The 72,089-nt window shown below is 35.9% G+C and overlaps 4 protein-coding genes, 1 long non-coding RNA gene and 1 pseudogene across 11 annotated transcripts; 1 reads left to right on the top strand and 5 right to left on the bottom strand.

The window, feature by feature from the left end:
- Positions 1–3,326: 3,326 nt before the first annotated feature.
- LOC145077106 (Tetratricopeptide repeat (TPR)-like superfamily protein) lies at positions 3,327–5,820 on the bottom strand. Its single transcript, XM_079022885.1, has one exon. The coding sequence runs from the start codon at positions 5,515–5,517 to the stop codon at positions 3,700–3,702; it is 1,818 nt and encodes a 605-aa protein (XP_078879011.1). The 5' UTR covers positions 5,518–5,820; the 3' UTR covers positions 3,327–3,699.
- An 18,770-nt stretch (positions 5,821–24,590) lies between these two features.
- On the bottom strand, positions 24,591–29,317 carry LOC145075368 (uncharacterized). Its single transcript, XM_079021638.1, has 3 exons — positions 29,231–29,317; positions 25,417–25,508; positions 24,591–25,221 (listed from the first exon to the last, which is right to left on the bottom strand). The coding sequence occupies exons 1-3, from the start codon at positions 29,315–29,317 to the stop codon at positions 24,591–24,593; spliced, it is 810 nt and encodes a 269-aa protein (XP_078877764.1).
- A 13,005-nt stretch (positions 29,318–42,322) lies between these two features.
- LOC145074903 (uncharacterized) lies at positions 42,323–45,802 on the bottom strand. Of its 5 annotated transcripts, none has more exons than XR_013692168.1 (6): positions 45,073–45,802; positions 44,865–44,998; positions 44,708–44,752; positions 43,679–43,695; positions 43,465–43,578; positions 42,323–43,231 (listed from the first exon to the last, which is right to left on the bottom strand). It is a non-coding gene; the product is annotated as an uncharacterized LOC145074903 (long non-coding RNA). The 5 variants fall into 5 exon arrangements; XR_013692169.1 differs by having other exon boundaries at positions 42,323–42,766; positions 45,073–45,794; XR_013692164.1 differs by having other exon boundaries at positions 42,323–43,578; positions 45,073–45,795.
- Positions 45,803–46,473: 671 nt separating this feature from the next.
- Positions 46,474–49,536, top strand: LOC145074184 (GPI transamidase component PIG-S-like protein). Its single transcript, XM_079020593.1, has 12 exons — positions 46,474–46,694; positions 46,800–47,487; positions 47,609–47,783; positions 47,886–47,959; positions 48,092–48,176; positions 48,263–48,352; positions 48,460–48,590; positions 48,663–48,744; positions 48,825–48,872; positions 48,948–49,020; positions 49,101–49,204; positions 49,302–49,536. The coding sequence occupies exons 1-12, from the start codon at positions 46,529–46,531 to the stop codon at positions 49,419–49,421; spliced, it is 1,836 nt and encodes a 611-aa protein (XP_078876719.1). The 5' UTR covers positions 46,474–46,528; the 3' UTR covers positions 49,422–49,536.
- Positions 49,537–60,804: 11,268 nt separating this feature from the next.
- Positions 60,805–63,323, bottom strand: LOC145076928 (uncharacterized). Of its 3 annotated transcripts, XM_079022719.1 has the most exons (11): positions 63,135–63,323; positions 62,874–62,969; positions 62,654–62,730; positions 62,445–62,527; positions 62,297–62,357; positions 61,969–62,036; positions 61,774–61,855; positions 61,527–61,604; positions 61,353–61,451; positions 61,154–61,273; positions 60,805–61,043 (listed from the first exon to the last, which is right to left on the bottom strand). In XM_079022719.1, exons 2-11 carry the CDS (start codon positions 62,965–62,967, stop codon positions 60,855–60,857), a joined length of 951 nt encoding a protein of 316 aa, XP_078878845.1. In that variant the 5' UTR covers positions 62,968–62,969; positions 63,135–63,323; the 3' UTR covers positions 60,805–60,854. The 3 variants fall into 3 exon arrangements, with proteins under 3 accessions (XP_078878845.1, XP_078878846.1, XP_078878847.1); XM_079022720.1 differs by lacking the exon at positions 63,135–63,323 and having other exon boundaries at positions 62,874–62,988; XM_079022721.1 differs by lacking the exon at positions 63,135–63,323 and having other exon boundaries at positions 62,654–62,720.
- An 8,324-nt stretch (positions 63,324–71,647) lies between these two features.
- The window catches only part of LOC145075366 (secreted RxLR effector protein 161 pseudogene), a 672-nt pseudogene continuing 230 nt past the window's right edge, over positions 71,648–72,089 (bottom strand).

Raw genomic sequence — 72,089 nt, 5'->3', positions numbered from 1 at the left:
AAGCTTTTATACCGCCCCTCTAACACCATCTTCACGATGAACTTTTTCAGTATCACAAACGGACGTGCCACCGCATTGATGGCCACCACCTTAAACATAGACTCCGAAGCTTGTTTCCAATCCTAATTGCTATACTCTTCCGTTTTATCGGCCTCTGGCGTGGGCGGCATAACCCAACCATAAGATTTTTAGCCGATCTTGATGTGATTACACCTACCTTTCAGGTAAAGTGGTTTCAATCTTTCCCTGATTATGTTTCATATAACATTGATTTCTAGATGGAAGATCAAGAAAAGTGTAGGAACAAAAAACGACCGAGACTAATTAAGCCCCATCGGTAGATGGTAGTCATAGTAATAAAAGAAGTTGTATAGTTGTTGTACATGGTATTTTCTTTACATGTCCTACACAGATAAAATTCCGAAATTCAGAAAATAAGAAATAACCTTATGAAAAATTTCGAGTGAATGTTAATGGATGGTTGACATGTAAATGTTACTTTGATAAAAATTGGTAAGTGGGTTAATTATTTGTATTTTATAAACTTTATAAAAGTAGGTTACCTGAAATGGTACAAAATGTGATAATGTGAGATCTTTGGGAGGCAAATGGACTTGGAGGACAATGAAGATTCATGGGCAAGAAGATTAATAAAGATGATGCAAATCATGGGCTTGTTGATTATTTGAAGGCTTGGAAAATATGATCTTTGAATTTGCAAGAAAATGGAAGAATATTTGAGAATGCGAAGATTATTGATCGAGCGAATACGGGAGCTATGGGTGATTTGGAGAAGCCAAATTGGGCTTAAAATGAAGAAAACTTGAAGAAAAATGGGCTAGGAAATGTCTGGAGTCGAACTGGGCCAGTGGGCTAAGCTTTGGAGGCCCAAAAACTCAAATTAGCTCACATCAGGAGGCACCCGCACATGGAGCTATATGGGGTAGTTTTGGAATTTTGGATTTAGTGCTATATGAGGAAGGCTGGTGTGCAACTTTTCTACACTTCTACACATCTGAAATTTGAAGGTTTCTTTGGAGATTTTGGAGCATTTGGAAGGCCAATAACACATCAAAAACATCATCTTTTTGCTTTTGTTTCTTGCTAGATGTTTGGTATAATCTACTCTCATTTTGTTATCTTAAGTTTAGCCATGTTAAGCTAAACTAATATTTGTTGACTTTGGTGAAATCATTTGAATATTTGGTTAAATGTTAAAGAACTCCATGAACTTGTTCTTGAATTGTTATGAAAATGTTTTATGTTTTAACATCTTCTTGTTACATGTATGTTTTTATTCATGAGTTTAAATGTCTTTGTAGTGATTAGTTGGCTAATTTTTTGATTAATTAATGGATCTTCAAATTATCAAGCAACAATTGGTTCTTGTGTTATTTTTCACTTCACACAGTCACAAAAACATTTTCTCCAACATGGTAGTGAAAGCATTTGACTCCTCTTGGATTTTGTGACTTTTTGGTTCTTAATATATTGAAAGAAGAAGATGAATAAGAATTGTATCTATATTGTATATTGATTGAATTACAAATGATTACAATTTGGGTATATATATATTGAAAGAGGCAGCTAACTAATGGAGATATCTACGGAAACAATATTTGACAAAGTAATATACATGTTGACTAAATATATGGATCTAAATATATATGTGAATAGATATAACCGGGTTATATCTTAATATGCCATCGCAAGATGGACGATCCAGTGAGAAGACCAATCTTAGAAAGGAGATGATGAAACCTTAGTCTTGGTAAAGGTTTGGTGAGGGCATCAGCTAGTTGATCATCACCTGCTATGTGTTGCACCCGTATAGACCCTTGTTGTACTTTTTCTCTAACAAAGTGGAAGTCTATGTTTCATTCTTAAATGAAAGAGTGGGTTTGCTGAATATGAAGTAGCACTTAGGTTGTCACAGTATATAGCAGGTATGGTAGAAGATGAAATGCCTATTTCACTTAGCAATGAGATGAGCCATTGAACTTCAGTGGTTGTGGATGCAACAGCTCTAAATTCAGCTTCTGTGGAACTTCGAGCAAGAGTGCTTTGGCGTTTGGGGATCCATGAGATAGGATTTGAACCAAGGTAAACAATATATCCAGTAATACTTCTATAATTATCTTTGTCTCTTGCCCAATCAGCATCAGTGAAAGCATGAAGTGTAAGTGGTGATTTCCGATGTAGAACTATGCCATGATGTAGAGTGCCATGCAAATATCGTATTAATCATTTCAGAGTTGTTCAATGTATAGAAGTTGGAGCCTGCATAAATTGAGACAACCGATTTACAGTAAAAGATATGTCTGGCCTTGTCAAGGATAAATAATGTAGGGCACCAACTAGAGTGCGATACTCAGTTGGGACCAGATGTAGTGTGCCGCCTTTTAATGTGAGTATTTCTGAACTAATCATTGGTGTGGAAACAGGCTTACAATCTGTCATTTTGGCTCTAGTGATAATATCAATAATATATTTTCATTGAGAGAGTAGGATTCCATTTGAGTGGAGAAGAACTTCAACGCCTAGGAAGTAGGATAAGGAACCAAGATATTTTAGAGAAAATTTAGATTAAAGGTAAGTGATGAATTTAGATAAGTGGGTGGGAGATGGACCGGTGATTATAATGTCATCAACATAGACAAGTACTAGAATGAAAATTTGGTTGTTTTTTTAGAATAAAAAGAGATGGATCAGAAATTGTGGCTTTGAATCCAAGAGAGATGAGATATGTTTTGAGTTCATCATACCAGGCACGCGATGCTTGTCGTAGCCCATATAGGGCTTTGTTTAGTTTGCAAACATGGTGAGGATAAGATGGGTTGACAAAGCTTATGGGTTGGGATATGTGAACGTCTTTGCTTAGGGTACATTGTAAGAAGACGTTGTTTATATCCAATTGAAAACTTGAATCGTATAAGTAAAAAATTTAAAGAGGAGGTAGTAAAAAAATTGAAAACTTTAAAACGTCAAAAATAAAAAAATAAAAAACAAAAAAAAAACGAATCTATTAATTACGGCTTAAAATAATAAATGAATTACAACTTAAAATAATAATTACGACTTAAAGTACGAAACAATGTATTTTAAACCTTAGGATAGGTTTTTTTTAGCACCACATTTTTTTGTTGTAAAGATGTATTGACGCTTCATTGAGTCACATGAGCATCATGCTCAAAATCAAATATCAACGAACACAAAAATAAAAATAATGTTTTGACTTTTGACTTTTGACTTTTTATTTGTATATTTATATTTTTGTTTATTTATTTATATTCTGAATCATCTTCGTTGCTTCACTCATCTTCTAAATTCTATGTACAGAAAGAGTTTTTAAATTAATGGGGTGTAATATAATATACTTGGAATGAGGTGATAACATTGATAAGCGTGAGATATGCCTTCTTTTTTGTTATATATGAAACCATTTATTTGTTTAAATACTTTAAAATCGAGATGAGAAGAAATAATTTACTGTTTTAAGAATAATATTTTGTAGTTCTCTTATATATAGAATTTTATATATGATCATTATTAAATTGATAGTTATTTTATTTTAACCATGAATTTTATAAACGATGATATAATGGTTATGTATTTGTATTTAGACATACATCATCATTCGGTGTGGGCGCATATTGTATTTTTTTATATTTTATCCGCACAACAGTTACCTGTTTATAGTTACCTCCCCTTCACCTCATTTTCATAGGACGTGTGTATTGTTGTTATGGTTACATCTGTTGAAGTCATTTCAAAATCGAGGATTTTCAAGATTTTCAAGATTTCTTGATACTGAAAATGGCTCTTATCTTCCATAAGAAAAGCATGAAGCTTTCCATTTAATTCCACAACACTATTACCAGGCACTTTTTTTGTCCCACTCCTTTTCATTTTGTTTCTTACATCAGCTACTTCATCCCACTTCTTTGCTTTCGCATAAAAATTTGATATCAAAGCATAAATCCCTGAGTTATCATCAGGATTCAACTCCAAGATCTTTTTAGTTACCATTTCTCCAATTGAAAACTTACCATGGTTATGACATCCTGACAAAAGGGCAACCCAAAAAGCGAGCCCTGGTTCAGTTTTCATTGAACCAATCAGATTATAAGCTTCCTCAACGTGTCCACCACGTGCCAACAGATCAGCCATACAAGCATAATGTTTATCAGTTGGGTTAATGTTGTATTCATGAACCATGAGCTTGAAGCATAACCTACCTTCTTCTACTAAACCTGCATGACTTAATGCTGATAAAAGAGAAGCAAAAGTGGTATGATCTGGTTTTGATTTTGATTCTAACATGTTATGGAACACTAAAAGAGCTTCATTCCCATGCCCATGACTCCCGTAGCTAGCAATCATTGTGTTCCACATGACTGTATCCTTAAGGGGAATTTCATAGAACACGTTGCGTGCGTAAGGAAGGGACCCACATTTTGAGTAGGTATCGATCAAAGTTGTGCCTAAAATTTGATTCAAAGCTAGCGTTCTTATCACATATCCATGTAGCGATTTAGAAAGTTTCAGAGACCCGATTTGAGAAGAAGCTAAAAGTATACCAACAATGGAAGTCGTATCTGGTTTGAATCCGAAGCTTTGCATCTCTACTAATAAATCAAATGCGTTAATAGCAAACCCATTTTGAGCATAACCAGAAATTAAGGCACTCCAAGCAACTATAGTCTTGTAGTGGATTGATTTGAATACTCGAGCTGCAAGCTCAATGTTTCCAGTTTTTGTATGCATGTCTACAAGACTGGTTTGAATTACTACGTCCATGGGAAGAAGATGACTTCTAATTAGATAGCCATGTACAGAAAGACCCAATTTTGTATCGTTAACATTGGCACAAGCCTGAATCAAACCCAAAATCACAATTCGATCTCCTTTCATGCCTTCCTTTTGCATAAGCCGATATATATCTATGGCTTCATCGCCTCTCCCACTTTGAGCAAACCCTGTTATCATCGTAGTCCATGAAACAACATCTCTTCTTGGCATTTTCTCAAACACTTTAAGTGCGTCGTTCATTTTCCCACACTTTGCGTAGAGATTCAACAGTGAAGATCCTACAAACACATCATGTTCATACCCGTACTCGATTGCTTGCTTTCTAATCTCTTCTCCCAGTTCCAAGTTCATCATGCTTGTGCAGGCCTTGAGTGCCACCGTGAAAGTGGAGCTGTCAGGTCTAATTCCTTCAGAATTCAATTCATGGTATAGATTAATTACTTCACCAGGACTATCTTTACGAGAGTAAGCGATTAGCATAGCGTTCCAAGCATCCACCCGTTTCTTAGGAATTCTATCAAACACCTTGTGAGCAAGTTCAATATCCCCAGTTCTAGAATACGAGGCTATGAGTTGGGTATTACAATTCCCAGTATTAATGTAGCCGGAAACTATCAGCAAAGCATGGATCTTTGCGACGGCTGGGGTATCTTTACAAGCGAGAAAAAACGATTTAACGCTCTTCGGGGAAAACATCCATTCCATATATGTTTGTTTTTTAAATCAAGATTTCTTGATGTTTTTGAGCTGGGAAGGAAGGATCTGTTCTCCACTTAACTAGTGTTTATACTCTCGAAATATGTCGAAATAAGTTTCTTGAATCGGACGACGCACTCTTCATGCATATCATAGACAATGATCTGCATCTCATGAATAACCATGTAAATAACAATTCACAACATCATTCAACTACATATCATGTGTACATAGGGCGGTTCTTACAATGTCAAAAACTTGAGTAAGTTTTAGGGGTATTAATTAAATACCAAAACCAATACACGATGTAAAAAAACCCAATGATGTGAAAAAACCAAAAGTTGGACCATCGTTGAAAAACAAGTTGGACCATATGTTTTTATAACAATTTCCTTGACCATTAAGATAATTAAAATGTGTTTACTTGGTGTATATAAAAAAATTAGGAAAATAACATATAGTTTTTTTGTTTGACCATTAACACGGGAAATTGATCCGTACACAACAATTTTTCTCTATACACAGTAATTAGTGTTTTAAAATGTTGTATTGTAATTGTTGTGTATAGCAAAAAAACTGTTGTGTACGAATTACTTCCCATTAATATGATTAGAACCCGGGTTTGTGGAGTTTGAAACAAGTTAGGACGATATGTTTTTATACCAATTCAACTATAACTCTTGTGTAACTAAGATACGAAGACATGATTAATGTTATATTTTTTTTAAAGACATTTGTCAGAAAAAACTAACTTGATGTTTTTAGTTAAGGTCTATAATTTGAACTGTTGCGATAAAAATAAAAGTAGTTTTTCAATTATATCACATAAAATTTTACAACTATCCTATATAAGTTTAATACCAATATTTTTTTTTTCAAAAAAAGTCCTACTTACAATTTAACAGTTACTTTTTGAAATCTTATGTTAATTTGTTTCAGAATATAAAAGTTATTCAAAAAAATATATTAAACATGTATTCATTAAATTTCACTATATAAATATATTTGTATAATAATAAAATAATATTATAAATAAACTAAATAATCAAATGTAGAGACAGAAGTAGCATAATTTTTTCTGAATAACAAATAAAATTCGCATTTTAATGTTTGATTTGATGTATGATAAAAAGGATTACAAATTTTTGGACACAAATAATGTCCAGGAATAATAATAATAACTAGTAAAAACCTCCTGATTGACATGGGTTTGAATGAGTTTACAATACAATACGCTAATAAGAAAAGAAAACAAATACAATAATATAATAATATACTTTTTAAATGCTTTTGGGACCAATGGTGTCGATGATCATCCACTCATAGGTTCTTCCAATACCTACAAAAATTGATATAATATTGAAAACACACTTTGTTTTAACCATGAAAAATAAAAATAAAAGGTTGTAACCATATTCATATTGAAGATGACAAGAAGAATTTAGTCCTTTCATGATCAAGTTTCCTTTTAAAACTTCATCAATCTCTTCACACATTACTTTAACTTATTGCAGTAATTTACAAACGTTAAAAAACAAACAGACTTTTTATTACATGTTGTAGCCGTTTAGTCCATCTCTTCTGCTACAGAGGGTTGCAGAGGTAGCCCGCAGACTTCAAACATTTTCGCTTTGAAAAAACAAACATCACCCAAGTCATAATTTCAAAAACATTAATATAAATAAAAGAAAGCTGCAAATCAGCATGAGAGGAATAACCGAATAAAATCCAATGTTGTAGTTACATTTCCACACCGTTACAGAGTACCATCTTTTGTTCTTCATCGTCCCCCCATGTGACACCACATTCATCTATATAATTCTTACCCTGCAAAAACCATTTTGCCTTAACTACACTTACGATTATTTTGTTGTTATTATAGTTCTCTTAAAGTGATACTTTCTTTACATTAAAACCATACATTTATGAATATGTACCTTTACCTTTTTAGTTCATGACAACCTCGAACTTAATTCATCCATTACCCACCATTAACTTAACTTATATGTTGCGACTTCTATTATTGAAAATCGGAAAAGATGTTTCTAATTCCAAACAATCAAGTATCTCCTGTGTAGCCCATAAATAAGATGAATGCCCATCAGTCACTTCTATAAAATCAACCTGTTATGTCATGACTGTTAACAACACAAAAATTAAATACCATTTTAAAAACAAATAATACTAATAAATTAACCAAATGATGCAAACTGAAAACTCACATTCTCAATTCCATAGCTAATCCTTTTTTAGGAGGCTGTAGTATTGTTTAACATACCTTTCTTTCATCTTGTATAGAAACAGGTGCACCAAATAGAACTATTCTTTCCACAAGTCCATCTGGAAATGTAATTCATATTTAATATCTTTGAAATTGAAGCTATCAAAATCCACTTAACTCTATGATTTTGTATTCCTATAGGCATTTTTGTCGTAAGTCCAGATCTAGCAGTTGTAAAATGCATATAAGTTACAAAAACTTAAAATATCCATCTTTTTATTGAAAATTTAAAGGGTAACAATAATGCTTACTGTTTATGACAGATGGAATAACCTGATTTGAACAACCTTAGAGATTTATGCATGGAATCTGGATCTATTGTTGGGTTATGGAAAGGAGGGCTATAACAAAATTGTAAATACATTGTATAATTACCTTTCAATGGCCATGAAATAAACTATGTGAATACAAAAATAATCATGTAACATCCAAAAAATATGGACCAAAAATTTCATTTTTGATATAGCAATTTATAAAACAATTTATAAAAACATCATCAAGTTATTTCATTTCATAAAAAATCATAAATCATAAGTCTCAAAATCATGTCATCACATAATAATAATAATAATGTCAGAGTACAAATCATAAGAATCTCATATGTGGAAATCGTGTGTGTGTGATGCGCTGCTACCGTACCGGCTCCTTTCCCTTCGAAGAAAAAGGACCTAAAACAAAAACTGAAACTGTAAGCACAAAGCTTAGTGAGTTCCCCCATCATACCACATACCATACAATAAACATACTGCCAGGCATATCTGGGTGCCCATCCTACCCTGCTGAGCATATCTGGGTGTTCAACCTACCCTTGTCAGGCATATCAGGGTGCCTGACCTACCCCTTGTCAAACATAATTGGGTGTTCGACCTACCATGCCATGCATATCTGGGTGCCCGACCTACCTTAGGTTTATTTCAACCGGCTTCGGCGACTATTTCACCCCTACCACTACCACATAATAACATAACATATCATACTGTCAGACATATCTGGGTGCCCGACCTACCCTGTCGGTATATCTCAACCGAGTCCGGGGACTAGTCCCCTATCTACCACTATCACATAATTATATAGCATATTAGCACATAAAGCATAACAGATAGTGGCATACCGAACAATTATCACAAAGACAATCATCTTGACTATAATCGCCTACTAGTGGGCCGACTTTGGTGCCTTAGACCTACTTCTATTGGAAGGTAACTCACCTCAATGTCGTGAAGTAGCTGAAATGTCCTCGGTGTTGGGATCAACTCCTCCCAACTCCTACACATAACAATCTCCTTTAATTAGCCTCTCAATCTCATAAACCCTATAAGGGTAATCTTTGGTCAAAGTCAAAGTCAAGTAAGCACCCTGGTCAAAGTCAAAGTCAAAGTCAACCTATGGTTGACTCAACTCGTCGATTTGGTCCATCAACTCATCGAGTTCCATGATTCAGAGAATTTCTAACTCGCGATCTAACTCGTCGAGTTACCCTCTAACTCGCCGAGTTTCTCCTCATGATATAATCGGGACTTTCCGTTTGAACTCATCGAGTCCTTCCTTGGACTCGTCGAGTTCTCCTTCATACAGAATCGAGGTTTTTCACTCACAACTCGTCGAGTTCCTCTTCATATCAATTGGGACATTTTGCTCTCAACTCGTCGAGTTCTTTGATCCTTAAGTCCATAAACACTTCTAACTCACTGAGTCCTCTTCTAGACTCAACAAGTTTACTCAATAATAGAAAAGGTTGGGGAATCACGACCCAACTCGTCGATTCGTATGAACGAATCGTCGAGTCCCCTAAAGTCCAAACTTATCCAATCGATTTTAGTCGGGCTTAATGCATCTAAAACATAGATCTGGCCTCCTAGGGTCTATATAACACATAAAGTTACAAGCTTTATGTTCATGCATGTGTTAATTAGCTCAAAAAGGCTCGAAAAGGGGTTCTTATGATGCATAGGACTCCCATGGCCATAAAGTTGGCACCTTTATGCCATGGAGTTCCTCAAAGACTCTAGATCTAAAGTTATTACCCCAAATCATGCTTGCATCCATGAATGGTTCCAAAATATACTCCATATGGGCCTAAACTACCCCATGAAGAGATCTAACAATTAAATAGGCAAGGTACAGACTTGATACCTTAAATAAACCAAAAATGAAGCAAAAACTTTGGAACTACTTGCTTCTTCTTAAACCCCCAAGCCTCCTTTTCCTTCTCAAGCTTCAAAATCACCAAGAACACACAACAATTGCTCCAGAACACTAAAAATGGGTTAGGGTTTCGTGACTAAGGTTTGGAGGTGATGGAGGCTGTGGTTGAGGCCAAATAAAGTGTTTAAATAGGGTGCAAACCCTAAAGATTAGGGTTTCACCCTGATAGCCCTACTCGTCGAGTCGAGGCCTCTCGGCTCATCAAGTAGACTTCAAGTCCCGCGTCCAATCATTCGTTCCTACTCGAAGAGTTTGGGGCCTCCAACTCATCGAGTCCCTTTGCAAAAATGAATGTTATAATTTAAAATACGTACCAAGAACCGGGCGTTACAAATCTCCCCCGCTTATTTTAGATTTTGTCCTCGAAGTCTGCTGCATCTGGAAATAGCTCGGGGTAGTGCTCCCTCATCTCGTCCTTCGGCTACCAAGTCCATTCTAAGCCCTTGTGGTGCTGCCATTGCACCTTCACTAACTTGGCCCTGTTGTTCCTCAGATCATTTGTCTTCCTGTTGTGGATGGCTATTGACCGCTTGATGTAGTTCGGGTTGTCGTCCACCTGAATATCCTCTAGAGGTACCACCGCAGAGTGATCCACCAAGCACTTCCGCAGCTGGGAGATATGAAAGGTACTTTGGATCTGACTAAGCTCGATTGGCAGATCTAGCCTATACGTCACCTTGCCCACCCAGGCTGCAATCATGAAAGAACCAATGTACCTGGGGCCCAACTTTCCTTGCATCATGAACAGGATGACACCTTTCCAAGCTGAAACCTTCAGAAGAACCATATCCCCGACCTGGAACTCCAACATCGATCGGTTTCTGTCGGTGTAGCTCTTCTGCCGACTCTGAGCAGTCTGAAGCCTGCTCCTGACCTACTGTATCCTCTCCATCATCTTGAGTACCACTTCAGTACTCCCTATGACCCTCTGTCCAACCTCACCCTAGCATATCGGGATTCTGAACTTCCTCCTGTATAACATCTCGAAGGGAGGACGCTCGATACTCGCGTGGTAGCTATTATTGTAGGAAAACTCTGCCAAGGGATGGTAGGTTTCCCAACTACCACCGAAGTCTAGGATGCACGCCCGCAGCATATCCTCTAGATTTTGGATGGTCCACTTGCTCTGACCATCCGTCTGCGGTTGAAAAACCGTGCTAAAGTGCAGATGAGTACCCAACTCGTCGTGAAACTTCTTCTAGAATCTGGAAGTGAACCGTGCATCTCTATCTGAAATCACAGAAACTGGCACTCCGTGTCAAGCTACTACCTCTCTGATGTAGATGTCGGTCAACTTCTCGGTCGAGATGCTCTCCTAGATCAAAATGAAGTGGACACTCTTGATCAATAGATCCACGATGACCCAAATCGAATCCACTCCCCGTGCAGTCCTAGGAAGCTTCGTGATGAAATCCATAGTAATGTCCTCCCACTTCCACATAGGGATATCCAACGACTGTGTCTTGTTGTGAGGTCTCTGGTGCTCCGCCTTGACCTTCCTGCAGGTCAGGCATCTCTCGACGTACCAGGCTACATCCCGCTTCATCCAGGGCCGCCAGTAATCAGGGCGAAGATCTCTGTACATTTTCGTCGCCCGGGGATGGATGGAAATATAGACTTGTGGGCCTCATCCATCAAAATCTACCGCACTTTTCCCCAGTATGGAACCCAGACCCTCCCATGTAGGGTCAGCAGCCCACGGTTGTCGTAATTGAACGAGGCCACCTGTCCTATGATCCGCTCACACTTCCAACGCTCCTCCTTCATACCCTCAACCTGTGCCTCTTGGATTCGCTCCAAGAGCGGAGTCACCGCCTTCATCCTCAAGCAAATGTCTCTGATCATGTGACATCCCCAAAATCTCGGCCAGAAAAGACCGATTTTCATTTATGCTTTTAAATATTTTCAGAGTAAATCCTTTTGATTTGAAAGAGTTGCGGAATTTGTTCCCAAAACAAAACATGATAAAATAATATTTATCAAAGCATTTCATCAAGAGATGCATTTCATTATATAATCAAAACTCGGGATGTCATGTTCCGATACAGACCATAAAGCATAAACGATAAACATTACAAGTCATTCAACAAATATATACATATACAGACTTGTAAACAAAACAACAAGATGATCCATCCATCTTACGCCCTTGTGCCACTTCCTGTAATACAAATAAAACTGAGTGGGTCAGGCTTGGGAGCATGGTGAGCATATAGGGTTTTCAACCCACAATAAATAAGTTATATTTAATTTCACCAACCAATCACTATCCCGATTACCCATTCCCGTTATCCTCACTTTACGTCCCTAAAACAACTATCTCAAGGGACCTAATCTAGGATTTTCATCGGGACGGACATCACTGCGAAGGGGTTTCCTCAACAATAGATATCCTAAAGGCAACCATGAGGGGGATAGAGTACACCGGTGAACACATCGTTCACAACACCTACAGGTTATGAACCTGCTAGCGTTCCATTGGACTGTCTAGAAAGAGTCCGTGGTCGTTATCCATACTCCGCTGAATAACTAGATCAACAACAACAACAACATCGAGGCCTCTCATCTGTTTATTACACACCAACTATCTACCCATGTTCTACCCAACATATTAGTAGATAAAAATATACATTTTCATACGTAGTTTAAAGAAAACCTGTATAGCATGCTTTAATCAACACATATATCACATAACAGATGAGGCACACACACACATAACACATATCTCATAAAGAAATAAGCAGATCTATAAGATAGAAGAGAGTGAATACTCATTCACACATAACACAACCAAATATATACACATAGCACGTATTTTTATATAAAATACTTCGTATTATTGTGTTAGAAGAAATAACTACACACTCACTTGATCAGAAGACGATCCGACAGCACTACGACTTATAGAAGTAGTAATCCACAGCAGATCTGGAAGATCTCCTCGAAAATCGAACTTCTCGCGGGCAGAGCTTCGACTCGGGAACCGCGCTTCTCGGGATCTTCGGGATCTCGGGACTTGCCTCGGGGCTAGAGTATGATACCGGGGCTTCGGGGTAGCTTCGGCACGAAAAACGATGCAAAAGACTAGAGAGAAGAGAAGAAAATGAACAAGAATTATGGCTGCCTTCGGATCCCCTTTTATAGAGGCTGGAACCTCGGAGTACGCGGGGCGTACTGCGTTACGCGGGGCGTACTGCGTTACGCGGGGCGTACTGCTCAAAACGTCATTGCTTACGTATCCGAAGTGCTCGAGTGCGAGTGTCGACATCCCTCGGAGTACGCGGGGCGTACTCGAGTACGCGGGGCGTACCTCGGATCAGATCGGTGACTCCTTCGGATAATGCTTCCGAATTTTGATTTAAATTTAAATACAAGATGATTAATAAACTTCGGAAATTCATAACTTCTTCATACGAACTCCGTTTTCGACGTTCTTTATATCCACGGAAAGGTGAGACCATGCTCTACGACTTTCGTTTAGACTCCGTTGGCTAATTTTGACTTTATTTTTATTAATTATTTTTAATAGGCCGCGACAGAAACTTTCGTTATAAATTCATAACTTCTTCGTTTGACGTCCGTTCTCGCCTAACTTTTTATCGCTTCGATACCAACAATGAGATCTTCGATTCTCATTTAGATTGCTTCGGCTAACAACCGCTCGATCTCAATTCGAGTATAACAGGCTGTATACCGCTAAGCCGGAACTTCGATAAATCATAACTTCCTCATACGAAGTCAGATTTGGGCGTTCTATATATATTCGGAAACCTCGTTTCGACTACTACAACATTAACCCAAAGATATTAAGTTTATTTTACACTTAAATTTTGACGCTTATTTTTATTCTTAATTAATCAGACCACATAATTAAGCAATTAAGCACAAAACACATAATACTCAAATAATACATTCTTATTATTTCAAAACGGGTTACAAAGGTTAACCTAGACTATTATATTGCTAAATATGGCAAGCCCGGAAACACAGGCGTTACAATTCTCTCCACCTTAGAATGATTCCGTCCCCGGAATCACACATCAACAAACAAATGCGGATAGCGACTCAACATGTCACTCTCCGTCTCCCAGGTGAGATTCGGCCCATTCGTGTGTTTCCATCGGACAAGCACTAACCCAACCATCTTGCGTCGCAATTTCTTAGTCTTTCGGTCAACAATTGCCTCTGGTTCTTCAATCAACCTTTTGTTCTCATCAATTCTCAATTCAGAAATTGGAATTATGTCGGGAACTTCTCCCGTGAACTTCCTCAAATAACACACATGAAAAGTGTTGTGAATTCCATTCAGTTCTTCGGGTAATTCGAGCTTGTAAGCTTGGTTCCCAATCCTCTGAAGAACTTTAAACGGTCCAATAAACCTTGGACTCAACTTTCCCCTTTTACCAAATCTTATAAGTCCCTTCCACGACGAGACTTTAAGCAAAACCGAATCCCCAACCTCAAAAGTTATCGGTCTCCGCTTCTTGTCAGCATAGCTCTTTTGACGATCCTGAGCCGCTAACATTCTTTCCCTAATTATTTTCAACTTTTCAGCAGTTTGATGAACCAACTCCGGTCCCATAAACTGCTTTTCCCCAGCCTCAAGCCAACAAGACGGCGTACGACACTTCTGTCCATACAAAGCTTGGTACGGTGCCATCTTAATGCTCGAGTGGAAACTATTATTATAGGAAAATTCTACCAACGGTAAATGTTCATCCCAATTACCTAGGAATTCCAGAGTACATGCTCTCAGCATATCTTCAAGTGTTTGTATCGTTCGTTCGCTCTGACCATCAGTCTGCGGATGGTAAGCTGTACTTAAACACAACTTGGTACCCAATTCCTCTTGTAGACTTTTCCAAAACCTCGATGTGAAACGGCTATCACGATCCGACACAATCGTTAACGGAACACTGTGAAGCCTCACAATTTCCTTCACGTAAGAATTCGCAAGCTTCTCCATAGACCATTTCTCCCTGGCTGCTATGAAATGCGCACTCTTAGTGAATCGATCAACGACCACCCAAATCATGTCGTGACCATTCTTTGTTCTGGGCAGTTTAGTGACAAAATCCATAGCAATGTCTTCCCACTTACCCATAGGCACAGGCAAAGGTTCTAAACTCCCAAACCCAAGATGGACGCGTCACAGTATACTACAAAATCCTCCACGCCCTCTGGCAGGGCAAAAATAGGCGTCTCGCACAACCTCCGTCTCAGCGCCTCGAATGTTGCCTGCTGCTCAGGCCCCTAGCGAAATACAACGACCTTCTTCGTCAGTTGTGTCAAGGGTACCGCTATCTTGGAGAAGTCGTGTATGAATCTCCGGTAATAGCCTTCTAACCCAAGGAAACTTTGAATCTCAGATGGAGACTTCGGAACCTCCTATCTCATCACGGCCTCTACTTTGGCTAGGTCAACCAAAATACCGTTTGGGTTGACAAGGTGACCAAGAAACTGCACCTCGCACAACTAGAACTCGCACTTGTAGAACTTGGTGTACAAGATCTCCCTGCTCAAGGTATCCAACACCTCTCACAAGTGCTCCTCATGTTGCTCCTACGTCTTGGAGTAAAATAAGATGTCATAGATAAAGACTATCACAGACCAATCTAGCATCAGTTTTCATATGCGGTTTATGAGGTCCATGAACGCGGAAGGGGCATTGGTGAGCCCGAAGGGCATTACCACGAACTCGTAGTGACCATAGCGAGTCTGGAAAGCAGTCTTTTGTACATCCTCATTTCTGACCCTCATCTAATGGTAACCTGAACCCAAATCTATTTTGGAAAGCCAAGATGCCCCTGTAGCTGGTCGAAGAGATCATCAATCCTCGAGAGTGGGTAACGGTTCTTCACCGTTACCTTGTTCAGCTCCCGGTAGTCTATACATATCTGATGCGACCCATCCTTCTTCTTCACAAACAGGATCGGGGTTCCCCAAGACGAATTGCTCAGCCTAATGAATCCATTGTCTAACAGCTCTTGTAGCTGTGTAGACAAATCCTACATCTCGGGAGGAGCCAACCGATATGGTGCATTGGCTATCAGAGCCGCACCCGAGACTAGGTCGATCTGAAACTCCACTTGTCTCTCCGGAGGTATCCCAAGCAGCTCCTCTGGAAATACGTCCGGGTACTCTCGCACCACTGGTACATCACTCACAGTCGCCTTACCCGCCTCTCGGGTATCCATAACGTAGGCAACATACCCTGTGCAACCCTACTGAAGGTAACACCTAGCCCTCATTGTCGAACACATAGATGGTCCACGTTGCGGCCTCTCACCCTGAATCACCAGCTCTCCCCCACTTGAGGTCCTGACACGTACCAATTGTTTTGCATAGTAGATCACCGCCCCATTAGGGCTCAGCCAATCCATGTCGATGATAACCTTATTCACATGCAATGGAATGGGAACCAAATCCACGAGGTAATGCTCGTCATACAACTTCAAAATGCAATCTCTGAAAACCTCTGATGCCCGGACAAATCGGTCGTCGGGAATCTCGACCTCTAATGGACAATCTAACATGCCTGAAGACTCAGAAAACCTCTTCCGAAGAGCAAGAGAAACAAATGATCGGGTAGCCCCCGAGTCAAATAACACATGTACTGGAATGTCATTCACATGACATGATCCTAAACAAAACACATAAATATAGCTCATAAATATCATAAACGACATATAATAAGAGTTAGGGAGAAGAAAACATACTTGTCACCACATCTGGTGCGGCACGTGCCTCCTCGGCAGTCAGCTGGAAGGCTCGGTTCCTCACCACTGGAGCCTCTGTCTTGCCCTGTCGGTCATCCGTGATCCGCAGGGTTGCTGGAGTTGGCACCGCCACTGGCACTCCTGATGCCAGTCGAGGACAGTTGGTGTTTTTATGGCCCTTCTAATTGCAATGAAAGCAAATCAGGTCTGACGTCTGAAGGTATTGATGAAATCATTGTAATTTCATGTTTAGTTGAACTCGTCTTGTTGTATCATTGTAATATATTCGATATTAGTATCAGTTTGAAGGTATTGATGAAATCATTGTAATGATATAACTTGTTAAAAATGATATCTAGATTTTAATTAAATATTATTTAGTGAATAAAATTATATAGTTGATGTAATAAAAGTAAAATTAAAATATTTAAAAGTAAAAAAAATACAAAAAAAAAATACAATTTAAGTTCAAGGACCAAAATTATTATTTAAAAGGGTAAGAACTGTAAATCTAATAAAAGAATGTTTTTTTATGTACACAAAAAGTTACATGTATTAATAAAAAATGGTATAAGCTTAAGGACTAAAACTGTTTTAGAAGGTTAAATTTGAAAAATATTAATATTAACATACCTTATGGTAGGGTCAAGAAAATTTACCCTATTAAGAACCCCAATTAATTAGTAAATATTTTCACGATACTCTTATTAAACATGTTAAAATCCTATTTTTTGTGTTTTTGGTATGAAAATAACAAACTTATAATTTTTACAGTCTAATATTATCATCCGTATATGCTCTCATATTTTGACACAAAACTTATATTAATTACAGATTTACACACTCTATTTACAGTTTAATGCAAAAAATTCACAACTTAATACAAACTGTTTTACAATAATTCACTACTTCATACTTCAAAGAAGTCTAAAACTCAAACTCTACCACCACATGCCACCACCAACCACCTGAATCAACATAGTAGCTATCATTTCTTCCAAATCAGATATGTAGATAAAGTCATACATTAACAACTTAAATACTACATTCACAGTCTAATAAAACCTATTAATTCATTAACTTAGAATTTAATGCAAAACAATTATAAAACTAGTGGATTCTTACAAATTTATACAACAAAAAAATAAATATATTCATAAGAAAATTAACACAAAAGTTTATACATAAATCATTCATATTTTAACACGAATTATAAAAACTTTACAGCAAAATGCAGTCAATTCACAATTTAAACAGAAAATTCATAGTTTAATGTAGTCAATTCACATTTTTAAACACAAAAATCACAGTTTAATAGAAAAATTCACAATTTAATATAGAAAATTAACAGCTTAATGCATTCAATTCATAGTTTAAAACACAAAATCACAGTTTAATACAAAAAATTCATAGCTTAATACAGTCAATTCAAAGTTTAAACAAAAAAAAAAAATCACAGCTTAATGCAGTCAATTCACAATTTAAAACACAAAAATCACATCTTAATATACAAAGTTCATAGCTTAGTACAATAAATCTCAGTTTATTATACAAAAAATATGCATTCACAACCATATTATCAACTTAACACTCTTAATACAATTAATTAACAGTTTAATATACAAAATTTACAACTTAATACAATGAACGAAGAATTTAATACACAAATTTCACATGTTATATAGTCAATTCACAGTTTAAACAGAAAATTCACATCTTAATAGAATTTAACACTAAAATTATATAAAAAAAACAAATAAGAGATTAAAACATTAAATTCACACCTTAACAAAAGAACAAAAACGATAAGAAAAATGCACCGTAGAGATCTATAATAGATGTAAGTAGAATAATAAATATAAAACATACATTCACAACTTAAAACTTATAAAAAAAATCATATATTCACAACTTAAATTTGTAACAAATCATGTATTCACAACATAAAACTAACATTTTCTTATTCAGAACATTAAGAACTAATATTAACATGACTAAAAAATTAATAAAAACATTTAAACATCACAATTCACAACTTAAAAAACCTAGATTCATATTATTTGAGAAAACATTAACATTATAACACATTTCAAATTCAATTCACAACATAACAACTAAAAAACCTAAGTTATGAAACAAAAATCTATGCAAGTATCATAACAAATAACAACATAAACTTGGGTTCGCGTATTAATAACATTAGATTTGCAACTTAATAATAGTTAAAACTAATATTAAGAAAAGTAAACAATAAAAAAATAGATTAAGACATTAAATTCACAGTTTAACAAAAGGAAAAATAATCAACACAAAAATTGACATACCTGATGTAGATCTGGTGGTGTTTCACCAGAGATCAGAAAGAAAAAGATGGAGACAAGTTGGCGGTGTTTCACCAAATCTGAGACTTGAAGAAAACGAAACCAAATCCCGTCGGAGCTTGTAGACCTGTACATCGATGTTGACAAAAATCGCAGATCTAGACATTTGTGGTGGCGAAAATCATAGATCTGCACCAGAAAAATTCTAATCTTGTAGTGGAGGAAACAAATATGATAGATCTAGTGTGAGTAAGCTCTGATGTGACGTAGACGGTAATGTTTCACTTGAGATGTAACCTGAAACACATCAGATTTGCATCAGATCTAGTAGTTTTTCACCAAATATCAGAGTGGATGAGAAGGAGGCGATAGAAATAGAAGGAGGTTGCACGTCTGATGGTGTTTCACCGGAGATCAGAGGATGACGATAACATCGGTGACGATCGTTGACGATAGTGGTGGATCGTCGTTGCTTGTCGGAACTTATAGATCTGGAACAGAAAATCATAGATCTAGTGACGTTAATCGTGGATCTAAAACTGATAATGTAGATCTGAAATCGTTTGGAGCATACAGATCTGATGGAAGTGGTTGGCTAGTGGAAGGAGGCGACAACAGCGGTGGTGCGGTGGTGGTTGGTGGTAGGTGGTGGTAAGGTTGGTGTGTTCTTCAAGTTTGGTGAGAGAGTTTGAAAGAGTTTGAGGACTTGAGTGTCTGACATCTAATACACAATAATGAGTTTTAAGTTTGATTTGTCAAAAAAAAGTGGTTCTTATGTGTTTTTAATCTTTTTTGGTTCTTTTTGAAATGGTCCCTGTGTTATGCATTTTTTGGGGGGTTTTAGTCCAAATCACGACTTTTTTGGATTGATGGTCCTTTTGAACTAGTTTCATTACGTTTTTGGTCCCTCTAAATAGTGAAATAACTGTGATACCCTTGGGTTATTTATTTTTCATTTCTTTCATTTTTTTAAAATCTAAATATTTATTTATTTATTTATTTATTTAACTAATTCAAAAAAATAAAAGTCTCTCTCTCTCTCTCTCTCTCTCTCCACCGTATACCCCCACCTCCTTCTCCTTTTTCTTTTTACCCAAGATGAACACTTCATCTTCTTTATCTCTTCCTTGTTAATCAAAATTCCACATCTACCCACCAAGTTATCATTTACAACAACCGCTATAGCCCAAAAATCAGTTACATTCGATGCTGGTAATACCAACAAACCCAGATTTCATGAACTCAATATGGGTTCCCCTGTTTCCCCCTTACGAACAGATAGTGGTAATTGATCCACAATCTTCTCCATACAACTACATCGACCCACCATCTTCTCCATACAACCATTGTCACCATCTTCATAGCAGCAAGAAACCAACCCCCACTCTCGGTTTCTTTCACATACAAATCTACAGATCTCGATTTAATTTCCAGTGGACCTTGGTCATGGATTTTGAAGATTGTTCTTTGTAGGTGACAATAAAGATGAATTAAGATCGATAAATAAGGCACCGATGTTGTGACATCCCCAAAATCACGGCCAGAAAAGACCGGTTTGTTTATGCTTTGTTTAAAAATCAGAGTTACATTTTAAATGAAAGTGTTGCGGAATTTGTCCCAAAACAAAAATATGATAAAGATTTATCAAAAGCATTTCCATAGAAATGTATTTCATTAAAAGACTCGGGATGTCATGTTCGTACAGATCAAAAGCATGAACAGTACAATATAAGCCTTACTATATTATTTCATATCTACATGCCTACATCCGTAATCCCTCGTCCAAAACATCACACCTATGCTCATGCGCCACTACCTGTAATACATAAAACTGAGTGGGTCAGGCTTGGGAGCCTGGTGAGCACATAGGGTTTTCAACCCACAATAAATAAGTTTATTAATTTCATCGATCAACAATAACCCGATTACCCGTTCCCGTTATCCTCACTTTACGTCCCTAAACACCTATCATAAGGGACCTAGCCTAAGGATCATCATCGGGACGGACACTACTGCTAAGGGGATTCCTCAGCAATAAATGTCCTAAAGGCAACCATGTGGGGGATGGAGTACACCGGTGAACATATCGTTCACAAACACCTACAGGTTGCGAGCCTGCTAGTGTTCCACTGGACTGTCTAAAAGAGTCCGTGGTCGTCATCCATACTCCGCTAGATGACAGAATCAACAACATCAACATCGAGGCCTCTCATCATTTTATCACACATCACCTATTGCATCTACCCATGTTTTACCCCAACATTTTCGTAGATATAAAATACATATACAGTTTAAATCATTGAAAACATGTATAACAACGTTCATCTAGCATAGATAGCAAGTATTCAGATAATATGCACACATAGCACGTAATTTATATAAAATACTTCATATCTATGTGTAAGTTGAAAGTAACTATGCACTCACTTGTTAAGGTGATGATTCCAAAATCGGGCAGCGCTTGCTTCTAACGATTCTATTTTCCTTCGACGAAACCTAGCATTATTATCGCTAAATTTTAGTCTAATATTTACCGTGACCAATTATTAGTCTTAGTATTATTATTATTATATAAGCGTTAAACAATATTTTCCAACCACTATGTACAGACAGGGGCCAGACATAAAACACCGGAGGGCAGGACCATTTTGGCATATAGCACTTCTGAAATCCAACAACCCTATGCGGCCCTTTAAACCAGATTCCCCGTACCGCGAGTAGTTAAAAAAAATATTATAACGACACTTATATAAGTTATAATAATAGCTCAAATATTTATTATAAGTTCATAATAACAATACTAATTTTAAATATAAGCTATATTAAAATAAGGTAAGCATAACTTACTTACAAGGGGGTTTTAGCTAGGAGTCGGGCTCTGCAGGGGCAGAACTTCGTCGCTGAATCTTTCTAAGAAAGATTCGTGCAGCGCTTCAGCGCTCACCTTACTATACTAAGCTACAGAAAGAGAAGTTGAATCACGAGGGACCGAAATGCTCGGGGGATAAGGAGAGAAAGACTCTTGAATCAAGAGAATGGTGCAAGAAATATGAGAGCCCAAGGCTCTTATTTATACTAATTGAATTTTCAAAAACTACCCTCCATAATTACTTAATGACCTTTTAGTTATATAAACAACTAAACACCCCTCTATAATACTATTATAAATGGATTTAATGATATTTGTACTAAACTAATGTCGAAAGAACTCAACATTAGTCTTATAATGACTGCATCGTCGATACTTTTCTAATGATATATACATATGTATATATATGTGTACGTATACATGATTTATACTTTATTTTAATACGTAAATATGTTATTATAATTTGTAACTCGTTCATACGAACTCCGTTTTTGACGTTCTTTATATCCACGCGTAGGTGAAGACGTACTCTACAACTTTCGTTTAGACTCCGTTGACTAATTTTGACTTTATCGATGTTCTTAGTTTAACATATTCTACGACTTTCGTTTAGATCACTAAGGCTAAATCTCGCTCTATCGTAAATTCACTATTCACGCTTCCCGGTATCGTGCCGGTTTTGTCGTGAAACTTCGACGGGTCATAACTTCTTCGTTATAACTCGGATTTCGGCGTTCCTTATATGCACGGAAACCTTGAGACATATTCTACAACTTTATGTAGAGATATCGGGATTATCTCACACTTTAATTTTGACGCTCATTTTTATTCTTTATTAATTATACATTTATAATTAAATAATAAACACATATAATTCACATAATACTCAAATATTTCATCTTTATTACTTCAAAAAGAGTTACAAGAGTTGACCTAGACTATTACATTAACAAAAATGCTTAGCCCTGAAACCCGGGCGTTACAGATGTTGAGTGACATGTTAGGTAAACCCTTCAATTGGGTTTTTAACATCGTAGCTTTCCGGTTGATTGAATATAAGGGGTTGTAGCTTTCCAGCAAGAGATTGAATAGAAGGAGTTGTAGGTTTCGATAATTTATTTTTTGTTTTCGGTGAGAGATTAACGGTAATTTAAACAATCCTCTTTCTTCGTGAGAGATTGAATAATTGAACTCTGATCGAATAGAAGGAACTGTAATTTGATTTGTGTGTGAGTATTTATCCCCAAAAAATTGATTTGTTTGTGGGAATCAGATCAAATTCCAGATTCAGATGAAGGAATTATCAGAGCACCTCTAGTGTTCACTGGTTTGTAGAGGGAATAGGAACGAAAGCAGCAAGGTGTTGGTGGAAATCTCGATGGTAGCAGGTGGTGGTGGCTGGTTTTTACGTTGGCAGCGGTGGCAGTGGGGCGGCGAGGTTGCTTCCGGCCGCTTTGCTGCCTCCGTTACATTTCTGTTCTGCGACAAATGATGAGGGAAAAGGGAGGGAATCAATTAACAATGATCGAAGAAAGTGTACGTGGGGCTAATTGCAGAAAACAGTATGGAAGATTGGGTAGTGGCAGTGGTGGTTTATGGTGGTTAAATCCCATCGTGTATGGATTTTTCTTCAACACACACACACACAGAGAGAGACCCTCTTATTTTTTATTTTTTTAAATAAATTAATAATTATTATAATTAAGAAAAATGAAAGTAAAATAGAAAATAAATACCCCAATGGTATTAAAGTCATTTCAGTTTACTGATGGACCAAATCCACAACTAAACTAGCTCAAAAGGACCATCAATCCAAAAAAGTCGAGATTTGGACTAAAACCCTAAAAAAATACATATCATAGGAACCATTTTTGCAGTTTATATATATATATATATATATATATATATATATATATATATATATATATATATATATATATATATATATATATAGGGAAAAGTTCAATAGAGAACCATAATTATGGGTTATTCAAGGAACCAATTTTTTTTTTTCAATTTCTAGAGCTTATTCTTTATCGAAAAAAAAAATCTAAAAATATTGTGAATGTGAAAAATATTTTTTGGATTCACCGTGTGAATTCGGATTCACGTTGTGAATTTTCGAAGATTCACATTGTGAATTTGACGTTAAAAAAAAATTCGAATTTTATATTATTGGAAAAAGGATAAAAAGTTATGAATTTCTGTATTTTAGTTTTTTTTTTTGATAAAAAATAAGTTCTAAAAGTTGAAAAAAAGATTAGTTCCTTGATTCCTTGGTTAATTATGGTTCTCTATTGAACGTCATCCTATATATATATATATATATATATATATATATATATATATATATATATATATATATATATATAGGTTTTATGAAAAACAAAAAAAAAAAAAAAAACCCTAAAAATTAAAATGAGACAGATAAAGATGACCACCATTTAAAAAACTAAAACAAACAATATTGTTACTGAAGTTTGTATCCAATGTCAAGCTTACTATTTGTTAGATCGATATCAAAAAGAAAAAATCAATCTTACATGTTATTGATGTTTATACAGTTTATTTGTTACATTTCATTCCACAATTAATCTATATACATCCACATGAGTAGAACGTTTGAAAAAATAAAGAATTGGGATCGACATAATTATCAAAACTACAACTGCAACATTCTTTTTTGCTTATGCATCCAACTCATCTTTCTCTTTCCATTCCAATCCTATCACTCTATATGGAGAATACCAAATCCTCTTCGCTTCTGAAATAGTCTCAAGATTAGGAGACCATGTTTGATCCTTAGACCGAACTAACTGTTCATACTCCTTCTTCAGCTCAGGTGTACTACACAAACAACTACGACTTGAATTATTTCCACCTATACCTTTGTTTGTTTGATCATCATCATCATGACCTTCACCCCTACTAGTAAGATGCCTTGCCATAAACTCGGGTTTCACCTTGATCAAAACTCTCCCATTTGATCCCTTTATGTATTCTAGAGGACACTCCTTGAGATGAGCTGGGTTAATTAGTTTAGGCGTGTGGGAAACAAAGGCTGATATTGAAGAAGCTGAGAGAATTTCGGTAGAGAAGATGTCGAGTGGGAGAACGAAATACGTTTTACCAGGCTTGAGCTGGTCATCAATGGATAAAGCCGGGATGGTGTGGCCAATAAAGAAGCGATCAGCATCGCAGACCATGCTCTCTGGGAACTCAAACATGATCTCTCCTGCAACTACTGGTCTTTTTCTTGTTAGGGTTTTTGTGTTTCCTTCCCAATAAATTACTTTCGGGAATGACCCTTGATCATGACTTACCATGCAACAAGCAGGAATCACATTACCCATGAAATGTTTGTGTGTGTGTGTGAGAGAGAGAGAGAGAGAGAGAGAGAGAGAGAGAGAGAGAGAGGTGAAATTGGTTTGTTTTCTTCTACTTGTCTGTAATTGTTTTTAGGTGCAAGATGATGTCGAAGTGAAATGGATGATGGGATGTATATATATATACAAAAGATGGTTGACATTGACAAAGTATTCGGAAGGGTTCAGGTCAATGAAAACTGCCATTGAACCAGGCGTTTGGATGTTCCACGCAATAACCTGCAATTTTTAGATTAATTCATATTCAATTTTTAGCAAATGTGCCTAAAACTGCAATTTGATTTACTATAATGAATTGTTTCCCTAATTATCCACAATTATATTTGTCAACTTTAATTGCCCAGAATATTTTAATCGCCATCGACCATGCATGCATCATAGTTAAAAAAAAAAAAAAAATTAAACTATTTCCACCATACAAGCAAACGGTACTATCGTCTTCAATTTTTTATAGCTTTTACTATTGTCTTCTCATAATTTTTTGGGATAATGACTTGAAAGAGTAATGAACTTTTGATTTTTGTCACATTTAGTTAGTAAACTTTTTTTCGTTATCTATTTGCCATTGAACTATTGAAACTGTTCACATTTTACCCTTATGACCGGCTTGCCGGTCATAAGGGTAAAATATGAACAGTTTCAATAGTTCAATGGCAAATAGATAATGAAAAAAAGTTTAGTGACTAAATATGAACAAAATCGAAAGTTCGTTTCCCTCTAAAAAGTTCAATGACTAAATGTGAACAAACTTCCTCTTGTATTATGTTTTAGCAAATTATTTATTTTTGTTAAATTATAACAACATTTGTTGATGAAGAAATCTATAAAATAAAAAAAAAAACCCTGAAAATATATTTAAAAAAAAAACAAAAACCAAAACCGAAATAAAAAACCAATGGTTTGACATTTTCCAAAATAAAAAATCAAAATTTCCAATCTAATTTTGGTTTTACAAAAAAACGAACCATTCTCACTTATGTGAATTATGACCATTGGTTTGGCATGTGAAATTTATGACATCCCATGAATATGTAGTTACAACATCGTCTGAACTCGTAATTCATAGTAAGGGGTTAGAGTATCATCGCATGAATACGTAGTTACAACATCGCTTGAACTCGTAATTCATCACCTACAGGTTATGGGCCTGCTGGTGTTTCCACTGGGTTGTCTAGAATAGTCCGTGGTCGCCATCTATACTCTGGTAGATGACTACATCGCCACATTGTTGGTTAAGGTTATGGTATCTCCTTTCATCCTACATCACATATTCTTCATCATCTATTTACCTAATTATCATCACCTTTCTATCATCACCTATCTCTCATCATTTTATTTTATCACACACCAACTATTTCATCTACCCATGTTTCATCCGCAACATATTTGTAGATATAAAATAAATATACCGTTTAAATCTTTTAAAACATGTATAAAATCGTTCATCTAGCATAGACAGCAAATATTCAAATAATATGCACACATAGCACGTAATTTATATAAAATACTTCATATCTATGTGTAAGATGAAAGTAACAATATATACCATAAAAATCCCATAAATACTTCCTAACTTCAAACCCCAAGGTTTACTCTACTAAAGCTTCATATTCTCGGCTCTCTGAACCTATAAGGGTCCAGATCTATCACACCAAAAAGCTCAAGATAGCTTTTCCTCTCACTCTATACACTCAAGCTCGCTAGGGTTCTCACTTATGGGAAAAGTAGTCACAATTGAAGGCCATAAGTGCCTTTAAGTATGGCTCGGGCCCAAAGATTTCAGGTTTCTACCAACAGCGCGGACTCGTCGAGTCGCCTCACCGACTCGTCGAGTCCATTCATTAATCCGAGTCATCAGTCGCGACCTTACTCGACGAGTTGAGGCGTCAACTCGTCGAGTCTCTCTTCTTAACTCAAAAGAAAAATACCTAAATTATGATACCTGGAAATCCGGATGTTACATTTTGTTTTTTTATTTCATAGATTTCTTCATCAACAAATGTTGCTACAATTAAACAAAAATAAATAATTTTGCTAAAACGTAATACAATAGGAAGTTTGTTCACATTTAGTCATTGAACTTTTTAGAGGGAAACGAACTTTCGATTTTGTTCACATTTAGTCACTAAACTTTTTTTCGTTATCTATTTGCCACTAAACTATTGAAACTGTTCACATTTTACCCTTATGACCGGTAACAGCCGGTCATAAGGGTAAAATGTGAACAGTTTCAATAGTTCAATGACAAATAGATAACCAAAAAAAGTTTAATGACTAAATGTGACAAAAGTCGAAAGTTCGTTACCCTTTCAAGTCATTATCCCTATTTTTTTACATCTATAGTCGACCAAACCTCACACATAAATAGTCATTATTGTGGATGTCTAAAGTTGAAAGAATTTTAGATAATGATTATTTTTGTTATTTTGTAAAACCTTTTTAAATATCATTTGTGAAATTTTGTCTAATGACAATTTGTGATATTTTAAATATGTTTCATTAAATCTTGTATTAATTACCTTAAATTAAATCAAAATGATATATATATATATATATATATATATATATATATATATATATATATATATTAAAACTTATAAATTTTAATCATGCATTAAGAAAATATATTTTATTTAATATATAAATAATTTTTGTTGTTTAGATTTTAATTAAAATATTCATACTACAATACATCATTAAATATTTTCTTTTTCTATTTCTATCTAAAAATATTTGAAGTATAAACATCATTTTATTACATTTTTAATTTTTACATGATGTAATTTTAAAATTTTATCTTTGTTTTTCTAATAAAAATATATTTATTTTTATAAATAATATAATGTGTTATTATAAAAAAAATACGTTATTATAAAAATAATAATATGTTGTTATTTTGTATTAAAAATATAACTATGCGGTTTTGATTTAAAGGTAAAAATATGTTTCGGTTTTGATTTTGAGTTAATGATATAACTACTGTAAATTTTATATTGGTTAGATATAAAATTTTGATATTGAGTTAAAAAAAAAACTATTTAGTTTTATCAACGTCATCCTCAACGTGGTTGGCGCCCTCCCCTGACGTCTATCAGTGATCCTCAATGTGGCTGGCGCTGGGGCCTGTGCAAGCTTGGCGGTGAGCAAGGGACAGTTGACCTTCATATGGCCAACCTGATCGCAATGATAGCAAATCCGCGTACTCTAAACTGGGGCTAACTTGCGGCAATCCCTCGCATAGTGCCAATCCTTGTCACATTTATGGCACAAACTACCAGATCGACATGCCCCTTCATGAACCCTAACGTACTTCCTACAAGTGCGACCTCGTTATCCCCTAAGTCTAGACTCAGAGGCCTTGAACCGCTTCGGTGCCGGCTACGACTGTGTTGGGCCGATCTCTGCTCCCTCAACTGAAGATCTATCTCAAGCTCACGCCTCCTGGCGACCTCCTGCAACTCCAACAAATAACCATACCTCTGTGTGAAAACAAATTGCCTGATATTTGTCTTGAGTATGCTCAAGTAACGGGTCATCTGAGCCTGTTCCGAAGGAAACTCGGGGCAAAACATGGCTCTCTCGGTAAACATCTTGGTGATCTCCGTCACTGACTCCATACCCTGCCTCAGATCCAAAAGTTCATGGGCCAACCTCTCGCGCTCTACCTGCGACACATATCGAGTACGGAACATCTCCATGAACTGTTCCCAAGATACCGCAACCCTTTGCTTAGAAAAATACGACCCTGTAACAAGTCTCCACCAATCCTTCACTTCGGACCTTAAGAGGTTCAAAGCGCACCTGACCTTCTAGTCAGCTAGGCAAGAGCAGGTGAAAAAGCATCCCTCAACATCAAATAGCCACCTCATGGTTACGATTGGGTCCTAAACTCCATCGAAAGTCGGGGGCTTCATATTGTCGAAGTCCCGATAATGAAAAACCCGACCCGGTCCGACACCTGCAGCTACAACGGCTGCAGCAGCAGCAGTCCCAGTAATAGCCACATATCTGTCATCGAATAACTCCATCATTGCGGTATTAATAGACCCAAATAACTTCAGTATCTGATCCTTGACAATAGCCACAACCCCCTCACGGAGGATCTCCCTAATCCTGTCATCCAACACGGCTGACCCATCCTTGCAGCATGCGCCCGATCCCTATCCAGATCCAATCTCAAATCGACGCGTAGTCACCATACTAAAAATATACCAGGAGGATATCAGATAACACGCGTATCATAACGAGGAATCAACTCCCAACAAGCCCTAGGGTTGTGATTTCTCTGTTACATGTATGGGTCCTATGCTTTCAGTAGTACGGGCCCATACTACCTTCCACACATACTCGTAGTCGTCTCAGAGGATCATCACAACAACCCTAACAATATACTTCCCTCTTGCATAATCATGCACTCTATCCTCACTTCCTAGAGGAAGACTACACATATCGATTGGCCGACTGACCCCACATAACTCATCCTACCACCAACTGCCACACAACCCTCCATTGGTTCCAGATAATTATCGCATGAAAACTATCACATACTGCATAACTTAAACAATCTTAGGCTAAAAGATTCAATCCCACAACGGTTGGACTTAGACAAGAGCTGCGCAGCAGGACCAAATCACTCACCCTAAGACCATTTAACCCATATACCCATACAATATGTGACTTAGCGCATTCATTCAATAGTTAGTTCACACACGAAAGAGTCATACAACAATAAATATGGTACTCTACAAGAGATAAGGCATCAAATATCACACAATTCTTTCATACGATTCTTGAGGATCCCTATCCTATCACTAGCATGTTTTTCTAATCATAAAATTACATAATCTCAATTATCTGTGTGGTAGTTTGGGGTCACTTACTGGCTCCGGCTGATCGTACACCTTGCATCCTCCTCAATTATTTCGAAAACCATTTGAAAATTATTTAAAAATATTTTTCCTTAATTTGAGACTGGATTCACAAGAGTGTTCCCCTAAATCACTCAAACCAAGGCTCTGATACCAAATTGTAACACCCATAAAATTTCATAAAAATTTAAACTTTTCCAAAACCAACCAAAATCATAATTGTTTACATTGCAGTTTTCAAAACACATTTAACATCAGAGTTTTTCCCAAAATCACAAAACATAACATGAGGAAGTGCACGATCAAGCCTTTACCTTCCCACGATCATCTGAGGTACTTGAAACATAACCCAAAACAGTAAGCCCAACGCTTATTGAGTTTACCCAAAATACCACCACAACACATAAGCATAGGTATTACAGCAACAACATGCATACATAACCTTCAACATGTCTTGACCGTCGCACCGGGCCTTCAGCCTGTCTAGACCGTTCTCCGGGCCTTCCGTCTATCAGGGCCGCCCTGGGTCTATTGGCCTTCTGCATAAAGCAGGACCACCTCAACCTAACCAACCATCACATATCCACATATAACATAATCAAACAGAGCTAGCATATACAAATAGTCATACAGGTCTAGCAGATCACTATAGCATAGCAAACATATAATAAACCAGGACTACAATCCCAAGGGCCGACATTGGTGCACTCGACCCGAGAGTACAGTGAGGACGACTCACCTTACACTGACAAATCGCACTAAAACCTCTGGCTGCTGGCTCACTAAAATCCTCGAACTATCACAACAAATAAACATTCAATTAATAATTGGATTACCATCCTTGACTAATAACCCATACCTAGGGTAAATGGCCACTATACCTTTTCCTTAATCGGACCAAGACCCACGCCCAATTCTTGATCCATAAGCCCAAGGTTATTCAAGACCCATTATTGGCCCAATTTTCCAAATTGGGCCCAACTCCTTAAAGTCTACTTAGTGAAAGCGTTTCCTCACAATCATTTTCATAAAATGGAGAGAAACCTTATGTCACTTAAATTTTATGGTGTATGTGTTCCTATCTAAGTGAATTTGTCATTATCATAAGACAAGGTCTATGACAAGTTTAAAATCATGTGGACTGAACCTGTTCGATCTTAATTTCTTGCCACTTGGCAGCATAAAGGCCTACCATGTCTTTCAAGTTGTTGAGCAAATCACCCTTACTGATCAATGAACTTTCACTGATCAAGGTGCTTTGCCTTATGCAAACAATTAAGAACTCATAGAGCTCACATGCATAGTCGACTTTAACTAGAATTGACACAGAAACAAAAATGTGTCTACACAATAGGTTACAAACCTCAGTTCGTGGGCTAGTGATCAACAATAGGTTTATTCTTGATTAGTTCTTGAAACATTTTTCAAGATCTTTAAGACTCTCACTGACCTCTTGACATATAAAATTCTCTGTCAAGAAACATTTCTTGACAACCAAATATTCAAGAGTTAGTGTGGGTTCTTATTAAGAAAAAACACTTCATATAATTGGTCTTAGTTGGTCTTTATCTTAAAGACATCACAACTACCAAATCTAAATGTGTTATAAACCTACTTAAGATCATGTCACTCAAGTCACAATCTTGGAGAATGACTTTAAGACTTGATTTTGGAACGAAGTGTAATTCATCTTCGCGATTTAACCATTTCAACGGTTCTTGATTCCTCTTCTTAGTCATGCAAGTGCACTAAGGTGTCCTTAGAGTATCAATTGAGATATGGTTCCATAATCATTAGGATCATCATAAAACACGATATTAAAGTACTATCCTTTCCTTTCAGATTGAAGAAGTTTTTATCTTTCTGCCTAATTGATTCTTCTTATTCGTTCTGCTATTCATTGAAACTTTTTCAATGATTCAGAATTACACTTACACTTGTAAGCATAACCATATTTACTAAACTTTTAGTAAATCATGACGAATAGTCTTATCAATCTTTGTGGTGGACCTGACCAGTGCATAACCAAGTGTTCCCGATCCCCTAGTCCTTCACTTGACTCACATATATATGTGAACAAGGAATTAGTCTTAATTTTCAAAAGACGAAGGTTCTCATTCATCATACAATACAAGATGCATGATTCCAAAGTTCATGTCCAATTGAAACTCGGTGATGAGAATATTTCCTTATTTGGTAAATTTAGACACTACCACAAACGAAAGAATCAAATCCATATTGCTAAAACTAGAAACATACAAACATCAATTTTCACAAATGTCATTGCAAGGAAATATAAAATAAAATAAAATCAAAATTTTCTTTATTTATAAAATTGTGGAAAATCTTGTCCTTACTATGAATTACAAATGAAAACTATGTTACTACATATTTCTAAGCAATCTATCATAACTCTTAAGTAGTAGCTCAAAAATCCGATCATCGAACCATGCGATCGAAATCCATCTCTTCGCAATCAGACTCATCTTACTCTTCCTTTAAGCTTCCTTTCTCTTCTTCGATCCTACAAAACATCAAAATGTGATCTCATCACATCATGTATTAAGAATCTTCAAATAGAAACTTAATAGAGTTAGATAGTGGACTTATCTAAAGTAGAACAATACAATTTGATTTTACCATATCTTAAATCTCTTAAGTAGTCAGGGGTCAGGGCAGCTTCACAATTAATGCCCCTTCTCTTGGCAATAGAAACAAACAGACTCTCTCGGAATGGTACACAGGACAATCGCATACTTAGCCTTTCTCTTTACCATTTGGTCTAATGGTTCAATCATGGTCGATCCCTTTCCATTGGGAAGAGTAGACTTTTCTGGACTTCCAATGTTTCCATTGTCAATGTCCATAGAAGTTTGGGAAGTAGATCTTCCAATCATATTTTCATTACTAGTGCGCCAAATCATTTCTGATTCAGCAACAATTAGCAAATAGGTAAGATTAATAAAGGTCACGTTGTGGTCTGTCATATAGTAATATTTAACGAACTCACTATATGACTTAGGAAGTGATTGAAGAACCAAGTCAACAACCAACTTCCTCGAGACAACGACACCTAACATTCCCAACTTTTCAATGTGTGACTTCATCTCCAAGATGTGTGCACACACATACTTTCCATCTTTGTGTTTTCTAGCCATGAGGGTTTGAGTGATCTTGAACTTTTCAAGTCGACGAACATGTGGGTCAGGGAGAATAATTGGAGGAGGTGGAGGAAGAGAAGTTCCACTACAGCACGAAGAAGGGATTAATCTTTCACCTCAATCGTCTTGTGGAATATCATCTTTATAAGGAAAGTCTTTTCCAAAAGGATAAGGTAGACCATAGTTGTCAGAACTAAATATAAGGGAGAAATTTAAGTTAGTTGATTTAATTCCTTAATATAACACCCAAAATGAAATATTAAGGCTAGAAACTAACACAATATTCTACAATTCGGAAGAAGGATGTCGTAATCCAATTGCAAAATATTTGAAGGTAGGTAAATGACGATTTACCAATTTCCATTATGAAAAACGAAAATGAATATTTGGTTTTAAATCAATTAAAATTTCTAGATTCTTTTGAGATTCATTGAAATTTTCAATTGCATGTTTAATCTCGATTATGCCTTTCAATTTTGTGACTAGGATACCGAGGATCACAAACAAGGTGTGAATAACCATGTAAATTAGCCTGGTACTCTCGATGTCATTAATCACCTAATCAATGTGCTGGTTAACCACATATGCTCCATTGATCAATGATAATTTATGAGAAACTCATTGCCATCCTTCATTAATCCACATTAGTGTGTCGGTTAACCACACAGGCTCCACTAATTGACCAATAAGGTGCAATATGCAATTTCATGGGTTAGCATCAAATTCACATTTTTCCTAAAGTAACTAAGATTGAGAATTTATAAAATGTTCAGTTACTTTGTATTTCATTATACTTTTAATGAGGATTTAAATGTCATGTTAAACTTGTTCGGCTAACGACCCTCCACTGGTCAAGGGTACGGTGGGTAAGAATGGATACCTAATGGCGATCATTTTACAGGTCGCTTCCCTAAACACCTCTTATAGGTCAGCTTCGTGAATGAGGCCTACTAACGGTAAGACTGACTTTTAACTTATACATATATAATGCATTAAAATTTTAATTTTATATAGTATAAGAGTGTATTTTACACATTTAAAATACTAGGTAGTTTAATCTATTAATTAAACTAGACTTTTAATTTAATTAAACTTAAACCATATAATTATGGATTTATTAATACTCTTTTAATTAATCTTTTAATTAATTATCAACAAAGCCATAATTAAACTTTTAAGTCTAAATTTAAGTTGTGAAGCCAAAAGGTTTAGAATTTTGATATTTCACAATTAAAACTTTTAATCAAATTTTAAATTCGTAAACTTGAGGGCAAGTTTTGAAACTCTTTAAAACCTTTTAGATTCCTAAACTTGATGGCAAGTTTTGTAACCTTTCAAGACTCTTCAATTCCATAACTTAATGAGTTAATTTGTTTAATGAATGAGACTTTTCAAGTTCTATAACTTGAGGACAAGTTATGAAGCTCTTCAAGAAACATTTAGATCAATTTAACTAATATTTTTTTGTAACTCCTTAAAAAAAACTTTTGAGTTCTAAAACTTGATGAAAAGTTTTGTAACTCATCAAAACATTTAAATCAAATTTTAAACTAATAAAATAATCATAATTTTATCTTTTACCAAGTTGATCTAATCAAGTTCATATAGCAAGACAATTCAAATAAAAAATTACAAATAATTTAGCTTATCATATAAACTAACAATAATCTTGAAATTTTGACAATTATCTTTTAATTGGATGAGGATAATAATTACCTTATCATTAAAAATTATTTTTATAAGTCAAAACAGTTTGTGGTAATGATCTTAATCCAAAAACTGGCCAAAAACTCGAAAAATCTGCCAACAGACTGCCCAACTCGTCGAGTCAGGCTATAGACTCATCGAGTTCATCTGCATATGATCCAACTCGTCGAATCCACTCATGGGACTCGTCGAGTCCAGTAGTCAGACATCATTTTTCCAATTTTTTCAACTTTGAGCAATTAACCAATGCATCTATATAACAAAAAACACCAATGGCTCTGATACCACTGTTGGGTTTTAAGTACCATAACACTCCTATGGTGCACATACAACCCTAATGCCTTGGATCTAATTTTTCTCTAATTATACATGCAAAAAAATCATCCAAAACATGAAACTTATAACTAGCGTACAAATGAAGATATACAACATAAAAACTAGTTGGAAGACGGCCTCTTTGTTGTAGTTTGTAGAACTTGGCCTTTAAGAGCTTAGCACCCTAAGTGTGATGCCTCAAACAAGTAACAAACACCATAAACAAGTGGAGGATAATGAGAGAGAGGTTGTAAGCATCAAAAATGGCTAGGCTTTCACCTTGGAGTACTAGTGGCTGATTTTGGAAGCTTAGGAACCCTATTTATAGTTTGGAATCTTTAGGGTTTAAATTTATAAACCTTAATTCACTTGGGCTTTTAATCCGTTAACTCATTAGCCTTATGGAATAACTCTTTATGGACTCTCACAAAGTTTTAGTCCATTTCTAATTAACATGGATCATTAGCCACACTATAAATATCACTGATTTACATAATCAGTCCCTACATATTTAATTAGCCTCTTTTGATCACTAAATTAATTCCAAATAAATTCTTTACCAATACTAATTAAATAATATGATTTCACAATTAATATATTATACTTATAATGTATTAATAAATCACAAATAACCTCTTTCTCAAATATCCATCCTGTCAAATGGTCTTGATGAAGGCAACACGAAATGGACTATGTTGCTCTCGGGTCAAGTACATAACAATTATAGTTATGGGCTTAGACACCTAATCCAACACAGTTGGCCTAAAACACTCATACTCAAATATTCCAATAAGGGACCAAGCATTTAATCCCAAAAGGTGGCCCAAATCTTGAAGCCCAAAATCCAAAATCCAACAAAAGGCATACGCGGGGTGTTCTCCTGCCGTACGCGAGGCGTACACCGAGCCTCGCATTGACCCACATCGGGGTGGCTGATCGAGTACGTGAGGCGTACTCCCCCTTATGCGGGGCATACCCTCGCAGATCCAAAAGTCTCATTTTGTTCTTAATGGCTTAAGCACTTCAGCCTAAACTACAGATCCATGGTCCAAATGCACCCTAGAGTCATAAAGTCTCCAACTTTATGACTTTACACGTCCAAAAGTTCTTAATACAAGATCTTAATCCATTATGTAACACCTGGAATCTAGAAGGCCAATTGAGGAAATGAAAACATTCAATTAGAAAGCCAACTCGTCGAGTTCATGGGGAAGAACTCAACGTGTTGGAAATTAAGACCACGTGTTTTCGGAAAACCAACTCGACGAGCTGGAAGGGACCATCTCGATGAGTTGGACTGGGTTTAGGAAACCCTAAAATCGGGACTTTGCACCTTATTTAAGCATCTTAACCCCCATAAGCTAGCCTCATTTCCAGTCTCCACAATCCCAAACCCTAAATCTCGAAACCCTAATGTGTTTTGTGAGCTTGTGGGTCATTTTTGAGATAAATCTTGTGTATTTGATGCTTGTGGAAGAAGGAGAATTTTTAGGGCCCAAGAGGAAGCTTTTAGATCCATAAACTTCACTCCATTTGCAGCATTTTCTGGTAAGCAAGTCTCAAACTTGCTTATGATACTTAGATCTCTTCATTTTCACTTTTATTGGGTTTTGGTCCAAGTAGCATGGTCCTTGGGAAATGGACATTCCAAATGAGTATACTTACAGATCTAGGACCTTGAAGGGCTTTCATGGCATAAAGGTGCAAACTTTATGGCCATTAAACCCCCATGCAAGCTTTAGGATGTCATTTTGGCCTTTTAAGCTCCAAAAGGCCATGTATGGAGAGAAAGTCAGAGATTTTACGTGTTCATATAGTGTCTAAGGTCTAGATCTAAGTTTTTATGCCTTAGCTTGAAGTATTAATGGCTTTTGGATCAAGATCTAGGTCTTAAAGAATTAGGGTTTGAGCTAAATCCATGAAGGAAGGGTATTAACAGGTAAAGTTGGAAACTTTACCCTTAAAAGGACATTTTCAGTATGTATATGAAGTATGGAGCTTAGATATGAAGGATAGGAGCTTAATCCATTAAGAAGGGCTTAACAGACTGAAGAACTCGACGAGTTGGGACGATTTGTCCCGATCCTGTAAAGGGCAGAACTCGACGAGTTAACTCGTTTTATCACGATTCTGAGAAGCATGTAAACTCGACAAGTTAGGAGATGACTCAACGAGTTGATTCAACTCGAGGTTGACTTTGACTGGACATTGACTTTGACCTTGACGTTGGCTTTGACCAAGGTTGACCCTTGAGGAGTTAAAAGTGTAAAAAGGAGTAATTAAGGAAATCTTTTATGTATAGGGGCTTGAGTCGGGTGATATCTGGAGTCGGAGTTTTTGCAGCTACTTCCAGTTATGGGTTCTGGTCTTTTTACTTTATGTTCCGGATATTAAGTAAAATAACATCACTCATTGGAGGTAAGTTACCTTCCTATAGGAGTGGGTCTAAGGCACCAATGCCGACCCACTAGTAGGAGTATATAGTAGAGATGATTGTCTTTGTGATAATTGTCTAGTTTTCCACTATCTGATGTGATTTATATGTTATATGTGATAGTAGTAGGAGGGGCGGAATAGACCCCGCAACCGATTGAGATAAACCGGAGGGTAGGTCGGGCACCCATATAGCCTGCCAATATGGTTATGATATGTTACTATGTAGTAGTGGTAGGGGTGAAATAGACCCCGTAACCGGTTGATATAAACTGGAGTGTAGGTCGGGCACCTAGATATGCCTGACAAGGGGTAGGTCGGACACCCCGGTATGCCTGACAATGGGTAGGTTGAGCACCCAAGTATGCTCAATAGGGTAGGTCGGGCACCCAGATATGCTTGACAGGGGTAGGTCGGGCACCCCGATATGCCTGACAGTATGTTATTTGTATGGTATGTGGTATGATGGGGGAACTTACTAAGCTTCGTGCTTACGGTTTTCAGTTTTGGTTTCAGGTACTTCTTCTTCAAAGGAAAGGAGTCGGCTTGATCGCAACACATCACACTATGTTTTCTGCACATGAGATCTTTGGGAATTAAACTTTGATGTTGTTTTATTATGACATGTTCTGACTATCGACATATTGATTTTGATATGAGATGATATTATGGATGTTTTCAGACTAATGGTTTTATAACTATTTAATTAAAAATGAAAATTTTGGTCTTAAATTTTGGGATGTTACACATTAAGACCCTTCTAACAAATGCATGGGACACTTCTAGCCATTGAGACCTTATTTTTATGACTAAGGACCCCTCCAAGGGTCTGAAAGGACGACTCAAAACATCCAGGGCATGCCATGCTCAGGATGGAGCATTTGGGACCAAAAAGAAACATAAAAAGAACCAAACATGAGATCTATTAAATAAACCATAAAGGTATGAAATTTATACATTTAGATGGTGGAAAAGAGAGTCAAACTTCCAGATCCAATCCTTGCTTCAAGCTTCCAAGCTTCTTGATGCACTTCTCCGTCCTCTAAAACACCAAGGACACACTTAAGGGCTCTGAATCTCACTCTAGGAGGCTAGGGTTTGCAAGAACGACTCTAAGATTTTGGAGGCTGAAAAGGTGGGTATAAATGAGCCATAAGGATGCTTAAATACCCCACAAACCCTAAAACTTAGGGTTTCCTTCAGACACGAGTACACCCAGTGTACATGCATGTACGTCTAATGTACTAGGGTGCGTCCTAGTACGCTCAGTGTACCCACATGTACACTTAGCGTACTCCTCCTTGCCCCAAAATTTCAAATTTGCCAATAGGGCTTCCCATGAATACTTCCATCCAATCCAAGGGCCAAAAATAACATACATTAAAAACCAAAGAATGAATTTAGAAATACCTGAATTCTCGGGATGTTACATAATGACTACATAAAGTCAAAATAAGATTGCGGATCTGCTAATGAAATGCTTGAAATTAGAGATCGTTATAAGGGATGAAATTTAAATTAATGAATTAATAAGTTATTATGAAGGAAAATCCAACCTAGTTGTTTGAAGATCCTAAGATCTAGGTTCAATGGGGCAACCTACTTGCATATAACATTGGTGAATCATTGCGGGGGTCAACCCCAACCCATTCCTAAAACAAACAGTGATGCAGGTTAAGCTTATAGCCATAGATGATAAATTGAAAATCATCAGAAAATAACTTTTAATGATTATGATAGAATCACCTATGTGAGAGAGAAATGGGTTTGCTTCAAAGGTAATTGTATGGGCACATTCCTAATAGCTCTTACAGAACCAAACAAGTATCCATGACCATAACAGACACATCAATAAGAACCTAACTAGGTCAGGGATAATCATGTGAGACACATATTTATTATTTACACAAACGGTAAAACAACTCAAGGACATCAAGTTTACTGGTCCGCTAGTAAAATAAATATGTATCTTAAGGGAATGTTCAAATGGTAACACATACCTATCATATGCATGATTCAACTGCTGGATTTTATCTAAGTAGCTTGAAAATGTTTGATCAATTTCAATTCATGTGGGGGATTGTTGGAAAAATAATTAGCGAATTAAAACTAATCACCAAAGTTGAGGGGTTGAATGGTGTATAATCAAAAACTGATGTTTAATTTTCGGTTACAATTCGTAATTAATAACGCTATTAAATATGTGTTTTTATGAAGATTTAATTGTTTTGTTGGTTATCGTTTGTAGTATAAATACAACCATCCTACAACCATTTGAGATACACCAAAGAATGTAAAAATCATCTTCTTTTCCACTTCATCTTCTTGGTTTTCTTGTTATGTCGAAGGTTTAATACAAACCTATTGAGGGTTCGGATGGTCTAGAAGAACCACTTCAAGTTGTTATATCTTGGGAAACAAACACTAAGTAACAGACGAAATTGTTTTAAGGACAATATGTTACATGCCTCAACCTTTTCTATTTTCTTGTTTGTTTTTGTATATTTCCGTAACTAGTTTATAACCTGTGGGAACCACAGTTACAAAATTAATTAAACTTTAATAGTAAAAACTCAAAATTATTGATCATTTATTTTAAATAAATTATTAATTAAGAGATATTTTTAGTTATATAAAATTATAATCATTGCTTTAAATAAATGTGTAAAATTATATCACTTTATAATTTGTGTTAATTTTATGTTAAATTGTATTCTAATGATATTAATTTAATGTAATTAGAGTGAGAAATTTAAAATTTTGAAATTTGAAATGGAGAATCAATAGGTTGACAAGCGACATGCATTAATTAAGAGATAAAATAGACTGATACATGACAAAAGAAAAATAAAATATGCATTAATTATGAGGCCTAATATGGTGACACATATCAAAATAAAAATAAAACTATTATTTTATTACAATAGGGATATATTATTTCTACATAATTCATTGTCTACATAATTCATTGTTTTAAGAATCAAATATTTTTATACTTTTCTTTTACATGGAATACCATTATTATTAAATTGATTGTCATTCTATTTTAACCATGAATTTTACAAAGGAGAATGATAATGTGCATATCATACACAATGATCTCCATCTCATGAATAATCATGTTACTCACAAAATTATTCAAGTACGTATTATGTATAAATGTATAATATTATGCATCTAATGTATTAATTTGTGCATATTATAAATTTCATTCGATACTTGGATTTTCATGTACAAAGTTTTGAATAAAATGTACAACTTTGTGCTATCTTGAATCAGTATCATAAAAATGCCACAAATAGCTCGAGTTTTAGTAGCGTTAAACCAAGTTTAAACTCTGACTTGTAACTTAACGAGTCTTCTTTTGTAAATTTAAGCTTGCTTACATAGAAATTAGTTAAAGCTCGATTCAATAGTAGTAGCTCAAATACAGCTATTGGAATGGAACTATGTTTAACAAGTCAATCTTGATTCAAATGCTTGAATAATATGAAAATATCCGAAAGTTCAATAAAACTAGGGAAGAACCCCGCTTTGCGGGATGGAAACACCAAGGAAAACAACATGATTGGAAATGAAAGTATGTTGCTATTTATTGCAAATAGACCTTTTACTTTATCTATACATCCATGAATAAAGATGGATTTTTCCCATTTCATCAAAAATTCCAATTTCTTTTCTTGAGAAGATAAGACCAAGAAGTTGAAGATATCCCCATACAAACATGAAATCATCACATCCTAAAGAAGTAGCCACACTTTTGGACCAAAGTTATTGTTTTCATTACCGGTCTGCTTATAAAAACAAATGACACATAATAGATAATTAACACTCAAAAAAATAATCAAAACGTTGCTCCCTATGTTCTTCAAGCCTGAGTAACTATTACATGGGGATATAATTCATACGCCAGTCGCAAACTTTTTCCGAATATTTAAGCAATTCTAGGTCCACTGTGACAGGAGAAAATGGTCAAACTCAGCATTGTAAAATTAGAAAACTTAGTAAACTCTAACAAAAAATAAGTTAGTTCCAAAATAGATTTTTTTTTTAAATATCTATCCAATATAAACAGATCAATAAAAATATGAATCCAATTTTCTTTTTATAGGCTAATGCAGCTTCAAAAAACCATGTCAACAAATAAAATATAATTATATCTATTTTTTAACAACTATTAAAGAATTATTGGATTTTGTTTTATATTTTTTATGAAAAATTTACCATATGGTCAAGCTTTCTTTCCATATTAGCGTTGATAAGAGTTTGATAATCCTCACGACCACCCCAAAAGACATAATTTTCACCCTTAAGATAATGTGTAACTTGTGTAAATGGTAAAAGTTCATATCAAGGGCAAAATGACTTTTTTTTGTTCAATAAACTAAGTGCAAGTAGTAAGTACCAGCCTCTATTGCCTTATTGACTTGAGTTTGTAGCATATACATAAACTCCAATTTCAGGTTTATGATGATGTATTACTATTAAGTATTAAATTTAGATATAATTAATTAAATATATTGAAAAAATATGTAGCTTGAAAAAGGTGTAATATGAATCTGGTTGCACCACCACGCATTTAGCGGTGATGCAAGAGAAACAAATTAAATGTAGTTTGCCGAAAATCAATATATACACACCATCGCTGTATAATCTCAACAACTTATTATCTAACTTAAATTTGTTGAAATGAATGTGAAGCCGTGTGGGATCCAATAATTCCACTATTTGGCAACCTAAACCATTCGAACCTCTATCAAAAGCAGATACCATCAATTTATCGCAAAAATGTGATTGTTGGGATAAAAAAATTGCAACTTTTTTTAAATAATGCTATACATAATGAAAAAACTAAATGAGAATATGAGATTGTTTCATATTTGTCAAGCTTGTAACCACCCTTCTTTTTGCTTGACAATGCTCCAGTGCGTTCAAGTTCCAATGCCTTCAACTTATTTTTGTATGCTGGTGTTCTTTTCACCATGTCAATAGCCTTTAAGATGGTAAAATGTAGAAAGTAATAATGTAAAAAAAATATTATACTAAAATCTATAGAAAAAATAAAAAAGAACAGATATGCATCTATAGATTTATGAAGTACTACTGCCATTTTCTAACTATACATCTTTTGAGTTTCTCAACATTTAGGTGTCTTACATGTTTTGCCTTTAAAAGATGATAAAGGAAAAAAGTTGGAGTGACATCATTAAAAGAAGTTGAGAAACACTTTTTTAGGTAAATGGTTCATCTCGTAAAAGAGTTTGTGTTTGTTCTTTTTAGAAGGATTCAACTATATACTGTGGGATTATAGCGATTCTTTTTTCTATTACAATATTGGGCTTTCAAGAATATATCCATTTATAGCATTGTACCTTTATTCATAATGTAAGTACATTGTTATAAATGGATAATAATAAAAGAAATAAAAGATGAATGTCATCCAAGCATAGGGGTTGGCCTGCATACCATTACAACGATTAGATCAAAATGAGATATTAATCATTAGCCAATAATTGAAATATTTTTCAGTTTTGATCCCTTGGAGCTTGAAATAAAGACCAAAATCAGTTGTTTGAAAAAAAAATTAATATCTTTTCATACCGAAATATTGAATAGTTGACATACAAATCATTTTTTTGTACTAAATATTGATAAAATCATAGCCGATTTTAAAATTAATTTTTTTTCTACCTGTCCACCACTAACAACAGATCCATGCTTACATCCTTCTAACCATGAGTTGGGAAGTGGTGCTACAGATCCGTCCATTTGTCCAGAAGCAAGCAAAGAGAGTCCACTCAACAGCTATTTTCAATATAAAAGCAAAAACTTATTATAAAATGCAATATTTAAAATAAAAAGACATAAAATGGGAATGTTAATCAATTATTCAAGATAGGAGTACCTTAGCATTTATAGCTTCTGCAGCCAAAATTAACAAATCAAAATCAATACAAAATATATTTAATACTCTCATCCTTAATGTATCAGTTGATATATTATAGAGGTTTACTTCTCATAAAGTTCATCATGCACCAAATTCAATAACTTTTCCAATTGCAAATGTTTTTATGCATGTTGGAGTTAACAATCATATAAGAATGATAGGAACAGTCTTCTGTGATATGTGCGTAGGCCAAGATTTTTGTTAACATAGGAATATACACATTTTTGTTAACATAGGAATATACACATTTAATGAAATAAATGTTCAAATTTACAATAAAAAGTTAGAAAAATATTGAATTATTAAAATTAAAATGTATTTTTCTTGTGAATTAAAAAAATTAGATAAATAAACAAAGGAAACTAATAAAGCTTTAATTTAGAAATGTTGGAATTAGAAGGAAAGTCAATTATTATAATTATTACATTTAATATTATGTGGATTTAATAAAATGAAAAAAAACCCCATAAAATGCCCTGTGGAAAAAATTTAATTGAAATTAACCACAAAATGACATGTGGCAAAATCAATGTAAGTGTGACATGTGGCAAAAAGATTTTCATTTTTTATTAACTTAGACACTAATTGCATAAATCCGATACATATATATAAGCAACCTTCAACCATCACAACCCTTCAAGACACCATATAAGTAACTTGTATAACTACTAACTGATAACAAAATTTAACAGTCATAACCAACCATATTAAATTTAAAGATTACCCTTCAATATTACAAAGAACAAATCATCATTTTAACCAATAGTTGTTGGTGCTCTAGTCCAATCCAAAAGATAAGGGTGTTTTCGTACAAGAAATCCAATTAACACATAATAAAAAGAAGGTAATTTTCAGATTACAATATGGTGGAAGATGTGAACAAAATAGAGTTATTAGTCATGATATTTACTTGAACTACATTATTAGCTCTGAAAAAAAAACATATGAAAACATATTTTTGTTTAATTATCATACAAATGAACTAACCCGGGTGATTTCACAATGGAGCTAAGAATGTTCTTCAATATTCCCCTGAGAATTATACAAAACGACAATCGTACATAGAAAGTCACATAGAACAGAATGAAATTGTATAAATCATAAAAAAACTATAAGATTAATGAAATAAATGTTCAAAGTTTACCTCTTTTGTCCGAAGATAGGTTTCCATCTGCTAATGTTTTAGACATGTGTTGAAAATCGAATTAAGCCTTCAACACCGAAAATCGAATCCAATACTGACTCTTCTGGTAGGGTTGGTCCTGCTCGACTCCAAAACTAAAAACATAAATGAAAGTAGGGGTAAGATAACGTAAATTGAAAATTAGCGCTCACATAGGCGGTGGTTATACCTAATTCGAATTGTGCCTTCGATTTCATTGCAAATTGGAGAATACGACCCTATGGACAGAGGAGAAAATAGAACTGTAACAATACCTTAGTTCAAACCGTTAGTAGGAGCAAAGAGACGACGCATAGCGTATTTGCGGAAGCCGAACTCAACAACTCGAAAACATTTGAGGTAAAGTCGACGGTATCGATGAGAGAGAATAATGGAGAGTTGGATACACTGAGGAATCAACACGCCGTCATTGACGATGAAGCGACTCTCTGGTTAAAGCAGATTACGCAGCAAATGAGAGATGGAAAAGTGGGACAAATCGAAGTGGGTGGAGCCAAAATCGATTATAGACAGAGATGAGAGTGAAGAGGATTAGGGCATGAATTAGATAAAAAACAATAATACTTCGGATTCCTGGTGCGACCTCCAATCCATTTAGAAACTGAGAAGGCTGAAGATGGAAATAATCTACACAAGTGCGGTGCAATCGATGTTCAAAAAAAAAACCTCTGGGAGAAAACATGAAACAAATGGAGAAGATAGATGAGAAGTAAAGGAGAAGCGGTGGAGAGCAGGAAACGGGGTTGGATCTGATCGGAGGAGAAGTAGGTGGAGAGCTGTATTCTAGATCACATGGGAGACGCTTGTGTTGAAGACAACAGTGCAGACATATGAATCAGCTGAATGTAATCCAAGGCGATAACACGTAGCGATTTTGATACAGTAACCTATGACAAAAGACATCTGTAATCCACTTTGAGGTCCAAAGCCAAGGAAAAAAACAAAAACAAAAACAAAAAAGCAAAAGAAATCCATCAAATCATATAAAAGTCCTGTTCATCAGGCCCTTGTAAATTAGTATATATATATATATATATATATATATATATATATATATATATATATATATATATATATAAATACTAGGTGTAAGACCCATGTATTACATGAGTTTATTTAAAAAAAAAGTTAAATACAAAAATTCTAAACATTTGAAAAAATTTAAATTTATAATAAAAGTTAGAAAAATATTGAATTATTAAAATTAAAGTGTATTTCTCTTGTTAATTAAAAAAATTAGATAAATAAACAAAGGAAACTAACGAAGCTTTAATTTAGAAATGTTGAAATTAGAAGGAAAGCCAATTATTATAATTATTACATTTAATATTATGTGGATTTAATAAAATGAAAAAAAAACCATAAAATGCCATGTAGAAAAAATTTAATTGAAATTAACCACAAAATGACATATGGCAAAATCAATGTAAGTATGACATGTGGGAAAAAAAATTTCATTTATTAAAGAGGATAATAATACTGATAACTATCGTGTAGGGACTAAACTTTCATACTTGTAAATTCAGGGGCTAAAATTATTAATTTATTTAAAAGTTCTTCCAGTCCGGATTTCTGAGCTAGAGAACATTATAGCGAGCTGAATAGAGACCTTCGAAGGTCCATCAATGGCGGAAATATCTGAAACCATGGGAACTGAATTGTCGCCATCAGAAGAAGATAGAAAGGAGAACTCGGAGACATTGATATTCGACCATAAAACCATGCGAAAGACAAAACCTGGATTGAAGCGTCTCGCACTAACCCTATCTGTTTTCTTCTCCTTCCTGTTGGGTATCTCTCTTACTCTATTTGTACATATAGGTATCATATGGATACACTTAAAATCTATTTGTACAAGCGCATTATTGATGATTTGTTTTGGATATGTCATAATAGGTTTACCATGGTTGCTTAAATCGATAGAGATCTATCGATCACCACTTCCTTTTCGAGATATAGATTCACTATCAAACGCAATTGATTCAAAACCGTTCTTGTATCCGTGTAAATTCCACGTAGTGTTCGTAAATCTCGATCACAGTACTCCAGTTAAGTCAAACGCTGAAAAGTTAGGGTTTTTGGTTACCAATCACATGTTACGATTTGCTGATCGGAATTCCGTTTGTGGTACTTGTGAAAACAATTACACAGTCTCAGTGAGCTTAGACTCCGGCAACGATTGTGTAGAATATGGCGACGTTGATCAAGAGAGGGCATGGAGATGTGGAGCACTAAGCAAGTTGAATCATGATGAGACCTTGAAGAACGAAGACAATTTTGATGATTATTTGGAATCTGTTGTAGGAAGGAACAGGGTTTACACTGTTGTAGTTGTGAATACTGGTGAAGGGGATAGGATTAGATCAGTGGTGGGGAAGTATCGACATGCTTGGATTGTAGGTAGGGTTTCAGAGATGAATGTGCTCGCAGAGAAAGTAGCTGAAATTTTCATCAAGATATTTGTGAATGGTCTGAAAGAAGAAGAGAGTATCCAAGGGGAGTTTATGCCTGCTGGTGCTGATGGGAAAATTGTGCTTTCTTTCAATTTGTTGAATGCTGATCCAAGCGATTGGATTTATGATTGGTATGAAAGATTTTCTTGATTTCTTACTTTTTAGATCCCAACATATGTATATTATGCAATTATGCATCACATTCTTATTTGATCCCACATATGGTACTAAAATATCTGATTCTATATGAAGGGATTTTCAGGAGGTAGATGAGAAACTTTTAGCCCCTACACTTGAAGCATTGGGCCCTATAGCAAATATAAGTGTGGAAAGTCAGGTTCTGTATCACACTCCAAAATCTTCATATTCTTATTGGGATGCTGAACAAGAGAGTCATGTCTTTAGCACCAAAGATCTCCCATTCTTTGTAAGTTGATAAGTAATTAATTACTTTCTAACAGAAGATTATTATTATTACTATGGTGTGTGATTAGAGGTTTTTTAAGTGAGGTTTGTGTAAGCTTTGTAGGTGAATTCAAATGAATGGCACCTGGATACTTCCATTGCAGCTGGTGGGAGGTCAAAGATTTTGCAATTTGTGGTGTATATTCTTTAACTCAATATCACCTTTATTCTTATGACTATTTATGAAGAAGTAAAAAAGAGTTTGCAATTTGTGGTGTTATTAGTTGATATCTTGATGTGTGTATTGTGTATGTTTGCACTTAATTTCAGATATATACCATCTGCCAATGAATGCCCACTCAGGTTACAGCTTCCAAATGGAGAGATTTCAGTGACAAATGGCTTTATATCTCCGGTGAACTTCTATGTTTATATTTACTTTTCTTACCAATAAATATATTTGGGATCTTGATTTCATTATAAACGCTTTACATATTGCAGACATGGGGTGGTGTTGTAATTTTGAATCCTCCCAACTGCTTGGAAAATACCAATAGCATGCACCCTCTCAGACGTAAAGTTTCTCCTCAGGTTATAAACAAATATGCACTCTTACAAATCTTCTAAATTGAGAAGTTTTATATATATATAATGTGATGTGACAAGGATTGATGATGATGAATCTGAATCTGAAACAGGAAGTTAACCAAATATTTGAAGTTTTCATGGGACAGCTTCGACAATTATTTGGTTTAAAATCAAGTGGTTTCCACAAGGGTACATCAGGAACATCTCTTCTTTTAGCCAGTGAGAGAGGCTTTACAGAATGGTATTAATTTGTATCATTTATACTTTTTACCCCTCATTTTTTTTAAATCAGATTGTTTACTTATGAATTCAGGGAGCTAGATGTGTTGGCTCGTCAACATGCATGCTATAATCTTCGCCAATGTGGTGCAACACTCGGGTCACTTTCAAGATTGGTATTTTTCAGATTATTTTAATAATAATAATAACTTGAATCAGAAATGTTGACTGAAAAAGTTGTCCAATCTCAATGCAGGTCCAGTCACTACCAAGAATGATCATCAAGGATGAGATTGGAAAACAGGTTCCTTACTTGATACAGAAAGAACGACTTAATAATTAATACAGAAACAACTTTCTTACAACTTTGCTTTTGCAGGTGAAGTTTTCTCTTGAGGCTGCAAAGTTAGCTCAGAGTAATGCATCACAAGGCATTTATGATGCTTCAGCTGGTATTATTGTTGAATTTGTATATATATAATATATATAATATATATATTTTTGTTAATGATTTATGTGGCATTTTTGGCAGTTTCCTCGAGGCATGCAAGATCATTGGCTGAGGATGCGTTTTTTCACCCATCTGTAATGTCTGTCAGTTACTACTCATTTGAGCACAACTTTGCTGTCTACTCGGTTAGTTTTTTTTTTTTTTTTTTTTTTTCCTTATTAAACAAATGGTAAATATGAAATAAAAATTCATAGAACAATATTTTGTGTATTTGCATTGCAGCCTTTCTTTCTGCCACTTTCACTACATGTGATTCTTGCGGTTGTGAGGGAGATGAAAAGATACAAACAAGAAACTCGAAAGTATACAGCTTGGAAAGCTGCAAGAAAACCAGAATTCTGAAGATGTAGACCAATTACCTCTTGTATTCCAAATGTTTTTTTTTATACAATTTCGGACTTTAATTAGATTTCATACGGATTAATGGTTGATGGTGAAAAAAAAAGTAGTTTGTTCATTCTTTGTTCATGGTTTATTTTAGATTTTCTTTTCTAAATCAAGTTATATGACAGGTCATTTAAATTATTGTTGCTTAAGTGGCTACCAATTAACAAAACTACATGTAATTCTTTCTCATTAGATGAGCATGAAAATGAGGTAAGATTGATTTCCTTGGTGCCTTCGACCCATAGATACAGTGATGAAAACTCACCTCTCAGTCTGACGAATAGCTGAACAATACACTGCTCCGACTATCGGCTCTACAGGTCACCTATTCAACAGATAGAGACTAAGGCTTAACTATAGCTCAAAATACCCAAAATACCCTTAAGTCAAACTTGGTCAACCCTAGTCAAAGTCAAAGTCAACAATTAAAGTCCAAAAGTCAATATTCCTTCCCTGCGTACCAAAAGAGTACGGCCATCGTACTCTTTTGTTGACCAAAACCGGGGTGTTGACCGCATACGCGCAACGTACCTCCATGTACAAGCTTCTTGGTTTCATTGTCGCTCTCATTGACTCGAGTACAGATCCTCTACTTCTAGTAGTATGGGCCCATACTACCTTCCATATCTATCCGTACTTTCCTCAAGTATTGCCTCGACTCCGCCAAGTCACCTTATATCCAAACAATCAACCCTTATCAAGATAAGGCTCCCAACACTAGATCTCATCCTAGCAAGGTTTTCCTAGGGTAAACCTCACACCACTCTCCACCATCAGCCACAGAAGGAATTCCTGATAACTTCCTCTAACTAGCTCACAAATACAATTACATATCACTAAAACCAGATAATTCTTCAAATGAGAGGTCTCACACTAAAATGGTTGGACTCAAACAAGAGTTGTGCAATAGAGTTAAAACCTAACCTTCTAAAATTATTTAGTTCCTATAATATGTAACTTAGCATATTCTCTTACTAGTTAGCTGAAGTTAGTGAGAACTCCTAAAAGCACAAAGCAAGCAACATTCAAGCATCAAGTAACCAGAACCAAGCATAACCTAATCAGGCTATCGTATCACTAACGGATCAATACTAGCATGCAAGTCTACAAGCTCATACAGTAGGCATACAAAGACATCTCTCCTAGCATCCTGTCATGCAAAAACTGAGCATGTCCTTAGCCCTAACTAGCATGCGATTCATAGATCCGCAATTTAAATCATATCAAATAACATGTATGGGTATTTGGGGAAAACTTACTTGAGCTCGGTCGATTGCATGAACCACACCCTTTTTTTCTTAGAAAACTCTTTTCTTAAAAATACATTTCTTTTCGAAAAACTTTGCCAAATCCTCAGTTTGATTTCAGACACACCCGAGAGTATGTACGGATCCCTCAAACCAAGGCTCTGATACCAACTTGTAACGTCCTAAAAATAAGACCCAAAATTTTTATTTTTAAATTAATAAAACCAGTATCCCAAAAAATATCATCATAAAAATCCAGATAAAACAAATCTATCAATCATCATATCATATCAGAATAAATCACAAAATGCGGAATGAGGTGGTGTGTGCACTGCAATCAACCCGGGCTCGTCCCTTTGGATCTGGAAGTACCTGAAACATAAACTCAAAACTATAAGCACAAAGCTTAGTGAGTTCTCCAAATTAACGGGCCCCACCCACACTTGCATAATGGGCCCCACCCAATGAATATAATGGATCCCGCCCAAACTCGTATAAAGGGCCCCGCCCAAATGAGTATAACGGGCCCAGCCCACATATAAATCATATAAGCATAACTGATCATAGCATACAGAATAATCATCGGGCCCTGCCCGGTAAGCATACAAGCACATACACATACAAGAGTCACACATACATCTAGTATTGTAGCATAACATGTCATGGGTCGACATTGGTGCCTTCGACCTGCTAACACATGGTGAGGAAACTCACCTCAAACTACTAAATCATATTGATAAATCTCTCGATGCTTGTCTGAAAAATCCCCGAGATATCAATACCAAATAACATCCAATTAATAATTGGATTCCAATCTATAACCATCAGTCTAATATTAGGGTAAAAGACTAGTTTATGCCTTACCTAGCTTGGTCTAAGACTAAGGCCCAAACCTACAATCCAAAAGGACAAAATCAAAATTAATCACCCAATGCCCAATCATTGCCCAATTTTCCAAATTAGGCCCAAATCCCTTGTGGGCCTTTTCCAAGCGAACTCAAAATAAGCATTAGCCCAAAACCTGATTGCCTAACAAGTCCCTAAACATTTAAGCCCAAACATGGCCCAAACCGAAAGCCAAGATTCCAAGGCCCAACCTGGTGAGTATGCAAGGTGCACTCAGCTTATACGCGCAACGTACTCGCTTTAGGGCTTGTACGCTAAGCATACATGCTTGTACGCCCATCGTACTCCCATATTTGTCCAACTTCCATTTACAACTCTTAATAGATTAAGACTTCACTCCAAAACTTAGCTATGACTTCATTGAGGTGGTTTATCACGTAAAGTTGCCAACTTTAAGTGCATGCATGGCTTAATGAGGATCTTAAAGCTCAAAAGAGCTTAATGGATGACTTAATACATGCACGAGTCCATAAACACCATAAATTTTGCAGCTTTAAGCTTAAGGAACTCTCCAAACATCCAGATCTATAAGATTTAGCTTCTAAAATGACCTTAACCCATCAAGACCAGCCAAAAAGGGACAAAGAAGCATATAACCATAACATGAAAGAGATCTAAGTGTAACGACCAAAATTTCAAGGCCAAAAATTTCATTTTTGAATTAACGCATTTAATAAACATTTTACCAAAACCTTGTCAATAAAACATTCCATTTCAAAATCATAATATTGTATTTCAAACCATACATCATAAGTATTGAAAATCATAGTACAGTCCCAAAAACTTCTTGCGTTAACATGTGTGTGTGTGTGATGCGCTGCTACACCGCCGACTCCTTCCCTTTCGACGAAGAGGTACCTAAAACCAAAACCAAAACTATAAGCACAAAGCTTAGTGATTTCCCCCATCATACCACATACCATACAATATCGTCGGTATCTTTCAACCGGTAACCATCATCGGTATCTTTCAACCGGTAATCAACATCGGTATCTTTCAACCGGTAACTGGGGACTATTTCACCCCCTACCACTAGCATACAATCAACAGATATAAGCATACAGTCAGGCATATCCGGGTACTGACCTACCCTTGGGTCCTAAGGACCACTGTCAGGGAAACTAAGCCCTACCATACACATAATATAAACCCAGATAAACCTCATAACCAACACATAACCAGACCAAGATAATTATCACAAAGACCATTATCTTCTAAATACCCCTTTTTGGTGGGCCGACATTGTGGCTTTAGACCCACCCCTACTGGAAGGTAACTCACCTCAATGTCGTGCAGTGTCTGAACTAGCCTCGGCGCACAAGTCGACTCCCTACGACTCCTCGATCCCTACACGACAACCTTCAAGTCAACACACATCACATACAACCCTAAACATGGTCAGTCCAAGTTCAGTCAAAGTCAACATTCAGTTGACCTGACTCGCCAACTCGTCGAGTCCATGCTTCTCTAATCCCACACAAAACCCCGGCTCCACTCGTCGAGTCTAGAAAAAACTCGATGGGTTCTCCTTCAATCATAACATCGGGACCATCTTCATCCGGCTCGCCGAGTTCCTTCTTGAACTCGTTGAGTTCATCTCCAACTTAAGAACTTGTCCAGTCTATGACTCGCCGAGTTGTATGAACAACTCGTCGAGTCCATCTTCAAAGATTGGGAGATTGCTATGGACTCGCCGAGTCTGCTCATACCACTCGTCGGGTCCCATGGCTTCCAGGTCCCTTTTCGCGTCTAAACCCACAAGGGACTTCCTTCCTAACACTTACCCATTCACAGAAAGGGTTTGGTGCACAATGGTCACCGACTCATTGAGTGCCAAGAACAACTCGCCGAGTCCAACCTTGACCAATTCCATACAGTTGATTTAAATGAGGTCTAACACACCAAAACCATAGATCTGGCCTCTTAATGTCCATTTTATACGTAAAGTTCCAAACTTGATGCACATGCATGAGTTTTTTAGCTCAAAAATCCATATAAAGTGTCCTACAATGTGAATGGGGCTCTCATGGCCCTAAAGTTGGCGCCTTTATGCCATGAGACCCCTCTTAAGGCCCAGATCTGAAGTCAAAACTCACTCAACACTTCCAAATCCAAAATATGACTTAGAAATCCATAGAGATCCTAAGTTAAAGATGAATAACCACATAGATGAGTCAAGACAGGGGCATTTTACCTTGAAGCTGCTGAAAATGAAGTAAGATCTCCGGATCTACAAGCCCCAACTCGATTTCCAAGCTCCTTTCTTCCTTCCAAGCTTTACAATCCACACAAGAACACCAAAAATGGCCTTAACTTACACACAAATGGATAGGGTTCGATATGAAGCTTTCAAGAGAGTGTTAGGGACAAGGGAGGCTGAGTTAAGCTATTTATATAGGGTGCAAATCCTCAGATTTAGGGTTTCACTTATCCAACACCTACTCACCGAGTCAGTCTCCCGACTCGTCGAGTCGGTCACTTAAAATGTCCGCAACCACGTCCCTACTCGACGAGTTGATCCTCCAACTCGTCGAGTCCCAGAGAAAAATACATATATATTGAAGAAAACATACCAGGTGTTACACTAAGCATACAAATATCAAGGTTGAGACTTTATACCTCAAAAGTCATGGAGCTAAATCTGGATCTCTAAGCTTCCCTCTAATGAATGAGTCTTCCAACTTCTTCTTCTTCTATCACTTCAAGGAGCATAAATCACTAAAAATCAAGACCAAGGCTCAAGAACACTCAAAGATACTATTAGGGTTCGAGATTAGGGTTTTAGGGCAATAGAGGCTGATAAAGAGGATAGCCTTAGGGACTTAAGGAGTTTATATAGGTTGCAACACCCTAAAATTAGGGTTTCATTAAACCCTCGTATGCCCAACGTAACCCTCGTACGCCCAGAGTACGAGGCTCGACTATGCGATCAAACCTCCTCCTTAGTACGCTAAGCGTATTGTAACACCGGGAAATTTGAGGAGCAACTTTGGGTATAAATCACCTTTTGGGTATTGGACACGGCGTGTTGGAGCCACCAACATGACGTGTCCAGATAAGAAAAGACGCGAGTCTTATTAAGAGCAACACGACGTGTTCCCTCTTGGAACACGGCGTGTTGGTCGTTGGAAATGAAACCCTAATTTTCCAGGTTTTGCTCCATATTTAAAGGATTGAGGAGGCTAGGGTTTGTTCACCCTCAACCCCCATCAACCCTCAAGCCCAGAAAGAAACCCTAATCATCTTTCCTTCTCATTTGTGAGCTAGTGTGGTGTTTTTGGAGCCAAAAAAGGAAGAATTTGGAAGAAGAAAGCAAAGTCCATCAAACAAGTCCCTCATCTTTCAACTTGGAATTCTTATGGACCTTTGTAAGTATCCAAGATCCAATTTTTATCATTCAATGTTGCTAGATCTTGAGTTTTTCCCCTTTAGCTTCTTGTTCTTGAGTGTTGGAATGGTTAGATCTCATAAAGTTTGCAACTTTATGAATCTTCAGGTCAAAGAGACCTTGTAGAGTGTTGGATTTGGCTTATAGTTGAGTTTTGATGTCATGCATAGATATTAGTTCATAATCCTCATTATTGACCTAATATGGGTTCAAGACATGCATTTGACATACATGTCTATAAAGCACCAACCTTTGGGATGGTTTTAGTGCTAGAACCTCTTCTGGAAAGTATTGTGCATCAGCTTTAAGAATTAAGTGCTTATTGGGTAAGTCCTTGCATCTTCAAGACTTATAGATGGGTTTTGGACCCTTTGGAGTAGTCCTAGAGGATAAAGTTGGAAACTTTATCCTTCTTAGTATCATTTGTCCAGATTTGAGCTTTGGAGCTATTGGAATCGAATGAATCAACTTAATGGATTAAGCTACTGGAACTCTGGCAAACACGGCGTGTTGGCTGGGGTTTTCTGACTGTTTGGATGCGGGAGGAACACGACGTGTTTGCAAATCAACATGGCGTGTTGGAGTCAACATGGACTATTGACTTTGACTTTTAACTTTGACCAAGTTGACCTAAAGGGTATTTTGGTATTTTGGGATTTTGATTTGGTCACTTGGATGGATAGGTATTGGTTGGAGATGAGATTCGGAGTCGGGACCTTATCAGCTATGGATCAGATCGAGAGGTGAGTGTTCCTCACAGTACTTATAGGTTGAAGGCACCAAGGTCGACCCTTTGGATTTGATATCCGGATATGTATGCTATTGTTCTGTAGTGATATGTTAGATCTATATCCTGGTATGTAGGATGATTCTATGTTTAGTGATCTGTAAGATCTGCCTGGTTGTCTGGTTATATGTTTAGTTGTGTATATGTCGTTGTGGTGTAGGTGGGTTGAGACTGTACTGCTTCGTGCTGTCAGTCAACAAACCCGATAATGTTTATATCGATATGTTGCTATAGTTTACTAGGCTTATATGTGTTTTGGATTTATATATGTGTGTCGACACGGTGTATGTGTGGTTGGTTGAGGCGGTCTTGCTTGGTACTAAAGGCCAACAGACCCAGGGCGTATCGGATAGACTGAAGGCCAGTGGGGCGTACCAGTCAGGCCGAAGGCTCGGAGAACGTTCCAGATAGGTTGAAGGCCCGATGAGGCGTACCAGTCATCTTGAAGGTTCTGTGAGCGTACCAGATAGACTGTAGGCCGGTGGGGCATTCCAGTCAAACTAAAGGTTCTGTGAGCGTACCAGATAGACTGCAGGCCGGTGGGGCGTTCTAGTAAGACTGAAGGCTATGTGGGCGTACCAGATAGACCGTAGGCTGGTAGGGTGTTCCAGTCATGCTGAAGGCACCGATGCATGCAGTTTGTTGGTATATGTTATTTGTTCGTGTCGTGGTATTTTGGGGGAAACTCACAAAGCTTCATGCTTACAATTTTGGTTTATGGTTTCAGGTACTTTAGTGGACTGTGGTAAGGTGAAGACGTGACCGTACACATCCTCGTGTTCTTGGGACTTATGACTTTTGGGAACTCTGATAATGAAAGTGTTTTGAAAACTATGTTGTAAAGGATTCCAGTTTCAAATAATGTTTTGGAAACAACAGTTTTTGTAAATACCTCTTTAGTAAATAGGTTGTTTTGAAAAGTTAAAATTTGTTGAAATTTTTGGGACGTTACACGTACCATGTGGTATGCCCCACGTACTAGCTTCTCAGCTAGTACGCTAAGTGTACCCTATGGTACGCCCCATGTACCAAACCCAAGGACCAAATTGCAATATTTTAATTTAAAATGGTTAAAAGGAAACATACCCAATTCAAGTGTTACACAAGGGATAAAAACATAAACCTTCATACTTAAGAGTTAATTTTGGAAATACCTCAATGTCGGGATGTTACATAAGTTGATATGGCTAGCACATGCTTTTAGTTGCTAATACTCCAAATGATTAAAGAGTGCAAATAAAGAATTCGTTTTTTTCTTTAACTAGTAATCCTATCTGTTGTTGGTTGTATCTTAAAATCTTTATGCATATTTAGAAAATACAAGTGTCAAAAAGTCGAAAAATATATAATACTTATGTTTAACAAATCATAAATGATGATGATCAAAAAGCTAGAAACTTGTTGATTGTACTTCATCAAAATGAACTCTCTATAACTTTTTAACTTTAGAAATAGCAACATACTTTAACTAGTGATATAAATAAAGATAAAAAATAAAAAATAGTAAAGTAGCATACTTTTTATAATGTAGAGCATCCCTATCCAGACGAGCAAGGGTACCCGCCAAAATAAGGATTTGTAAGTTTCAGCCAAAGATACAATCAATAAAATTGTCAAACATTATGTATATTTTCAATTTTATACCCATGTGCGACCAAAAACCATGTACACAATTTCTACTCCCTTGTTGCACAATCACAGTCTTTTTAGAACTGCTCAGATGTTCTCAAGTTTCTCAGTCTGAGATCATGTATATCGTTAAAGAAAGATTTATTGGTCTTGTTCATGTGAAGAGACATTTGCATTGTCTTTAAAATATGCTATTAACTCTTTATTTTCTGAATATAGATTGAGTTTGACAAAGATCAGGGTTCAAGGTTATGATGTAGCAAACAATATGATTAGGAACTTTAATGGTTTAAAATCTTTAATCATGAGAGAAAATACATTTGCATTTTATGTTCACTGCTTTGCTCACCAACTTCAACCGGTCATTGTGATGGTTGCAAAAAAAACATCACGATGTTGGAGTCTTTTTTGATATGGTAGTTGTTCTAATGAATGTTGTGTGTGCTTCTTGTAAATGAACAAATATGATGTGCGAAAGTCAAAAAGATAAACTAGAAGAAGCCATCGGTCGTGGTGAAATTGAAACCTGAAGTGGATTAAACCAAGAACTTTCTCTTACTAGAGCCGAAGATACATGTTGGAATTCTCATTACAAAACTCTATCGCATTTGGTTGGCTTGTTTTCATCTATAATTGAGGTGCTTGAATATATTGAAGATGTGTGCCTTAATAGTTTTAGTCAATGCCAAGCAAGTGGTCTTCGAATATATCTTCGATCATTTGATTTTGTGTTCCTGTTGCAATTGATGTTGAAAATTTTGGGGATCACATAATTAGTATCGTAAAGAAAGGATCAAGATATCGTGAATGCTATAAGTCTGGTGAAATCAACAAGTGCAACGTTAAAAAAGATGAGAAATGATGGATTTAATGCACTTATATTGGATATCGCCTCTTTTTGTGAGAATAATAACATTCAAACGCCAAACATGGAGGAATTTTATGTTAATCCAAGAGCCCGAAGACAATATACCAATATCTCCAATCGCCGTTATTACGAGTTTGTTTTTCTTGTGTGTGTGTGTTTCAACATGGTTTTAGATATGCAAATTCAAGAGTTCGGTGATCGTTTTAATGAAGTAAGTTCTGAATTGCTTATTTGTATGACGAGTTTGAATCCACGTGATTCTTTTGTGACGTTGACCCATCAAAGTTACGAAAGTTGATCGATTTCTATCCACATGATTTCAGCTATAAAGATAGGTTGGATATTCTACATGAACTTTCAGTTTACCCGACTCATATACAACAGGATGGAAGATTTGCTACTTAGAATAGTATATCCAACCTTGTGAAAGTGATGGTGGAAACCAAGATGATTCTTTCCTTTCCTTTTATTTATTGGTTAGTGAAGTTGTCATTGGTCTTGTCGATTGCAACCGCAACAGTGGAGAGGTGTTTTTCCGTGAGGAAGGTTGTAAAGTCGGATTTGCAGATGAATTTTTAAATGATTGTGTAATTGCGCGGTTGAACGAGAAGGATTTTCCAAGGTTACAAATGAAAGTATCATCAAACATTTCTTAGCTATGTGTCCTCGTAGATTTCAATTGTAAAATAACATTTAGTTAAACGTTTGAATGTTATTCTGAATTTTTGGTTTTTTTTACACCGGTCAACGGTCAACTATGCACCTCACTTGACTTCCGAGTTGGATCCGCCACTGCTCGTAAATTGATTGTAGGAGATGAATCATATTGTTTAACAATTTTAATATGTAATCAATGAGTTTTGCTAATCGATTATGTAGAATATTAAACGACAAATAATCATCTCATGAATAACCATATTGTGAATAAGAAAATTGATTATGGAAGAGATTAATTTAACTTAAAGATATTGTTTTGAATTTTTAAATATATTAATTATCATTTTTTTGGAACGACAAACTAATCTACTCCTAAATTACCACATATGTCTCCAACGAGATTTGAACTCATGACCTCTCAATTCAGAGAGTCACTCCTTACCGTTATATATATATATATATATATATATATATATATATATATATATATATATATATATATATATATATATATATATATATATATGTGTGTGTGTATGTGTGTGTGAATTTATAGTTTTATAATGATATATATGAAATTTTCCAAAAAAAAAACCAAAGTACTTTCCCTTAAAAGTTGTATAAGTGAATTAAAAGTTGTATAAGTGAATGGAATCTTCATGAATTTTCTTGTATTTTTTAACATAAATTAGAAGAGTCTCAAGAAAATTTGAAAGCTCATTTTAAAATAAGAGGCTACAAAATTTTCTTGTATTTTTATTTATGTTTATGCACTTGTGGCTCTTCTTTAGCAAATGATTGGACAAATCAGTAGAGCAAGTACAAGCATAAACAATGTTCCCCATAAATAAGTACTACATATTTGATGCATTTCTCCTGCATTTGTTAATTCTTTGATTGAACAAATGTAGCCCCCAAGGATGTGACACTAAGAAATGTGTCCTAAGCAGGATGTCATAATAAACAAATATATATATAAAAAAAAAAGTTACCTAACATGTGATTTGATACATAAATGTGAGAATTTTAATCAAAATATCTATTTATACTTTATGGGGACTTATTATGGAAGGAAGTATGTGTTAGTGATTAGGGTTTAGACCCAAGGCCTTTAGGGTTTAGATTAAGTCTCTTATGTATCCCTATTTATATGAGGTTTAACCTTACTATTTATCAATGAAGCATTTTATTATATAACATGGTATCCGAGCTCTAGGTTAAAATCCTACTGCTGACCACAACCCGCTACCGCCGCCCTCCACCTCGACGACATTCTCTCATAGTGTCGTCGGATGTGCCTTCATTATGCTTCATATTCCCTTCGTTTGTTTTTGTTTTCCTCCTAAATAATAAAACAGTCGCCGACACCAAACTAGAGCTCTTACATCGGTTTCTTCTACTGCCTCGTTTGCTTATGTCTCCTCGTCGGATGGCTCTTGCCTCTAAGCTTTTTGCCTTCTCCTTAACTCGCCTCTTCTTCAGATCTATTTTCTGATTCAGTCGGAATAGGCTTCGTCCGCCGTAGCTCGGGCCCTCTTTCTATCTCTCTGCTTTTCTTTGGACTCCTCTACCGTCGACTTGATGATCATCGCTGCCGCCACTCCTCTCTTCTTATACAAAGGAACCGCCGCTGACTCCCGCTTCTTCTTTTTCCTTCTCCAACGAGCAGTTGTTGTTAGCCGTCATCGTTAGCTATGCCATTGTCGCTGCTGTTGTCTTAATTTATGTTATGTTTTATGTTTTTGTTTTTCCAGTTTAATCGTCTCCCTCCCGATCAAACTGCGGGGGGTGTTAATGATTAGGGTTTAGATTAGGTCTCTTATGTATCCCTATTTATATGAGGTTTAACCTCACTATTTATCAATGAAACATTTTATTATATAACCATATGGTTGAATTTACACGCTTATTTTTCGGTTGATAAAAGTCCAAAATATGGATTTGTTATAGCAGACTGCAATTCATTTCCAGCAAATTTCAACACCGTCATGTCAACTTCACCTCTCGGAAGAAGCAAATACTCACCACCTTCAACTCTTTCGAACCCACAAACCTCAAGAAACTTAACCCCTTCTTCAAATATCCCAACTCTTTCCTGTTTTTTCAATCACCAATAGCAATGTAGTAATTTCAGTTCTATACACACATAATAGCAACATACTTTTACTTCTATATATACACACACACACACACACTAGCAATTACCTTAAAAGCTGGATTACTCAATCGGATCTTCCTGAATTTATCCTCATCGGGATTTCTTGCAACATTTCTGACATAAACTAAAAGAGTCTCAAAAGCTCTCTTCACTCTCATATCATTTTCCTGTTTTTGCAACAAATTTAATAAAAAGCTTATTCAATTATAACAAAATATCTGTAACACTAGTAAAACTAAAACGTACCTTATTGTTTCGCCTGAGCAACCTTAAACAGTCTCTCATGAGATCCACCTTTGTAGTTGAATTAACACCGATTCTAGTAGAAGTAACAGCAGGCGATATCTGATTTTCAATAATAAAAAAAATTCATCATCTTGTTCACAATATTAGACATCAAAACACGATACATAAGCTAACCTTATTTTCTTGCACCACAGGTATGGTGGTTTTCAGAGATGCATGAGCATGACTTTGAATTCCCCCTCTTCTTTCCACCTAAGGCATAAAGAACACTGACTATAAATTTACCAATCTTAGAATTGTACTTTCAACCTTTTTTCTTATGAGATTAGAATACTTGTAAAAATCTGTTGCTTTTTATTTGTATAATATTGATACTATAACAAACAAATCAATGAAAATACGTTGCTATTTCAGGAGCAACCTTGTCCTGGTGTAGTTTCTGACGGATTCTTTCACGTGCTCTATTTTCTTCCTCTTTCTCTGCTTTCCTCAAGGCTATAGAACTGAGTACGATGAAGTAATTAAAGAAGCTTATATAAATACATTAAGAGAAACCAATTTTTTTTATATATATAGAAAAAAAAAAGGAACAGTTTGGGGTTTCTAGAAAAGAGACCGTTTTCTTTCGTTTTCTTCTGCAATTCTCTTTGCCTCTTGAAGTTCTTTTCCTGCCCGAATTCTTTCCTATAAATGTAAAAGAAAGCGATAAAAATGTTCCTTTATATGAGTTTATAGAAACAAACAACTAAAACAAATGAGGAACAAAATGTGTTAATAATAGAGTTAAATGCAACAAATAGTAATTTCAAAGTACAATTCCTTATGAGAATAAAAAATTGGAAGTACAATGATGTAAGGATGCTATGATATACAAATAAATGAAAGTATGTTGTTATTTCTTGCATTTATCCCTTAATGACATGGTAAGGGAATGTCTACAATACCTTCTCTCTACTTGGTTCAAGTTTCATATTTTCCTCCTTTTTCCTTTTGCGTGCTTTATCTCTGAATTGTGCATAAACAGAGGTATTCAAGACAGAAAACAAGCAATCATGGGAGAATAACATTTACCAAAAAAAGACATGAAAAAACCTTAGTTTTTGTGCTTTTAGCTTTACTTCTTCTGATACAGAAGAAGAAGAGTCAGAACCCTCAATTTCGATTCTTAATGGAACCTGGTGGATCAGAACACAATTAATACAGTAATAATATAAAGATATGAAATCTTTTTCAATAATGTAACAATTATAAAAAAAAAAAAAAAAAAAAAAAAAAAAAAAAAAAAAACTAATGAATCGCACCGAGGGCATTTGATCAATTTCAGGGTCATCCTCATGATCAACAATCCAACTAATAGCATCCAGTAAACTAGAGTTACCTTCACAAAAGAAACTTTATGCTCATGTTAACAATAAAATGCAATAAACATCTTTTTGGGTGTTTTGTTCTATTGTCCGAGTCCAATACATGGCAATACTTTATAAAAAGATCCTGCAACAAAAAAGTAGCCAATGAACAAACCGGAATAATGAAGTGCTCTCATTGCTCGAGCCAATGGGAAACCCATTTCTTCAAGTTCACCAAGTAATTTCATGTTTACTTCAGGAAAATCCATGTCTAATGTACAATACCACACACTACGTGTTAGAGGCAATCATACATAATCAAGGATATGAAATCCCTTATAAGTTTCAGGCCGGATTCTATATAGTAAACCCTAAAAGTTAGTCAGTGAATCTCAATCAAAGATTAACTTAACGCGTACTGTAATTAAGAACTTACTTTTTTTCTCTCGATAATACGCAGACAATCAAAGATAAAACGCTGTTGATGATCGATCATTGATTTGGGGAAAACCCGAATGATGAATAAAAGTGCCGAAGAGATGACCGACATCGGAAGATTACATTGATGCTGATTCGTTACTTCACCCGACAAACCTTCTGGTTTCTTCCCCTCCATCTCTCTCTGCTGCACAAGCATATACTACAAACTGATTCGTTTTCATATTTATACGTATCCCCAATTGGCCAATTTGCCAATTTGACCTTTTTAGTGGGTGACCCGACCCGGACCCACAAATGTTTTCTTATCCATTTCTTTTAGTTTTATAAATCATTCATATATATATATATATATATATATATATATATATATATATATATATATATATATATATATATATATATATATATATATATATATATTAAAGATGACCATCTTTATGAATAGTGAACATTTTGATTTTTTGGCAAAACTGGTCCATAAGTTTTCATATTTTTAGTGATTCAAATTTTTTTTCACTAAAGTTTGTGGTATTGGCAATTTGGTCCCTTAAATTATTAACAGTGGTGTAAAGATAAGGATGGAACTGATATGTGTCGTTCCCACGTCTCCCCCACCGGTTCTGCCTTATCTTCCCCCCCCCCCCCCCACCCCACTCGCTTTCTCATCCAGCTATATTCGGATTTCACCGCTTTTCGAAAGCTCTCCATCTCCCTCTAAACTCATCACATCAGGTTGCTTTTGTTTTTCTTCTCCAATCTACAGACGGAACGATACAGATGAGGCAACTGATTCCAACAGACCTACCAAGATTTCAAACAAAGAAACTTAGGGTTTCTTGCTTTCTTCCCCTCTCCAATCTACAGACGGGACGACTCAGATGACCATCCAGCGGGTTCCGATTGGCCATTCAAGTACTTGAACTTCCGCCACAGCCTCTGTAGGTCACTTTGTTTCCGCTTGCCGGTTATAAGGTAATATATGTGCTTTTGAAGTGGTTCTGGCTTCTTTTTCCTCGATTTTGCGTCTTTCGGTTTTATTTCATGCCATAATTCTTACTTTGTATGTCGATATGTCGATTTTGTGTCTCCTTGCAAATTCGGTTACCATACTGATCGATTTTGCTTTATACACCTCCAATTGTCTTCGTCTGCATCACAAGTCGGGATCGTGTTTCTTAACTTTTTATTTCATGCCTTAATTCTGCCTTCTTCTGTGTGTTGTGAATATGTGTGTTGTTAGTAGGTAATGTTTACAAGCACATATCATATTTGCTATGTACGATAATCATGTCTATCTCATCACTATCGGCATCGGTCAATATCGATTAGTCGAAGACCAAATCCAAATGCTAACTTCACCATTCGCGGCTTACTCAAGTTATGGAGCTAGATTCAACCCACCTTTCCCACCGGAAAGCTTCTCAGGTAAAACTCAACCACTTTTTTTGTAAAGTTGTATGATTTAGGCTTTATATTGTTTTTTTTCTTCCTTTTAGAATTAGGTTCGTTTTGATTATTGATGTTTCTTGCTTATTTGATTTTAATTTTTGAGGATGTCGCCGCTAATTCACGTAGTGTACAGTGATTTATGTGATTGCAATTTGCCATTTTTGGTTGATGATTTCATTCAAGTTAAAATCTTTTCATAGCCCTTTGATTTTGTTTCACTTTTGTTTTTGTGGGATTTTAATATATTTATTATTTTTATAACATACATTCCAATGTCGACATGGGAAGACTTATCTGTTTGACATGGTGTAAGTGTTCTTATTTTATGTTTTAACCTTTTGGCTCTAATTAAAATGTTCATACATATTAGAGTCGGATTGAGATGCAAGGTTGATAAAATTAGTCAAATTAAATCTCAGAAAATCATTATCATACCACTTAGCTGAAATTCCTTAGCTCAACCATATGAAATATGGAAAATTCGAATTTCAATTGTTCAATTTTTCGCTTATTTAATACATGTAAAGCTTCCAATTTAAGTCAACAGGTTAGTAGTTACATATCAAATGTTTTGTCATCGAATATATCCCTTATTCCTAATTATCTTTGTACCTTTATTACCAAATGTTCTCAGAACCTGATGTTGTTAAGGATTCTTGCGCACAACAATCGGCATTCAATACTCACTCGATTAGTCCTGCAAGAAGCAATTCCTTCTGTGTCTATCTCCGTTTGAACCAACGACGGAGACGTTCTATCCGATTTTCTACTTCATCACTACTCAACCACATTAAAGAAAGGTAATTTCATTTTTGCGGTTTTATTAATCAGATTTTTGTGGACCTACTACATGTTGTGTTGTACCTTTAGACAACTTTTGTTCACATTTGTTAGATTTTACTCGATCTTTCTATTTTGTTAAGCATAAGAGATGTGTAATTGTCTTATTGTCATTTATTCTAATAAGAGTAAAGTTTTTTGTAGTTGTCGATTTTCCTCTAGACGTTTGCTAATTCCATACCTGTACAGTACGCGAACCGAAACTTCATCACCCACGACTACGAGACTGATTGGTGTTTCTGATTACTTTCGACAATTTGGTTGATTGTTTCTGAGAATGGCATGACCGTACCACACTTAATCCTCAGGTTACTACTTTTTTTAGTTAGATTTCAGTGAAACTGAACAAATTTTGGACTATGAGTGTTGGTTCTTTCCTTAGAAAAGGCCTTGAAGATTATAAGGAAATGGAATAAAAAAAAAGGAGAGCGATGAGGATGATATATGCAATAGAGAGGTGTGTGATAACATTTTCGTTTCTTATGTTTTGTTCTTAGTCCGTGTTGTTACTGAATTTGTTCAGATAACTAACTTTGGGTTTAGCCACCGAACTATTATGATGAAAATCTAAAAAAAATAGTTCAGTGGCTAAATTAGATGATTCAAAAGTTTTTTTGTGTCACAAAATGGCCGGTAAACCTAATGTTGCCTAAATTTATTTGAACTTAATTCATTTTTAACATGTAACTGAATGTCATCTTCTTTTTATTGATTTATTTTACATTTGTCTTAGTCATCCGACTAAAACTAAGATTTACCTTAAAAATTAGAGATTACAAGGAAGTTACTGAATATATAAAATTAGAGGTAAATGGTCAAGAGTGATATATTGATGAACTTAAATTAGAAGTGAATGGTCATGAAATTAGAAGGAAGTGGTGATTACATCAGATGGTTGCATGTGGTCAATTGGAGAGTCCACGTGACTTTCAACCTCTTTTACTTAAAGTGCCTCCTAAGTTTGAAGTCTCATTAGATATGAAGGAAGAAATTGAAAATGTAAGCTTCTCAATGCAATCTTCTATGTTTTACTTCTCCAAAAACCTCTTATTTTTGCACTCTATATTTGTATCATAGATGCATAATTTTTCAGATTTTTTTGATCGATAAATATTACAGGCTGTCATGTTCATTCAACAGCTAACAACATATATGCAAATTTCACATTCAATCGAATACTTAAAAACACGGTAAATGACATTTTTTATTAGCTATTATTCACATTGTACAAAAGTTGGACCATTTTTCCCGTGTTCACAATGAATGCAATAACTACTTCGAGTGGACATATTGCAATTTTACTTACAACTTCATTTGTCCCTAATGTCATCATATATATAATCGACCATTTTCTCTTTGAAAACAGTTGGTCTATTTGCCCCGTGTCCATCCTGCTAACAGTTAAAAAAAAATTAATGTCATTCTACTTTTCGTTTATTCATATTATATATTATGAAGCAAAAAATTGGAAGTATTATGCAGGTCAAATGGAAGGCATGCAATCTTGGGTCTCAAACCACAAGCTCACCAACATTGGTTAGTTTAATTTATAAACTTTAACTTTTATTCAATATAATGATAGATTTGATTTTTTGAATAATTAACCCGACAAAATATAATGGAGTGTTGATAAAAATGTATATGTAAGCACAATTTGGGCAACAACATTTGCTACATCAATGGCTTACACAAGTGCTAAGAGAGTTGCACTTAAGCCTAGCCTTAGGCTTATTCATGCCATGTTTCTAATCTACAAATTATACAATTTATATTGAAGCATTTAAACAATTTATATTTATCTCTGTGGTTATTTTTATATGTATTTGTTTTCTCCATCCTTAGGAATAGTGCTGGTTTGCCGGTCATTTTATCCCCACACCTGTAGGTAATTAAAGGTGATTGAAGCAGGGGACAAAAAATGTATGGGAAGGTGATTGAAGTAGGAGACAAAAAATGTTTTGTTAAAACAAAAAACAAGAATAAAGGAACAATAGCAAAAAATGTATGGGAAGGTGATTGACAACATGGGATTGATTATATGCTTATGAACATCTTTTGGGGGCTTCGAACCGGTGGCTTCACGATGCCAAACAATTCAAATGGTAACTAACTTATTTACCTATTATTTAATCTATCACAATCATCATTCATATCTCACAAATAAACAAACTCGTATATTTTTCATTTTTTATAAATAAAATAAAATAAAATAAACAGTGCCTCCGAAAGAATTATATGCTACACAGCTGGCACGGCTACAAGAAATGAGATTCATTGACACACGTGAGAATCGTCAAGCACCCCCCAACTCCAAATCGTGCATTGGATACCTAGCCTCATGAGATTTTAAATGCATAGATGCATAGGATACGACTCTCCCCGTTGCATGAGTACCTCCCCTAAACCCGTGATTGACGCATCACAAAATACTACAAAATCCTCAACTCCCTCTGGAAGGGTCAATACTTCCTCCTCAGAGTCTCAAATGCAACTTGCTGGTCAGGCCCCACCAGAAATCCACACTCTTCTTCGTCAGGCGGGCCAGAGGAACAATAGTATTGGAGAAATTCTAAATAGATCTCCTACAGTAACCAACCAAACCCAGAAAACTCCGAATGTCATATGGGGACTTCAGAACCTCCCACTGCATCACCACCTTAATCTTGGCTGGATCGACCATAACCCCTTCCTGATTGATGAGATATCCCAGAAACTAGACCTCTCGTAACCAGAACTCACACTTGGAGAACTTGGCATAAAGCCTCTCCTATCTCAGTACTCAAAGTAGCTATTTAAGATTATCCTCATGTTGCTCCCTAGTCTTGGCGTAGACCAGTATATCATTAATGAAAACAATAACTGACCAATCGAGCATCAACTTGGGTACCTAATTCATCAAATCTATAAATGTTTCTGGTTCGTTGGTGAACCCAAACGACATCACCACAAACTCGTAATGACCATAACGATTTCAGAACATTGTCTTGTCTACATCCTCCTCCCTGACTCTCATCTGGTGGTATCCCGACCTCAAATCAATCTTGGAGAACCAGGATGCACCATGTAATTGATCAAAAAGGTCATCAATCCTAGGGACTAGGTAATGATTTTTTACTGTCAGCTTGTTCAACTCATGGTAGTCTATGCACATACGATGAGACCCATCCTTTTTCTTTAGAAACATAATCGATGCTCCCCAGGGTGAACTACTCGGTTTGATAAACTGCTTGTCCAACAACTCCTAAATCTAAGAGGACAACTCCTGCATCTCTGGTGGTGCGATGCGATACAACGCTTTAGAAATCGATACCACACCACTTGGGTTGCTAACTATCACCAACTATCTATCATTGTCGATCATGCCTCCAAACCTGCTCAACCATTCCATCTCTACAGTCATGCACACATCCCTCATAGGGTTGGGAATCAAGTCAATCAGTTACGACGCCCTGAATATCTCCAAAGTACAATCCTAAAAAACACTCAAAGCAAAAAATCTTGTGTTCATTTGTGATGGGAACTCATAACGGACGCTCCAAATCTCCAAGAGAAATGCCAAAATACCTTCTGAATGTCTGAGATACAAAGGACCGACTTGAACCCGAGTCAAAAAGCACAAGAGCAGGCAAATAATTCACTAAGAAAGTACCTATCAGAAATACAAGCATAAGCATGCACGAAATAAGTGAACAAAAAAAATGAATACATATAAGTAATGAAGTTAGGCACCACCCTGGTCTCCTCTGTTGTGAGCTGAAAAGCACGACTCATACGCTTCACGGTCTCAGCCCTCCCTTGGCATACGTCCGTAATTCTCAAAGTAGTCGGAGCTGGTTCCTGCACAGGTTTGGCGAGGAAGGGACATTTGGCATTCATCTGGCCAACCTGATCACAATGGTAGCAAATCATGGTACTTGACAATGGGGCATGTTGACAACAATCCATCGTAGTATTCCCCTGCCTGTCATATTTGTGGCATCCAAACATTGATCGACATGTCCCCTCATGTGTCTTCCCGTACTTTCCATAAGTGCGGCCTCTCTGCCCCCTCTAATTGCGAATCACAAGGCTTAAATCACTTAGCTGCTGGTTGTGACTGAATAGGGGCCTGCCACTTCTCTCGCGCCTGGGTCTCAATCTCATTTTCCCTCCTCCGAGCGAAGGATTGTAACTCATAGAGGGAACTATACCTCTAGGTCGACACAAAATCATGGATCTCTATATTGAGCATGCTCAAGTAACGGGACATATGGACCTGCTCCGAAGTAGCATACTCAGGGCAGAAAAAGTCTCTTTTAGTAAACATCTTGGTGATCTCCATCACCAACTCTTTTGTCTACTTCATAGACAGGTACTCTTGGGCTAACCTCTCCATCTCCACCAACGGAACATACTCAATACAGAACATCTCCGTAAACTGCTCCCATGTCGTTGCGACCTTCTCCTTAGGAGAATAAGCACCGATCACCAGTTTCCACCAATCCTTCGCCCCTACACGAAGAAGGTTCAAGGAAAACCTGACCTTCTGGTCCTATGGGCATGCACATGTGAAGAAACAACCCTCCACATCAGATAGGCACTTCAAGGAAATAATCGGGTCCTTGACCCCGTTGAAACTTGGGGGCTTCATAATGCTGAAGTCCTAGTACTGCACTATCCCTCCCCATGGAGTCCCGCAGCAGCAATGGCTACGTCAACAGCAACCTCAGTGACGACAACATAACGCTTGTCAAACATATCGATTATGGTGGTATTAATAGACCCAAACACCTCCAGGATCGCCTCTCTAACAACCATGGTCACTTGGGTGGTGATCATCCCGTAAATCTCATCATCATAAAAACCTATCCTCTCCTGGCCGCCAACTCCTAATCTAGAACCTCTAGTGATCGGCATACTGAAAAACTAACCGGAATACATCTATTAAGCCACAATTCATACAATTCCAACATTATGGGATCACTAAATCTTTAGGGTTCATGACTTCCTTGATACGTGTACGGGTCCTGTGTTTTCAGTAGTACAAACCCATACTAGTTTCCACACCTAATCATATTTGTCTTAGAGAATCGTCACACACTATGCTACTATCAATTTAATTATATACCAATTATAGTTATGGGCTTAGACACCTAATCCAACAATGAGGGCAACCCAAAAATTGACTTTGCTTCAAATTTAAGAATATACCAATTTCGTTATTGACTTAGACACCTTAATATAGTAGTCTTCCACTTGGATAAGTCTGTAAATACAATTGCAAGTATAAATCTTCAATTAAACAACAAAGTGTGCTTTCTAAAGCCACTTCGAAACCCTGATTCAAATCAGCCGTTAGCCCTAAGATAAGTGATCAACTATTCCTTTTTTCTTCATGACATCGTATAGACACAAGACATGGATCATAATCAATCTCATTGTTCAAAATTCTATTTACCAATTTCCCTATTTGTAAAGTCTTTATTAGACTACGAATTTAACACATCAATAAGTCATGGTTGGGCCCAACACTATAATGCCAATATCAAATCACCGAGGGGCCCAATGATATCGTATTTCCTGTTAGGAAAAAAGGAACGAATAAACTTTGACTAAATAACTATAACCTTTACTCACCAAATCATATATAATGCTACTTTTTATAACATCAAGTTACTGATGCGTTTACACAACACCAATAAACAACCGATTTGTAAATTACAACTTATGTATCTCCATTTGAAGAACTTTAGATATTATCGTCTTAGTTACTTTTGACTAGATCCATGAAGTAATCTCTAAGCATGGGTTTATCTATTACTTAAAATCTCTATTTTGAAAGTACTCATTAATATTGTAGCAATTCCAATTGCAATGTCTTAACCTCGATCGACAATCTACAATCCTTTCATGAGAGTCTTAATTCAATATTCACTTCCAAAAGTATGAACGCCTATGGGAGTTTGAATAATTTAAATTAGTCTAGAAATAAAACATGAAAAAATTAAACATAATAATAAATAATTGAATAAGACAATACAATACTCATAAATAATTCTCTATTATTCATTCACCAAAAATCAATTACATTTATTTTGTTACGATTTTTAGAAAATATCACCTAACTACTAAAACTAACATTGTATGTTAAGCCTATGCTCCTAGCATGCTGGTAGTGTTTGACTCTGCTTAGGGCCTTTAAGAAAGGATCTGCAACATTATCTTCTGATGATACTCTCTTCACCAGAAGATGTCGTCTTTAACCCAATGTCGAATGCAATGGTACTTTCTATTGATATGCTTGGATCTACCATGATCCTTTGGTTCTTTTGTTAAAGAAACTGCGCCTTCATTATCACAAAAGAGTTTCATTGGTTCTTGAATAATTGTAATGAATATGATATCTCCAATAAAATTCTTCATCCAAGCCGCTTCCTTAGATGCTTCACTGGCTGCAATGTACTCTGACTCACAGGTGGAATTATCCACCGAGTCTTGCTTGGAACTTTTCCAAGTAATTGATCCCCTATTCAATAAGAATACCCATCCAGACTGCGAACAAAAGTTATCCCAATCTATTTGAAAGCTCGCGTCACTGTAACCACTCACTCTTAATGTATCACTTCCGCCAAGAACTAAGAACATGTCTCTTGTTCTTTGCATATACTTAAGAATATTCTTT

The sequence above is a fragment of the Lactuca serriola genome, chromosome 9 (assembly GCF_051521515.1).
Source record: "Lactuca serriola cultivar US96UC23 chromosome 9, Lser_US96UC23_V15, whole genome shotgun sequence".
Taxonomy (NCBI): Eukaryota; Viridiplantae; Streptophyta; class Magnoliopsida; order Asterales; family Asteraceae; genus Lactuca; species Lactuca serriola.
This window is presented reverse-complemented; position numbering and strand designations above follow the sequence as displayed.

Coding starts and splice junctions, on each gene's coding strand:
- LOC145074184 (XM_079020593.1), top strand. CDS start 46,529: ATGGCGGAAATATCTGAAACCATGGGAACTGAATTGTCGCCATCAGAA. Junction 46,695..46,799: donor TTTCTTCTCCTTCCTGTTGG/GTATCTCTCTTA, acceptor ATGTCATAATAG/GTTTACCATGGTTGCTTAAA. Junction 49,021..49,100: donor CATTTATGATGCTTCAGCTG/GTATTATTGTTG, acceptor CATTTTTGGCAG/TTTCCTCGAGGCATGCAAGA.
- LOC145077106 (XM_079022885.1), bottom strand. CDS start 5,517: ATGGAATGGATGTTTTCCCCGAAGAGCGTTAAATCGTTTTTTCTCGCT.
- LOC145076928 (XM_079022719.1), bottom strand. CDS start 62,967: ATGGATTTTCCTGAAGTAAACATGAAATTACTTGGTGAACTTGAAGAA. Junction 62,731..62,873: donor GAGAGCACTTCATTATTCCG/GTTTGTTCATTG, acceptor TCTTTTGTGAAG/GTAACTCTAGTTTACTGGAT. Junction 61,274..61,352: donor TGCTCAGGCGAAACAATAAG/GTACGTTTTAGT, acceptor TTGCAAAAACAG/GAAAATGATATGAGAGTGAA.
- LOC145075368 (XM_079021638.1), bottom strand. CDS start 29,317: ATGGAGTTATTCGATGACAGATATGTGGCTATTACTGGGACTGCTGCT. Junction 25,509..29,230: donor CAGGTGTCGGACCGGGTCGG/GTTTTTCATTAT, acceptor TAAAAATTGCAG/GTTATTGCGTGGAACATCCA. Junction 25,222..25,416: donor GTCAATGTCAACCATCTTTT/GTATATATATAT, acceptor TTGCATGGTAAG/TCATGATCAAGGGTCATTCC.